Genomic DNA, 72,089 nt, shown 5'->3' with positions numbered 1-72,089 from the left:
AAAAGGGAAAGCATCTCAGATTGCAATTGAAGTCAGCAACAAAAGAAGCTCGCGGCAAGAACGCGAGTCAACAGTCTGAGGCGATCAACAAAAGTTAGTCACAGTAAAGAAAAAAGAGAGAAAGGCAAGAAGTTAATTCAAATGCAGAAGTTGATGAAAGATGTGGGCTGCTCAAGACATGGCTGAGGTCACAAGTACTGCATGCCCAGTTTGATCCGAAAAGCTGAAGAAGAACAAGCTAGCACCTGCAGCTAACGAGCGTCAAGGTTCAAATCTAAAGTCTGCATGAAGAACCATTCAAGACTCAAGATCAAGCTTCAGAAGACTTATAGATAGGAATCTTGCAACTCGTAGTTGAAAGGCTTAGTTAGTCTTTTTCATTTGATTTTGATGTAATAACAGGAACCGCGGACCGGAATCTCGACGGCACCTCAATCGACTCTCGAACTCATCACTCCATCACTTCATCCACTTCTAAACTACACGCGACCTGATTCCCTTATAACTCGGGATATGTAGGTTGTCCAAAATCAGGATTCGTTTGCACCTTTTCTTTTTATTTTATTCCACTTTTGAATAACGATATGGTCAAAAATTAGGCACACGGTTCACTTTATCTTTGCCCGAAAACTCTTCGTGTTTCCGAGTAAAGAGGGGCAGCTGTGAACACTTAATTTTGACCGTATTTGAATTTTTTCTCACCTATCTCTCCAATACCTCACTTCTCACCCATCTTTCCCACTTTCCCTTGTCCCCTACGTTGGTCCCCCCAACTCTCTTTTATTTCCTCACATCCATCCCCTTTGTTCCCCACTTCTTGTCCCCCATTTTGTTCTCCACTCACAATCTCACATCTCCACTCCATTCCACTCATAATTATACTAAGCCAATTGCCATTTTCCTCCACTCAAAACCCACGTTCTCCACTCCAAATGGGAGGAACAAAAAATTACCAATTTTCTTCTCTATAAAGAGACAACAAAGACTTAGTGAAAGGGAGGGAAAAAAGAAAAACAATAATTCAAGTAAGAAGAAACTAGAGGAGAAGTTCAAAATACAGAGACGAAAAAAGGGATGGCTTCTTCTTAACGAAGACAGATGGTATACACTCGATATACGGTCAGTATACATTCTATATACACTATAGATACTCTCGATATACACTGGATATACAGAGACAACCAACTTCCTCCTAAAAATTCTACATCTAGAGCTTAACATCCACCATGAAAGAGACATGAGAGCTCATCTTTTCCACCTGAAAAATACCCCATAAAACACCCCAAAGTCCTAGCCAAAACCCAACTAAAATACAATGAAATTCCAGCGTGTAATCACAGTCGAAAAACCCATGTGAAACGTCACTGCTTCAGCCGCATACCAGCCAGATCTCTCACCAGCTTCGTCTGCACTATCGTCATCTCCCATCTCTCATCCATTGCTTCTTCAACCTGAAGCTAGCTCCTAAACCACCCTTTAATGCCACGAAACAGCCCCAAGGTCTTTGAAAATCCAACCGTCGTTGAGGTGGTCGTCGTCTGAGGTTCCGTCGTTGAGATCGACGATGTTTGGTTATAGTTCTAATGATTTGCTGTATAGGTTGGAGGAGGATTGTTATCATCATATCAAATAAGTACTTGGCTTTGCAATACTACAGGGTCTCTTCCTTGTGTTTATTTTATCTCATATTCATTTTACTTGTTTGGTGAAAGATCTTGATTATATTTTGCTTCTCTGTATTGGTTTTGTTCATGTAATTCGCATGGTATGGGTGTTTCATCTTTTATTTTGTGTGTATGGTAGCTTTTAGGAGTGGACGAAATACTCCTAGCTAGGTTGAACAAACATAAAAGGACTATCTCATGACTGCCATTCATTTTCATACAGTTTTAGCACTAGTCAATAATTTTTACACTATAAGACTTCCTCGTTGAATGGATTTAACTATTTGTGTTAAGTTATGAAATGAGTTCTTCTTTTTGGTTGAGTAATAGTAAGTACTACTGTTAGTGAATTATCTTTTTTCTAGTTTTAATCCTTTGTCCATTATGGTAAATAAATCATCTTTGAAGGAAGTGTATAATTCATTTTACAAGGGGCAATTTTCACAGAGTTGTAGTACAAAGTTGGCTCGAGAATAAAAAGTATATTTTGCAGCCTTGTTTTGTGATTTAATCACTCTTTAATTTACTGTTGTTCTTGATATGTGTATATAAGTAATATAGAGTAAATAATGTTTTTAGTTTGCTTTAGGCACGTTAATTATATAATTATCATGGCTACTAAAATTCGGGAGTACATTTCATGTGGCCCGATTCTAATTTCCAACAATGTTATATAAAATGTGTCGTGAACCACGGGTGTATTTTATGTAGCGTGGTTTACGATGTGTTTTAAATAACTTTGAATTTTTTTCCAAAAATATTAAAAGCGACTAAAATATTAGTAGTATTTTTTGCTTTTTGCATTTTTTTTCCTCCTTTTTGCTTTTTGCTTTTTGCTTTTTTGTTTTTTTGTTTTTTGCTTTTTCTTTTTGCTTTTTGCTTTTAGTACCAATTATGGGTCTGTATGATCCATTTTCACGTTAGGACCATTTTGAAAGATCACTAAATGAAAAAAAGTGTTAGAATAAGATTTTAATTTAATTCAAATAATTCATCTAATATATTTTGTTTTAGTAGCCTCTTTGTTAATTAATTTCATATTGAGACATTGATCCGTACTTGTTCATTATATTGTAGTAATTCATATGTGGGGATGTATATTTGTATGATCTCAAGAAAAAGAAAAGAAAAATAGTCATACTTAATTACTTACCTAATTGATACCACTACTACTGTTGTTTGTAATTCAAAATAAGAAAAAAAGATTAACGCAATAGATGGTTGATTAGTCATGAATATCGTTGGTTGATTTGTCCATGTGGTTATCTAATTTAGGAATAATAATAATTCAAGAACATCGTAGTTTGCTTTAGGCTCGATTTAAACTAGTATTGTGATTATGTATACGTTCATGTAACATAATTGCGATTTTAATTCCAAAAAGTAATCGAGGGATGCGTTCGCGCAACTTCAACCAAACCTTTCTTAATATAAATAAACTAAGCGTTATTAATTGTGGACACGTTTGCGTGACGTGATTTTTTGACGCGCCAAAAGAAAAGAGTATACGTACGCGTAACTCAATTCTTTAATTACAAACAAATCAAGTGATTAAAAGCGGTAAAAAGTAAATGCACATAGGTTTTAAAATAAGTAATTAGGCAATTTTAGCCAAGTATAAATCACTAAGCGACCGTGCTAGAACCACGGAACTCGGGAATGCCTAACACCTTTTCTCGGGTTAACAGAATTCCTTACCCGAATTTCTGTGTTCGTAGACCATTAAATAAGAGTCAACTTCCTCGATTCGGGATTTTAACTGGTGACTTGGGACACCATAAATTATTCCAGGTGGCGACTCTGAAATAATTAAATAATCCAATTTCGAATAATGTCACTTTAATTGGAAAAACTCCCTTATATACCTTCAGGTGTAGGAAAAAGGAGGTGTGACAATGGCTGGTGTCGATAATTGCTATTTAATTTCCTGCTTTATGGTCGAACTTAGTTCCTTCGATGTTGTCAGTGTGATACTAGAATCACTTCTTCGACTGCAAATATTTTCTTTGCGGTTGGTTGTTCCCCGTAGATCGTTTAATCCCTCCCGACATTGGGAATTTTAGCACCTGCTGAAGGGTCGAGGGCACTGCCCTCATGTTGTGAATCCATGGTCTCCCGAACAGGGCATTGTACCTCATGTCCCCTTCGATCACATAAAACTTGGTTTCCTGGATGGTCCCGTCAACGTTCACTGGTAACGTTATTTCTCACTTAGTAGTTTCACAAGCCATATTAAACCCGTTTAGCACCCGAGCTTCAGGAACGATTTGGTTTTGTAGGTCGAGTTATTCTATGACCCTCGATCGAATGATGTTGGGAGAGCTACCTGGATCAACTAACACACGTTTAATTCAAGATTTATTCATGAGTAGAGATATTAATAGTTGTGAGCATGTGATTTTTGCCTCATACGAATTACTCCAAAATAATTCCCAAAATTAGGTCTTGTCTTTAATTATGTGTTATTTTAGGAATTATTGTGTGATTTTTCTGATTGTTTGTATATATTTGTGTGCATGTTTAATTTTATTAATGCATTAAAAATACAAAAAATATAGCTTTTACATTTAAGATTTGATTTTTATATTTTTTGGAATTAATTAATAATTAGGTGTTTTACAAAAATGAAAATTCACAAAAATAACATATTTTTATATTTTGGTCAAATTGTGTGATTTTCTTTTAATTTAGTGTTTAATTATTTGTGATAGGTGTTATTTAAAGTTAATTAATATTTTAAGCTAGTTTAGGTCTTCTATAATTTAATTTAGGATTTTTAAGTTTAATTTTTGAAAGAAAAAGGAAGAAAAGAAAAGAAAAAGAATTAATGATAGAGAAGGAAGTCAAATTTGGGCCAAATTCAATTTAATTCAAGAGGCCCAAATCAAATACACCTGAAACCCCCCCCCCCCCCAGTCCGAACCAACCCCGTCCCAACCCGGTCCATCACCAGACTAAACCAAACAACGTTGTTTGGACATGCTTTAATCTGGGCCGTTGAATTAATTTGATCAAACGGACCAGATTCTCACCCATTTCCCAAATCCCGACCCATTCCTACACCCGGACCGCCCTAGTTGAAACCAAAACAACCCCGTTTCCATTTATGATTTAATCAGAGCCGTTGGATTCCAATCATCCAACGACCCTAATTAAATCAAACGTCTAATATATCAAACCCCCAAAACCCCCAAACCCTTACCCCTCTCAGGGCCCCCCTCCTTTTTCTCTCTTCAGAGACACCCCTGTCTCCTACCACCTCACACCACCGCCTTCCGCCCACCGGAAATCGCCTCACGGCGGTTCCGATGGACCAAACAACCCCAAATTAACACCATAGAACCCCCTCACTCCCCTCATGCCAAATCCTCACTCCCTTTTCCTCGAATCACCCCATAACTCTTCGAATCTTGGATCGAAGATCTGACCCCGAACCCTAGCCTACCCAACCAGCCTCAAATCGATACCCCAGAACCATCTCACTACCCTCTTTCCAAATCCCCACTTCACGCCCTTCGAATGACAACAGAACTGTTCGAATCTTAAAAAAAACCCTAAAATCCCAAACTCCAAATAGGTTAGATATTGGAAGGTTTGAGGTTGAAATCGACCTTAGTTGTGTGTTCTCAGTCGAGAACACTCGATTAAGGTCTATTCCGGCTTCATATTCAAAATTTAAGATCTAATTCAAGATGGGGTTCGATCATTTGGAGGTAGGTGTCCTGATTTTAGTTTTTCTAATTTTTATTTATCTTCCTCTACTCCTTTCTTTTATTTTTAGAATGGTTATTTGATCGGATTCAATTTGTTTTTTTTAGTTTAGTTTCTGTGTCGAACTAAAAATTGTTCGTCAATTTGGTCTAGTTTATTCATGAGCTTCTTTAGCTATTATTCATGTCATCTAAATTCTTGATTTCTTCTGTTAATTATGGTAACCTCTGAGTCCTTCGTATTCTAGGTTTAGTCAGAGTAATTACGATCAGTTCAATAATTTGGTTTAAATTCTTGTTTAATTGTGTTGATAAGAATTGACTATTATAAGTTTTATGCAAGTGGTCACTAATTGAGAAGCTTCTAATAGTGGTAGGGTAGTATTTGCATTATTGAATTAACTAAAAACACTAATTTTAGTGGATAATTTAAAATAGAGAAGATAAGTTGTAGTGGAAAGGCACTAATTGAATGCCCATTTAAGGGAGCTGAAAATCAGAAGAAAAAAAACATTCGAGGAGGGTGAGAGAAGACGAGAGGAGCCGACAAAGGGAAGTTTCTCAAATTTTTGCCTTTATTTGTCTTGCTATTGTGCATAAAATCTTGCCATTGATCTTTATATTTTTCCTCCTAGGGTAAAAGCCCTAGTCTGATGGATTTTCTCCCAATCAAAATCTTAGTCCGATGAATTATTCTCCTAAGATAAGAAAACCTAGTCTGATGAATCTTCTCCTAGGATCAAAATCTTGGTCTAATGAATATTTCTCCTAAGATAGGACCTAGTCTGATGAATTTTCTCCTAGTATCAAAATCTTAGTCTGATGAATCTTCTCCTAGGATCAAAATCTTAGTCTGATGAATCTTTCTCCTAAGATAAGAAACCTAGTCTGATGAACTTTCTTAGGAAAGAAATCTTAGTCTGATGAATCTTTCTCCTAAGATAGAAAACCTAGTCTGATGAATTTTCTCCTAGGATAAACGTCTTAGTCGGATGAGTCTTTCTCCTAAGATACCAAAAAAAAAAAGGAAAAAGACTTAGTCTGATGAATTTTCTCCAAGGATTAACGTCTTTGTCTAATGAATCTTTCTCCTAAGATAGTAAACCTAGTCTGACAAAATTTCTCCTAGGATATTTTGAAAAAAAAAGGAGTCTGAATATGAAAAAAGGGGGGGTCATTTTTTTAGTTTTCTTAAGATTATCAATGTTCAGTTTTCCTAAAATCAGGGGGGCCCGCCTGGAGAATAGGGTCAGTTTTTACTTTAGTCAAGCTTAGTTTATAGTTTTCCTAGTCTATTCTTTAGTTTACTCTCATCATTGCATCAATAGTACAAGTGGTTTATAATTTTGCTAACAACTTACAAATCTTCCTAGTGCAAACTGGGGCAGAAAAAATTTCTTTTGTTTTGTCTGTTTTGTTGTAATCAGGCGCCCACCTGGAGAACAAGGGAATACATTTCAAGTTCAGCAATCAGGCGCCCACCTGGAGAACAAGGGAATACATTCAAGTTCAGTAATCAGGCACCCACCTGGAGAACAAGGGAAGACAGTTCAAGTTTAAAGGGAAGATAGTTCAAGTTTTAAGGGAAAGCAGTTTCGAAGGAAGACAGTTCAAGTTCAAAAATCAGGCGCCCACCTGGAGAACAAAGGAAGCCAACTCAAGTTTCAAGAGAAAGCAGTTTCGAAGAAAGACAATTCAAGTTTCAAGGGGTAACGGTGATGTACAAAGGGAAGGAAGTCAAAGAAGAAATCTGTGAAGTACAGGGTTTGACTCGCTCGGGAAGGTGTTTTACTCCCGAGAAGTTAAGAAGAGATAAAAATAATCCAGCACTAATAAAGAAAGCCGTAACTGAAGAAGAAGCAGAAGAATTCTTGAGGAAGATGAAGCTGCATGACTACTCTATCGTGGAACAATTAAAAAAGACGCCCGCTCAAATTTTCCTATTGTCATTATTGATCCATTCGTACGAGCACCGTCAAGCTTTAATGAAGATCTTGAATGAGGCACACGTTCCCGATAAGATCTCCGTGAACCACTTGGAAAAAATAGCCAACAAAATCTTCGAAGTAAACAGAGTCACATTTTCCGATGATGAATTGCCTGTAGAAGGTACTAAGCACAACATAGCTCTTTACCTCACATTAAAATATGAGAACTCTGTGGTGACCCGGGTATTGGTTGACAACGGGTCAAGCGCAAACATCTATCCTCTCTCCATTCTAAGCAAGTTGAAAATAAAAGATGAGAGAATCTATAAGAACAGTATTTGCGTGCGGGGATTTGATGACGGAGGTAAAGATTCAGTTGGGGACATAGTGCTGGAGCTGACGATAGGGCCAGTTGAGTTCACAATGGAGTTTCAGGTGCTGGATATAGCTGTTTCCTATAAATTGCTGTTGGGTCGACCATGGATCCACGCCGCTAAAGCAATCCCATCAACACTACACCAGGTAGTCAAATTTGAATGGGATAGACAAGAAATAGTTATGCATGGGGAAGACAGTTTACGTGCTCGCAGTAATGCCATTGTACCAGTCATTGAAGTGGAAGATGACTAGGGACCATGGGTCTACCAGGTTTCTGACTCGATGTCGGTAGAGAAAGTTTCGGAGGGGAAATCCATTCTAAATCCAAAGATAATCGCCGCATCAGTCATGGTAGCCTATGAGATGTTGAAGAATGGTTTTGTACTTGGTAAAGGTTTGGGCTCGTCTTTGCAAGGTATCATACAGCCGGTGTCTCTTCCCGAAAACTTGGGAACATTTGGTTTGGGATTCAAGCCCACTGTCGCAGACATAAGAAAAGCCAGAAAGCTAAAACAGAAGGCATGGGTCCTTCCAAAGCCAGTCCCACGTCTTTCCAAATCATTTGTCAAGTCCGGTACCAGAAGTCGCCCAGTAACAACAAATCCTAATTCTATGATTAATCCTGACGAGGAGTTAATTGAAAGATTTGAAAAGTTGTTTGACGGTGTGAACATGGTGGAAAGTGGTGAAGGTCCTAGCAACGTAGAAATTCAATTCGTTGGGCCAGAAACAAAGCTTAATAATTGGAAAGTCACTCCTCTCCCCATTCGAAAAGAGTCTTGGTAGTTTATTTTGATTTTCCTTCAGTTTGTCTGGATTATTCCAGGGTTGTAATCCAGATTTTTATCTTTCAGTCTGTTTGAAGGGTGCAAACCTTGTTATTTTTCATTATTCAATAAAATGCAGTTTCCCTTTCTTTATCATTCCTGATAGTTTTTCTTTTGTTTTTTTTCTTTTCTGTACAGTTCTTTTTTACGCTGGCTCTAGTGATATGGCATGCATAAGGAATCCTCAGCCCAGTCTTAAAAATCAATCTGATTCGGAAATAATAGTTCAAGAAGTAGATTGTGATTACGAATCAGAATACGATGAGGATGAGGCCTTCGAAGAGATTAGTAAGGAGTTAATTCACTTCGAAGAAAAACCCAAACCCAACCTGAATGATACAGAAGCCGTCAATTTAGTAGACACAAATAATATCCTAGAGACTAAAATAAGTGTCCACCTCGAGCCAAAGATCCGGGAAGAGTTAATCAAAGCACTCATCGAATTCAAAGATGTTTTTGCATGGTCATATGACGACATGCCGGGTTTGAGCACTGATTTAGTGGTCCACAAATTGCCCACCGATCCAGTGTTTCCTCCCGTCAAGCAAAAGTTGAGGAAATTCAAAACTGATATGAGTGTGAAGATTAAAGAAGAAATCACCAAGCAATTGGATGCAAAGGTCATTCGGGTCACTCGATATCCTGTTTGGTTGGCTAATGTCGTACCTGTGCCAAAGAAGGACGGCAAGATCAGGGTATGCGTCGATTACCACAATCTCAACAAAGCAAGTGCGAAGGACAACTTCCCACTACCCAATATCCACATTTTGATCGATAATTGTGCCAAGCGTGAGATAGGATCTTTTGTGGATTGCTATGCCGGGTATAATCAGATTCTAATGGATGAAAAAGATGCAGAAAAGACGGCATTCATCACGCTGTGGCGAACTTATTGCTACCGGGTAATGCCATTTAGTTTGAAGAATGCCGGGGCAACTTACATGAGAGCAATGACTACGGTGTTTCATGATTTGATACATAAGGAGATTGAGGTATACGTGGATGATGTGATCATAAAATCAAAGCATCAGGCCGACCACGTTGGGGATTTGAGGAAATTCTTCCTGAAACTTCGCAAGTACAACCTCAAGCTTAACCATGCCAAGTGCGCATTTGGTGTTCCATCCAGAAAGCTGTTAGGATTCATAGTCAGCTGGTGAGGCATCGAGTTGGACCCATCAAAGATCAAATCCATCCAAGAATTGCCACCTCCGAGGAACAAGACTGAAGTGATGAGTCTGTTAGGGAGGTTGAACTACATCAGCAGGTTTATTGCTCAGCTCACGACAACTTGTAAGCCTATTTTCAAATTCTTGTCAAGTGGACTGATGAGTGTCAAGAAGAATTTGATAAGATAAAAGGATACTTGTCAAACCCACCTGTGCTGGTTCCGCCAGAGCCAGGAAGACCTTTGATTCTTTACTTGACAGTCTTGGAAAGTTCATTTGGTTGTGTACTAGGGCAGCATGACATCACCAGCAAAAAGAAGCAGGCCATCTACTATCTTAGCAAGAAGTTCACGGCTTATGAGGTTAAGTACACTCATCTGGAAAGGACATGCTGCGCCCTAACTTGGGTGGCTCAGAAATTGAAACATTATTTGTCATCCTACACTACTTACCTCATTTCGCGCTTGGATCCGTTGAAGTATATCTTTCAAAAGCCTATGCCGACAGGGAGACTTGCGAAGTGGCAGATATTGCTCATAGAGTTCGACATCATCTATGTGACTCGGACTGCGATGAAAGCCCAAGCATTGGCCGATCATTTAGCCAAAAACCCGGTCGATGAAGATTACGAGCCATTAAGAACTTATTTTCCCGATGAAGAAGTGATGCATATCGATGAACTGGAGCAAATTGAAAAACCAGGCTGGAAACTCTTCTTTGATGGGGCTGCCAATATGAAAGGAGTCGGAATAGGAACTGTGCTTATTTCTGAAACAGGGCATCACTATCCTGTTACGGCTCAACTTCGGTTTTATTTTGCCAAAAATATGGATGAGTATGAAGCCTGTATTTTGGGTCTAAGGCTAGCTACAGACATGGATATCCAGGAAGTCTTGGTCTTGGGAGACTCGGATCTTTCTGGTACATCAAACTCAAGGAGAATGGGAAACGCGAGACTTGAAGCTCATACCGTACCAACAATGTTTACATGATCTTTGTCAACGATTTCGATCAGTGGAGTTCAGGCATATTCCAAGGATCCATAATGAGGTTGCCGATGCTTTGGCTACCCTGGCGTCAATGTTAAATTACCCAAATAAGGCTTATGTTGACCCTTTGCATATTCAGGTCCATGATCAACATGCTTACTGTAATACGATTGAAGAAGAACTTGATGGCGAACCATAGTTCTATGATATCAAGGAGTACATCAGAATGGGGATATATCCAGCGCAAGCCACGGAGGACCTAATCTAAGAAAAGAAGTAGCAGCCGCAATCTGCGGATAGAGACCTACTCCCAATGTTTCTTTACCTTTGAATAGAACCCTGAAGAGTTGCCATCGATCTATTCTATTGACTTTAAGAATCAAATTTTGGATGGCAATTCTTTCTCACTCGCCATCTTCTGTTTAGTGCAGATCTTTAGCGCTGCTATTATTTCCTCTATCCTATTTATATGACTTAATTTCAGAGACATCTATCTCATTGGAAATCGGCTTTCTAGTCTTACATCAAAAGAAAAATTGATACAAAAATGGATTGAAACTGAGACGTTGGAGTTCGAGTTGAGAGTTCGTTCGTAGTTCTACTGTGGCTTCTGCTCGGGTTACGTTGCTATTTTCTTATGGATGTTTTGTGTTCGGCATTAACTCATTTGTACATCCAGACATATTTCTTTTGAAAAAGTTTGCTCCTGAGGTCCATTCTTCTACTCTCTATTATTTATACTATTATTTTTTGTGCTGCTAGAACTTGATATTTGTTCAGAGTGCTATTTTGAGTAATTGAGATCACTGTTGATGCTCTTAGTTTCATTTTAGTTCTAGTTGTTTGCTTGGCACCCTTCTGTTGAATATACGTATATATTTAAATCTAGTTTTTGTTATTTATTTATTTATTATTTTTATTTTTATTATTTTCGTTTTTTAAATTTATTTATGTTTTTCAAAAGATATTCTACGTAGTTGTTTTTGGTCATTTCGTAGATTTGAGTAATTGTTTTTAAGAGTTTCTCTTTTAACCCTATGAAAATGTCCCGGTCTCATTTAGAATTGTGCCTTATAAGCAAATTTTTAATCTAAACTTTGTGGATCTGTATTAAGAATATCTTTTGATCAGCATTAATTCATGAATTGAAGAGAAAGATAAAGTTTGGTATTCTAGCGCATGTGGTCTGTGTACGCTTTGGTAACGTGAATATGTGATTTAAATATTTTATTCCTTTCATTTATTGTTTTATCACTTGTTATATCGTTAGGAGCATGCTTAGGCCGACCACATCTGGGTAGGTGATCCTTTAGGCGCATTTTGAATTTATTATTGTGATTGTGTATACGTTCGCGTGACATATTTACATTTTTCAAAATACATCGAGGTATGCGTTCGCGCAACTTCGACCAAAACTTTCTTAAAAATAAACAAAGCGTTATTAATTGTGAACACGTTCGCGTGAAATAATTTTGACGCGCCAAAGGAAAAGAGTATACGTTCGCGTAACTCACTTCTTTAATTACGAATGAATCAAGTGATTAAAAGCGGGTAAATAAGGTAAAAATGCACATAGGTTTCAAAGATGTATTAAAATCAGATAATAAGTCAATTATAATAGTTGAGCGACCGTGCTAGAACCACGAAACTCGGGAATGCCTAATACCTTCTCCCGGGTTAACAGAATTCCTTACTCGGATTTCTGGTTCGCGGACTTCAAAAGGAAAGTCGAAATTTCCTCGATTTGGGATTAAAAATAAACTGGTGACTTGGGACACCAAATAAATCATCCCAAGTGGCGACTCTGATTAAATAAAACAATCCCATTTCGAATAATGTCACTTAAATTGGAAAAACTCCCCTTATACCCCTTACGGGATATAGGTAAAAAGGAGGTGTGACAATAGTGCATCGTTGTAGGGATGCATAATTCCTTCTGCATCCTCGTCGCTGAAAGACAAAGATCCTTTTGGTATGTAATCTCGAGTCTGCTTCTCCCTCGTGGTAATGGATACTTTGGTCCATTTTAACATCGGACCTTGAGGGGCATCGACCCCTCCGATGATCATGTAGATGACGTATCTTGATTCTTCTTGCTCGATTTGTTTATTGGAGTCCCTATTTCTGAAATGATTCTTGGCTCGGTCACTCAAGAATTCTCAAAGATGCCTGTTTTTGAATAGCCGGCCTACCTCCTCCCTCAATTGTCGGCAACTTCTGTTCTGTGGTCGTGAGTGCCATGACATTTGCACATTTGGTTTGGGTCCCTTTGGGCTGGGTCGAATTGTAGAGGTCGAGGCCATTTGGTATCTTTGATGAGTCTGATAGCCGATACGATAGCAGCAACATTTACGTTAAAGTTATATTTTGACACCCTTGGTGCTTCTTTGGGTTTGATAGGCCTATCGAAACCATTCTTGCTCATGAGTCCCCTGGTTGTTCTAGCCTCGGTCGTTTCTCCTTTCATTTCGTATAGAACTCCGTCCGGACATATTGCCTCTTTGATCCTCATTGTGCGACTGGTATCGATCCCTGTTCAACCTTGGTTCACCATCAATATCTCTCTTGACTCTGTCGATGACTCTAATAGGATAAACGGACCCAGAATGAGCCCCTAGTTGGTCATCTTCGACTCTAATCTTCGATTGATATCGGTTATGCACATCAGCCCAAGTGACAGCCAGATATTCTATCAAATTTTGTTTCAATTGCTGTGAAGCCACCGAACTTCGAACATTGAGTCCTTAGGTAAAAGCTTGAATGGCCCAGTCATCAGCGACCTGTGGCAGGTCCATCCGTTTCATTTGAAATCGAGATACGAACTATCTGAGCATCTCATTATCCTTTTGCCTTACTTTGAAGAGGTCTAATTTTTTGGTGTCAACCTTGATAGCCCCAGTGTATGCCTTCACAAAAGAGTTTGCAAGCATAGAAAATGGGTCAATAGAATTGGGCGGTAAGTTGTGATACCATATTATGGCTCCCTTTGTCAAGGTTTCTTCGAATTTCTTCAGAAAGATAGATTTAATCTCATCATCCTCCAAGTCGTTTCCTTTGATATGTGTATGAAGCGACATGCTCATTTGGGTCTGTTGTTCCGTTGTACTTAGGAATCTCGGGCATGCAGAACTTTTTAGGGATCGGCTTTAGAGTCGCACTCGGAGGGAAATATTTCTGTATAAACTTCTTGGAGTCCAAGCCTTTCAATATCAGAGGCGCTCCCAGGATCTGGTCAACCCTAGAATTGTAGGTTTCCACCTTTTTGTCATTTTCTTCGATTTTTTTCCCCTGATTCTATTCGTTTTGTCAGCTCTTTGAGCATCTTTATGATTTCGGGGTTGTTACCTGACTCATTCCCATTCGACCTTTCCATGACCGGTTCCTCCCTGCGAGTGATCTCACGAGACGGATCGGGCTCGATCCTGCTCGGTACGCGGCTCTGGTTTTGTAACTGGGATATTGCCTCATGTTGAGCCCGCAACATTTTAAAGATCATCCGTAGATTGACTCCGTGTCCTTCATTGTTTTAAGTATTTTGTGCCGTTAACCGGGCTCCACCACAGATACTATTCTCGGGGTTAGTAGGGAGGCTTGTGTCGATAGCCACATGCAAACTAGCATCCAACGGGTCCGCAACTGGAATTTCGACAGGATCAAGGGGCGGTACCTCGACCAGACTCAACGTCAGTAGGCTAATTGTGAGTTCGACATTTTGAGCTTAAGCCTGAAATCAAAAATACTTCAGAGAACAAGTGAAAAATAGTGTGTATTATGGAAATTCGTAACAAATAACCACTATTATCCTTAGCCCCACAGTGGGCGCCAAGCTATTTACACTTAAAATCGAATAACAATTGAATTTATACGCGGTTTTAAGGATACATGATATAATTTGACACAAATTGAGAAATACATTAATATTGAAATCAAATGACAGAAAAATGAATGCAAACCACACAAGTTGAATAGTGTTATCCTTAAAGATTGGTCACCCTCGAGCCAGAAATTGTCTCAATCGATGTCAAAAAAGAATAGCAAGACCATAAGAACTAGAAATAATAATATATTGCCTTTGGATGCATGTTACAATGTCCCTTATAAATGATCAGACCCCCTTTTATATAGTAGGATAGTCTTACTCTAGATACAATTCTATAAAAGGTAGAAAACCTCATAATTTGCTAACTAATCGGTCTTTCCTTGATACGTGTCGAGATTTTCGCCGTGATATCTAATCGATTGTTGATATTTTGGCCTTCCACTATTTGTCCCAATAAAGTTTGCTCGATCTTGTTCGTATTCGAGGTCGGTTCCGGAGTCACGGGCTCGATGATCTAACTTCGTACCTTGGTTCGATATAATCTGGAGTCAAGCTTCAACCCATCATGTTTCAGTCCCGATCTGTCATGCAGTGGGCGAGCTCTGTTTTGACCGTATATAAAAGTACAGATAAGGTCTGAGTACACACTATCTTGTTCAAATTTTTACTTGTGGGAAACACCTTTATTTTGCTAGTTACTAAAAAAGCATGGAAGAGTTTAAATCGCGATGTTTTAACTAGGGTTGTACATAATGTGGTAAGTATTGAATTACCGTACCGAAATCGAAAATTTTGGTATATGGTATTCGGTATTTTTGGTATTTGGTTTAAGTCTTAAAATAATTTGGTATTAGGTATTTAAAAAAATAATACTGAACTACAGTTACCGTAGCGAAACATATGTTAAATTACACATTACAGATATTATTGATTAACATACTAAGTTACACAATACTTTTCTTTGGCATTCATGTTAAGGTTGGTAGTAAAGGGCATGTACTTCTTTAGGAAAATAGAGGAACAAAGTAGGATGCAGATTTTAATTCTTACTCTCTAGGTTGCCAAACAGTTTAACGTAATATTTCAACGGTTTTGGGGTGTTTCTTACTCCGTTACTCTTGTACTGTTGTTGCATATGTTAGATTAGTCCTTGTTGTATTCTCTAATTTCAACAATTAACTCTAAGCAAGTAACATGATATTTTCAATGATTAAATATATTCCTTTATATACCTTTTTTCTCTTAGTTGATACTTGACGGTTTTGGACTAAGATTTTGTCAACAGTCAGGTGAGTTTATAACGTTTTTATTAAGTACCTTAATTAAGAATATTACAGTTTATGGCTCTGTACACTAGTTAATATTTAAATCGAATAAATCAAAACCGGAAGGAGAAAAACCAACCATACCGAATGATTAGGTATGATATTGGTATAACATTTTAAGAAACTGAATACCAAAAATACCAAACCGAAATGACTAAATATCGTACCGTACCGACCGACGACCCTTCGTTTTAACTACTACCCTATTTCTCAACAAATCATTATCACCGATTCACTATAGGGATGGAAATGGGGCGGGGCGGGTTTAGATGTATGCGGGTGCGGTGCGGGTTTGAATTTTGGAAACATTGTTATTTAAAATTAAGCAGTTGCGGGGCGGTTGCGAGTTGAAGTCATGAATTGACTACATATTGCTTCGGAACATAGCAAACTTATCCTAAACCCATTTATTTTGTTGTTTTCTCCTACATTATAAAGAACTCAATCGATTTAGTTTATTGAAACTTTTTAATCCAATCTTTTAGTATTATTTTAGTTTCTAAATATCCCATTTCTTTTTCTTGTTATACCTGTAAGCACGTGATTTTTGCTTTACGAGCAATCGCTCCAAAAGAAAATAAAAATAGTAACAAATGCTTTCGCTGTACAATGTTTGAGTTTTCGTGACATGTGTTGTTAGTCATTTGTGGATCTGTCCATTTTTGCATTTAATCATTGGCAAACAAAATACCAAACATGTATGTCAGGATGATTAAACCATAATTCGATCAGTAAAAGAAAATTCAAAAAATATATATATATGTGTGCATCGTCCGTTCTAAGCTTTTAGCTAACTTACTTAAATATTTTTGTGATAATTGTGTTAAAATGTTGCATTGTTGCTTAGTTTTAATTTCGTTATTTTATTATTTGTTATTTTTATTTTTGTTTTAAAAGAAAAGTGAAATTAGAAAACAAAAAGTGAAAGAAATTGGTTTGGGCCAAAAGAAATTAAACAAAAATAATAGGCCCAACCAGCACTCAGACCCAGTCCAAGTCCGGCTGCCCAGGCCTCTTCTGAAACGACGCCGTTTCAGGCAAATCAATCTGGGCCGTTCAAACTCTCGATCCAACGGCTCAGGACCTCTATCAGTAACCCGCTTCAAAACCCGACCCAGGAACCAATCCGATCCAACCCCTCACTTAAACCAAACGACCCCGTTTAACTACCAAACGACCCCGTCTCATTTCTCAGCATCAGATCCCAGCCGTTGAGATCATCTGATCTAATGGCTCAGATCCAATCAACCTCCCCATATATAAACTCAGCCCTTTACCCCGCACCCCCTATCCGAACCCCCCCTTCAGTCATCTCCTTCCCCGAACCCTGAAACCCCCAAACCCTAACGCCGCCCTAGTTTCCCTTCCACCAAAACCCGGCGGCATGAACGCCGGTGGCCACCTCCCGAACACCCTAAGACCCCCTCACTCTCCTGAACATGGATCTGTTACTCCCTAGCCTCGAATCACTTTCGTTCGTCTCGAATCTTCATTTGAAGATTTGAGTCGAACCCGGATCTATGCCAAACCACCCCATCTTCATACCAGACACCCCCTGACCTTCCTCGTGACCAAACCAAGCTTGGTTTGGTCCGAATCTACCCACAACTCCCAAAAATCCAGATCTGAAAATCCAGACTTTAGAACACATGCACATGGGGAATTCGGCTAGCCTTAACGGGGGTTTAAGGTCTAATAGACCTTAATCAAGGTGTTCTCATGTGAGAACACCCTGATTAAAGTTTGTTCGGCCTCAAAGGGTCAATGTCGAGTCATATTTGGTTCAGTTTTGTTTGGACATTTTTGGTAAGTTTTCTTTTCCTTTTTGTTTTATTCAACTGCTAGTTAAGTATGTTAGCATGTTCTGTTGTGTTTGTTCGGTGTTTTCTGATACTCTTCTTAATTTCTTCCGTCTTTGTAAAGACCTTTTATTTGGTCAATTGTTTTCTGTGTATGATTTGAATGTATTCTGTGATATACATGTTCGATTAGATTAGTCGTCAAACGAGTTAATTCATATAGGTTCCCAGTGATTGAACAAAGTTGTCTGAAGTCACTCGGGACTCTGTACGTGTTGTTTATATGAACGATTGATTGTTATGTGTTACGATTAATATAGTCGAGTCGATATATGTCGTCAATTAGTTGCAGTCATTAATGATAACAACTTGATTCATGTTGTTTATTTTTGCTGTGATCGTATTTGAATCCCATTAGGAACTGAATTGTATTGCCTATTGATTTTGTTCAAATTGAATTAAAGAACATCTAGGGGAAAGGTTATAATGGCAGATTCAGACTTTGATTTTAAAACACGATGCCATTTGGTTTGGACCGTGGGCAGCATGTGTATGGTTAGCTTTAAGGAATTAAAATAACTGGACAGCATGTGCTGTCAGATTATATTCCCACTGCCCATACTTTTGTTAAATAAACAAGTGATTAGTACATTTTAACAACAAAAGAGAGAGGGGCTGTCAGGAATTTGATGGGAGTTTTATTTATTTAAAAGAGGTGAGTGGAAAAACAACAGGGAGGGGGGAATTTGGAGTTGTCAAAAAGACTGTAAAGTGTTAAGGTTAGGCTATAAAAGAGGCAGACCTTCCATTAGAAAGGGGGTTCAATTTTTTGGAGTCTGGAGAGATCCTGGGAGTAAGAAAAACTAAAAAGGAAAAACAGAAATAAATTTCAGAACATTGTGAATGAGTATTGTCTAGAAGAAACTGTGCAAGAGTCCAGTTTGATCAGGCTTTCTGTGGGGTTTTGCTTTTCCTGTTGTCTGCCAAGCTTTCTTGTGGTTATTGGATTTCTGTTGCTGTTACATTCAACACTCTGGGCTGTTGTTTCCTGCTCTGTTCTTTTTTCTGGGATTGTTCATTGGTCGCTCGACTCCTTGCTGAGCTTCACCATTATCGGCTGTTTATTTGTTGCTGTGTTGTTGTTGTGTCTGTTGCCACTGTTGATTGTGGCACACTACTCGACTGATTATTCCCTTTCTTCCTTTCCTTTCTATACCAGGTACACACCCAATACACTGTCAGATGTAACTGGAAATTTGAGCATGAATGTAAATGAAAGACCTGAAGAATTTTGTTTATATACGTAGTTTGTCCCTTGAAATATCATGTAATGTATGAAATTTTATGCTTGTTTTGGATGCTGGAGATAGCCTTCAGGTCTGACAACTGTCAATGAATGGTAGTTTGAATGTTAGATTGTGCATATAGGATGGTGATAAGAGTATGCCTAAGGCAACAGGTTGTATCTCAGATTTAGTGCAATAGTGTAGTATAAGCATGTAATGTATGCCAAGCATGAAATTCTTACACTAAATAAGTTCTTTCCTTTCCAATAAATTGATATATATAACTCTTAAAACCATGTTTTAAGATCAGGAACACAAACTCAGGGCCTCAACCTCACAAAGGTCAAGTTCAGGCCAAAACAGGCCAAGCCGGCCTGCTTCGAACAAGCAGTGGCCCAGGTCTGGCCAATCACGCTTGGGCTGGATTTGGGCCCGATATTATTTGTTCGGACAGCCTCGTTTCTGATTTAGGCATTTCTGAATGTTGTTACAATCAACTTGTAAGCATGTAATTAATTAGGACTATCTACTGTTTTTCAATTGATAAGGACAAACGCGATAAGAAACGTAGTTGCTATAGGATATCCTTTTAAAATAAGAACGAGATGAGCCTCGATGAAAATAAACAAAACGTGAAAATGCGGGGCCCTTGTTTAAATGTATATTATCGAAGCATTTAGGTTCCAGGACGGGTTGTTTAGAAAATCTCACAACCCTCCTAAAATAACAATACGATAGACTCTTTAGGACGCGCCTTAATAAATCTTACCTTCTTAAACTCGGGTGCGCATTTATGTGACCCAAATCCAATTCTCAACGGAGTCGAAATGTGTTCAATCACGGGTACATTGATTGTGACGTGGTTCGAGATGCATGTCCATGACGTTGCAAATTCATAAAAAATAAAGAACGAGATGAGCCTCGCCAAATAAAAATACAAATTGCGGGGCCCTCAGTAAATATTTGCTTTAAAAATTATTTGGATTTCGGGATGGACCGTTTAGTAAAATTCCACGGTCTTACCCAAATAAGTACGCTAGTCGCTTTAGGCGCGTCTTTAATAATTTAATTTCCTTAAACTCGGGTGCGCATTGATGTGACCCAAATCCCAATCTCAACGGAGTCAAAGTGTGTCGACGACCACGGGTACATTGATTGTAACGCGGTTCGAGATACATTTTCACAACGTTGCAATTCCTGATAAAAACAGTAAAATGATAAAAGCGGTTAAAAGTTAAATTTTGCACATAAGTTCACACTTGTATAAAATCAGATAATCAAGCCGAATATGATAGTTAAGCGACCGTGCTAGAACCACGGAACTCGGGAATGCCTAACACCTTCTCCCGGGTTAACAGAATTCCTTATCCGGATTTCTGGTACGCAGACTGTAATATAGAGTCATTATTTTCCTCGATTCGGGATTAAAATTGGTGACTTGGGACACCCTAAATCTCCCAAGTGGCGACTCTGAAATTAATAAACCATCCCCGTTTCGATTGTCCTTTAATTGGAAAAACTCCCCTGCGCCCCTCGCGGGTGCGGAAAAAGGAGGTGTGACAGCTCTGGCGACTCTGCTGGGGATTTTTAACCCAGAACCACTAGTTCAGGGTTAAGAATTCGAGCTAGAAATAATTGTTATTATTTGGCTTTATTTATTATCTGGTTTTTTACGTGTTTGAGCCTAATGTGCTAAATGCTGCTTTTACTGCTTTGATATTATTTGGACTGTATATATAAACTGTGCCGAAACCCTTCTCTGCTCTCTTGAGGAGCGCACGCTGGTCGTGGCTTCTTTCTGTTAGTGTCATATGCCAAAATAGAACGAGGATTCGGAGGAGTTGCAAAATCGGATGGCCTTTTGGTTACCGGTACACAGCTCTCATCCTTGGCTCGAGTTGTCCGCTCGGGTAAGCCAGGTCTAGAACAAACACCCAGGTTCTAAACGTAGTATAACAAAGCCACATGCCAGGATCCCTAGTAGGAACGTTTATTTGCATCATGTGCATTTGACTTAGGGGACTCAACACAGGGGTTGGGTCCGTCTAGGACTAGCAACCTGATATGAAAAGACCATCCTGCTGCATCCTGCTTGCTTTATGCATTTACTTGTTTCAAGGCTTGCATGCTGACCGGTTTCGGAATAACGGATAAGGAGATAATTATTTTTGAGAGGACTCTGCCAGAATTTTGAAAAAAAACAAATAAAAAAATAAAAAAAAATAAAAAAACAAATAGTGTGTCTTATTAATTTGTTTTAGCAAGGGTCTTTGATTCATCTCTAAGAGAAAAATAGTGTGTCAATTTGTGTATTTGAGTCCAATGAGTCTGGATCTTTGCTTAATCACCCCAATAAACATGCGGAATGAGCATGAATCCAAGTTTGCCGGTAACAGTTAGAAGCAAAATCCCCCTGGAAGTGCGATTATGGTGGGAGGATTTGGAAAAGTCAGAGCAAGACAAGGTCAAACTGCACCTGGGAGGTTTGGTTGATTTGTTAAAAGTCAGGCCTCGGTGCGACATCATAAAGGCTTTGGTTACATTTTGGGATCCGGCCCACAACGTGTTCCGTTTCTCAGATTTTGAACTCACCCCAACCTTAGAAGAAATGGCGGGTTACATGGACGTCACTGAAGGTTTGAGACACAAATACCTGATCGCTCCAAGGGCTGTGAATCCACACAAATTCATGGATCTATTGAAGATAAGCAAAGGAGTCCTATACGCTGAACTGGATAGAGGTTTTTCTACCCTACAATTCATATACCAGAGGTACGGGAGCAAGGGAGGATTTAATGATCCAGAAAGTGGTATTTGTAGCAGGGGAAATCTGGTAAAATGGAATGAGCATAGGCGGTTCGCTTTTATGGTGGCATTTTTGGGCCTTGTGGTGTTTCCCCGAAAAGATAGAAATATCGATCTAAAGGTGGCTGGAGTCGTCAAAACCTTGATTACCAACGATAAAAGCATCCTTGCTCCCATGATAATGTCAGAAATATACCGAGCCCTCACGGTTTGTAAGGCTGGAGCATACTTCTTCGAAGGGTGCAACTTGTTGTTACAGATGTGGATGATCGAACACTTGTGTCACCACCCTCAGTATATGCGCTACATGTCTACAAATGGGGGCTGCATCGAGGGCTATAGCCTAAGGGTTTCAGGTTTTCGATCACCGGGAGGGTTTGAAGAATGGATATCCTATCTCCGGATCATCACCGCAGACCAAGTAAACTGGACTTTGGGTTGGCTCTCTGTGGAAGAAATCATATACATGCCCGCCACTGGTCCTCACTTCCTCTTGATGGGACTCAGGGGTATTCAACCTTATGCCCCTTATAGGGTAATGAGACAGTTGGGAAGATGTCAAGTACTACACCCGGACGAAGATCTCAGCACTTATGCAGTCGAGGTCAGCAGTGACGGCCAATTTCCTGAAAAGACAGTTCGTTGCATATGGAGTGAATGCCAGTACTTGACGGCAAATACCCGGGTAAATGATGTGTCTAGGGGTGAAGTCTCGCCGGCCTATCTCACTTGGCAGAACAAGAAGAGCATCGTGAAGTGGCCAACCAAACGGCCTCACCTCCGAAGTTTTGTTGAGTCATCGCAAGAACAATGGGACTGGCTTGCGAAAGAGGAAGGTTACCTGGTTGAAATTAGGAAATTGAAGCGACAAATTGAAAGGATGGTATTCGAAAACAACGTGCAAGTCACCCAAGAGCAGGCTGAAAAAGACAAGTTAGCCCAAGAGAACCAAACCCTGAGGGCCCGCCTTCGCCAAGCCAGTAAGAATAACATCGACCAACAGAAGCGCTGCTCCGACGAAAGATTGATAGCCAGTTTGAGAAATCAGGTCATCCAGAGCCAAGATGAATTAGACCAATCAGAGGCTTGCATAGCAAGGATGAGGGTCAAATGGGCAGAAGGTACAATGGCCCGGAGGAAATGCCTACAGCAGGTCATGAGGAATTGTGAACTGAGCGTCAAAGCAGCAAAGGAAACAAATTCCGCCCTGCAAGAGCGGATCTTCAAGCAAACACAAGATGCCCAAGCCGACCGAAGACGCTATTACAATGTAATGACAAGGATGGAAAGGCAAATGGATATGTTCCAGGATCAGCTCGCCACCAATGCACAAACGCTAGGATTGAAAAGCCGACAGATAAGGCAATTGTTCGCAGAAAGGGACAACATTCGAGCAAGAATTGACGAAATCGGGCATTACATCTACCTAAAATGTTTGGCATGCGAGCAAACACCTAGGGAAACCCTCATTGCTTCCATCATGGGCTGCGTCCACCGGATTATGAACGAGTTGAAGAGCTTGCAAAGAGGCCTTACACCTAGGGCCGCGAAAGGGCCGAAAGATGCCTCGTGGGTCCCTAAGTTGGAAAATTAGTTGACCGAGTCCTGGTCGTTTTGTTTGTTGTTTCCCCATATGTTGTTTTCTTTTCCTCAAACCAAGTTTAAAACCGAGGAGTCTGTACTGTTGCTATTTTGTTTGGAGTAATGTGTAATAGCAAATTTTGATAATGAAATTAAGTGACTCCGGAAGAATTTCTATGTGTCTTTACTTTGAGGCAGAACTACGCCTGGTCTGATTCACGCGGGGACGTGATACGTAGGCAATCCCCATAAGATTCGACCGCTTTTAATAAATAAAGAAAAGAAAATGTAAATAAAATAAAACGCGGGGTTTCGCAAAATACTTTAAAAAGAGACGAATGAACAAACCGGGATGACGCATGTGGTTTGAAGCAAAGCATGTAGAAACGTTAACTGCCTAGGTGCATTGCATCCTCTATGTGTTATGATCAAATCTGTTAAGCTCTAACACTAACAAAGTTTGTTGTTGTCTGATACCAGACAGTTAGTTGTTAAAGAATTCTGGCAACACATTCATACCAAACCAGATCCAAAGGACCGGTAGCAACAAGCATGACTACTTCAGAGAATAGTAATGAGGAAGAAAGGCCGATGAGCCAGTTGCTAAAAGAGGCAATGGAAAAGATTGAAAGGATGGGACTAGAGATGCATGCAATGCAGCTAGCCCTGGCCAAAACACAAAAGAGCCCTGAGACACTGGGACACATGTCGGAGTACCCTCACTCTGGCCCTTCCACAAGCCGCCCAAACCCCCTCTATCATCAAGAAAGAAGCCCTCATGATTCCCAAGCTCCACCACCCCATCAACCTCTCCCAACACCCAACATTCCCATTTTTGTGGGACCTACATCAGCCCCTTTGCAGCGAACGACTAGTGAGCCATTGTTTCAGGCTCACGACACCCAATACTATCCCCCCGAGCCTACATTCCACGCACCGGAACCACAGGCTTACAATCCCCATTTGGAAGTACCGGCAGAGGTTGAGAAGCCGGTTAAGGCCCGTGAACAGGATGAAGTGTTGAGAAAGTTCAAAAGCCTGGAGCAATCCTTCAGGAACTTGCACGGGCTGGGCAATCAAGTCAGCGTGGCATACAAAGATCTGTGCCCTTTCCCAGATGTCCAACTCCCGGCTGGGTTCAAGATGCCCAAGTTTGATTTATATGAAGGGCACGGTGATCCCATGGCACATTTGCGGGGATTCTGTAGCAAAATGAGAGGGGCAGGAGGCAAGGATGAGCTTTTGATAGCTTATTTCGGCCAAAGTCTGAGCGGATCTGCACTGGAATGGTATACCAGGCAGGATTTCAGCAGGTGGTACACGTGGGATGATCTAGCACAGGCTTTTGCAGGTCATTTCCAATACAATCTGGAGATAGTCCCTGACCGTCTCACATTATTGCGAACTGGGAAGAAACCCGGGGAAAGTTTTCGCGAGTTCGGGTTCCGCTGGAGAGAACAAGCAGCTAGGGTCGATCCTCCCATGAGAGAGGGAGAGATGGTAGACTATTTTTTGCAGACATTGGATCCAACCTACTTTGGTCACTTGGTGACAACGGTTGGAAAATCTTTCAACGAGGTGGTCAAAATAGGGGTCATGATAGAAGAAGGTTTGAGGTCGGACAAGATCTTAAACTATTCGGCACTTAAGGCCACAACCCAGGCTATTCAAAGCGGCACGGGAGGTGCGCTAAGAAGAAAGAAAGAAGAGGTTGCCACGATCGAGGCAGGCAGTTGGTCCAGGGCTGGCAGGCCGCACTACAACCAACCCAGGCCTCACAGGTCAAACTACCCATACAACCCACCACAAAATTTCTATCCACCTCGAGAACCACATTGTTCCGTACACCAAGCCCAGGTATACACTCAGCCTCCGGTTCGCCCAGAACATATATGCACCGCCACAAAACACCTACCCTCCACCAAGGGCATATAGAAACCCTTCAGGGGCAGGTTTCCGGGGAAATCCAGATGCTAGGAATGACAGGTTGCGGAAGCAAAGAACCTTCACCGAACTGGGAGAAACCTACACCGCTGTGTTCCACAAGCTGCGGCAATTGGGTTTGGTTAGTCCTGTCCATACTCGGGAACCAAATCCCCCGCCTCAGAATTTGGATCGTTCAATCAGTTGTGAATACTGTTCAGGGATGCTCGGGCACGATACCGAGAAGTGCTGGAAGTTAAGGCATGCCATACAGGATCTTATTGACACCAATAAGATCGAGGTCCAGACACCGGAGGCTCCTAACATCAACCAAAACCCACTGCCAGCGCACCACGAAACTCACATGATTGAGTTGGTGTGTGAGGGGGGAGAATTAAGAAAACCCTCATAAATAGTGATGATGATCCAAGCCGCCCCGAAAGAAGTCTTAACCAGTGGAGGAACAAGTGTACAGTCGCAGGGAGAAGGCGTCAAGCCGGTAGTAATATTGGGGAAGAGCTTGTCCGTCATAGCAAGCAAACCCGAGCCAAGCAAGTTGGTAATACCAGGGATCCTGCCCACACCGGCAGTCATGTTGAAAGGGGTATGTAGAGAACGGGTGACCATAAAGCCGGTGGTCCAACTGCCGATGATTGACAGCAGGGCTGTGCCCTGGAAATATGAAAAGGCAGTGGTGACGTACCAAGGAAAACAGGTGGAAGAAGTCAGTTGTGAAGCGCAAGGGCTGACTCGATCAGGTCGATGTTTTGCTCCGGTGGAGTTAAGAAAAACCAACCCAGTGGCAACCAAGAAGCCAGTGTCAGAAGAAGAGGCTGAAGAATTCCTGAGGAAGATGAAAGTACAAGACTATTCTGTGGTTGAGCAGCTGAGAAAAACACCTGCCCAGATCTCACTATTGTCATTACTCCTCCATTCCGAGGAACATCGTCGGGCCCTATTAAAGATATTGAACGAGGCCCATGTACCCAGTGAGATTTCTGTAAACCACCTGGAAACCATTGCCAGCAAGATTTTCGAGGTGAACAGAGTGACATTCTCAGATGATGACCTGCCGGTGGAAGGAACGGAGCACAATAAAGCTCTATACCTAGCTGTCAAATGTGAAGACTCGGTGGTAACCTGAGTATTGGTGGATAACGGCTCAAGCGCCAATATTTGTCCATTATCCACCCTGGACCAGTTAAAGATTGACCGTGGAAGAATCCGGGAGAATAGCATCTGTGTCCGGGGGTTTGACGGAAACGGAACAGCCACTGTGGGGGATGTTGTACTTGAACTGACCATTGGTCCAGTCCTGTTTACCATGGAATTCCAGGTATTGGACGCCACGGTATCTTACAACTTGCTGTTAGGACGACCCTGGATTCATGCAGCTAAAGCGGTGCCTTCCACCCTACATCAGACAGTGAAGTTCGAGTGGGAAAGACAAGAGGTCGTGTTGCACGGCGAGGATACAACATGCACCATGGGCGGAACCATTGTGCCTTTCATAGAGACCACGGATGACAAGGGTCCCTGGGTCTACCAGATTCTCGATACAGGGTCGGCCAACAAAATTTCTGAAGGAGAAATCATCCCGCACCCTAGGGTAGCTGCCGCAACAGTCATGATGGTATCAGAAATGCTGGGTAATGGGTTTGTGCCGGGAAAAGGCCTGGGAGTTGAACTTCAAGGGATAGTCCAACCTGTCTCACTTCCTAAGAATCTGGAAACTTTCGGGTTGGGGTTCAAACCAACCGCAGCAGACAGGAAGCAAGCGCGAAAAATGAAGAAGAGGGTCTGGTTTCTGCCTAAACCAGTGCCACGCCTCTCAAGATCTTTTGTTAAAGCAAGTGCCAAGGGGTCAGCGATCCCAAAGATTCGAGGACCTTTGATCGGTATAAATGAAGACCTGAATCAGAGTTTTGAGAGGCTGTTCGCGGATGTCAGTATGGTGGAAGCTGGAGAAGGTTCCAGCAGAGCAGAGATACAATTTGTGGGGCTTGAGGCCAAGACCAACAATTGGACGGTTACTCCTCTTCCTGTCCGAGGGGAGTCTTGGTAGTAGGCTTTGATTAATATTTTGTTTGTTTGTTTGTTTGATCGGATTATTCAAGGGTGTAATCCAAATTTTACTTTCGTTTTGTAAAAGTGTGAACCCTTTTTATCTCGCAAATTTAATAAAGTTCTTTTCTTTTGTCTCATTTTAATTTTTGTCTTGTTCTTTTTCTTTCTGAACAGTTCTCTTTTTACTGGTTCTAATGACATGGCATGCACAGCGGATCTTCGACCTAGTCTAATAAATCAATCTAAAACCAACTCAATGATGCAAAAGGTCGTTTGTGACGATGAATCTGAATGTGACGAAGGCGAAGCCTTCGAAGAAATAAACAGAGAACTGTGCCAATTTGAAGAGAAACCCAAGCCTAACTTAAATGACACCGAGGCTGTGAATCTAGGAGACGCTGATAACGTCCAAGAGACCAAAATTAGCATCCACATTGAGCCGAATGTCAGAACAGAATTGATCAAAACTCTCAGGGAATTCAAAGATGTTTTTGCCTGGTCCTATGATGATATGCCTGGATTAAGCACCAATTTAGTGGTTCACAAATTGCCCACTGACCCGGCATACCCTCCGGTCAAGCAAAAACTAAGGAAATTTAAAACGGAAATGAGTGTAAAGATCAAGGAAGAAGTGATTAAGCAGTTACAAGCGAAGGTCATTCGGGTCACTCGGTATCCCGAGTGGTTGGCCTATGTGGTACCAGTCCCAAAGAAGGACGGAAAAATCAGGGTGTGCGTCGACTACTGCAACCTCAATAAAGCAAGTCCCAAGGACAATTTTCCGCTACCTAACATTCATATCCTGATCGACAATTGCGCTGGGCGCGAGATCGGATCCTTTGTGGATTGTTATGCGGGTTATCATCAGATCCTAATGGACGAAGAGGATGCTGAGAAGACAACGTTTATTATGCCATGGGGAACCTACTGCTATCGGGTAATGCCGTTCGGGTTAAAGAACACCGGGGCAACGTACATGCAAGCAATGACTGCTGTGTTTCATGACATGATACACAAAGAAATAGAGGTGTACGTCGATGACGTGATCATCAAATCTTGGCGTCAGGAGGACCATGTAGCAGACCTAAGGAGATTTTTCCAAAGACTCCGGAGGTATGATATCAAGCTTAACCCGGCCAAATGCGCATTCGGGGTCCCATCAGGAAAGTTGCTGGGATTCATCGTCAGTCGACGGGGGATTGAGTTAGACCCATCCAAAATTGAATCCATCCGAGATTTGCCACCACCAAGGAACAAAACAGAGGTAATGAGTTTGCTGGGTAGACTCAATTACATCAGCCGGTTCATCGCTCAACTCATAGCAACTTGTGAGCCTATATTTCGGCTACTGAGAAAGGATGCTGCAGTAGGTTGGACGGCAGAGTGTCAGGAGGCTTTCGACCAAATCAAAGGGTATCTGTCTAATCCACCCGTATTGGTCCCGCCTAAGCCCGGGAAGCCCCTAATTCTTTACCTGACGGTCTTGGAAAATTCATTTGGTTGTGTATTGGGGCAACATGATGACACAGGAAGGAAGGAGCAGGCCATCTACTATCTTAGCAAGAAATTCACAGTGCATGAGGTCAAATACACTCAACTCGAGAAAACGTGTTGCGCCCTAACTTGGGTAGCTCAGAAGTTGAAGCACTACCTGTCTTCATATACTACTTATCTCATATCCCGCTTGGACCCATTGAAGTATATCTTTCAGAAACCTATGCCCACGGGAAGGTTGGCAAAGTGGCAAATTCTGCTCACGGAGTTTGATATCATCTACGTAATGAGGACGGCCATGAAAGCCCAGGCACTGGCAGACCATTTGGCAGAGAATCCTGTTGATGAAAAATACGAGCCCTTAAGAACGTATTTTCCTGACGAAGAGGTGATGCATACGAATGATTTGGAATTACCTGAGGAACCAGGTTGGAAGCTTTTCTTCGATGGAGCTGCAAACGCAAAAGGGGTTGGAATAGGAGCAGTACTCATTTCTGAAACAGGACGGCATTATCCTGTTACGGCTCAACTACGCTTCTATTGCACCAATAATATGGCCGAGTATGAGGCTTGCATTCTGGGTCTGCGCTTGGCTGCTGACATGGATGTCCAAGACGTCTTGGTCTTGGGAGACTCGGACCTCTTGGTACATCAAATTCAGGGTGAATGGGAAACACGAGATCTAAAGCTCATACCATACCGACAATGCTTGCATGATCTGAGCAAGCAATTTCGATCGGTAAAGTTCAAACACATCCCGAGAGTTCACAATGAGGTTGCGGATGCCTTGGCCACCTTGGCATCAATGCTGCACCACCCTGACAAATCCTCTACACATCCAGGTCCGTGATCAGCACGCCTACTGCAATGCCATAGAAGAAGAAGCAGATGGCGAACCCTGGTTTCATGATATCAAGGAGTACCTCAGGATGGGGATATATCCGGAACATGCCTTTGGAGACCAAAAAAGAGCCCTTCGGCGTTTGTCGAATGGTTTCTTCCTCAGTGGAGGAGTATTGTACAAAAGAACCCCGGATTTGGGATTGTTGAGATGCATAGATGCCGGGCAGGCAACGACGGTTATGGGGGAAGTACATGCCGGAGTTTGTGGGCCACACATGAGCGGACATGTATTGGCAAGAAAAATCCTTCGAACAGGGTGTTATTGGCTCACCATGGAACACGACTGCATCACTTTCGTGAGGAAATGCCATCAGTGCCAGATACATGGAGATTTGATCCATTCTCCGCCAACAGAATTACATACAATGTTAGCACCCTGCCCGTTTGTGGCATGGGGGATGGATGTCATTGGGCCCATCGAGCCAGCAGCATCCAACGGTCATAGGTTCATTCTAGTGACCATTGACTACTTCACCAAATGGGTTGAGGCCAAAACCTTCAAATCAGTAACCAAGAAGGCAGTGGTGGACTTTGTTCACTCCCATATCATCTGCAGATTTGGGATCCCAAAAGTGATCATCACGGATAACGGTGCGAATCTTAATAGCAGCCTGATGAGAGAGGTATGCCAACAATTCAAGATTATACACCGCAACTCCACCCCATATCGTCCCAAGGCGAATGGAGCAGTCGAAGCAGCCAATAATAATATCAAGAAGATACTGCGAAAAATGGTGGAGGGGTCCAGACAATGGCACGAGAAATTACCCTTTGCTTTGTTGGGTTACCGCACTACCGTCCGGACTTCCATAGGCACAACTCCTTATTTGTTGGTGTATGGAACTGAGGTTGTGATACCAGCGGAGGTCGAAATTCCGTCCTTCTGAATTGTCGCTGAAGCCGGAATTGATGATGATGAATGGATCAAAGCTCGCTTGGAACAGTTGAGCCTGATAGATGAGAAAAGATTGGCAGCAGTGTGCCATGGTCAGCTGTACCAGAAGAGAATGGCAAGAGCGTATAATAAAAAGGTGCGCCCCAGGAAGTTTGAAGTAGGGCAGCAGGTATTGAAGAAGATCCTCCCACATCAGGTCGAGGCAAAAGGCAAATTCGCCCCAAATTGGCAAGGGCCTTATATCTTGACCAGAGTCTTGGCCAATGGTGCTTTGTGTTTGACAGATGTCGAAGGTAGATGTGTCGACATGGCTATCAATTCAGATGCAGTCAAGAGATATTATGCGTAATTTCTTTAAATTATGGCAATTTTGGTTTATTTGTTTGTATTTGGCATTTGTTGAATAATGAGATGACGGAGGCAATTCTTTCTTCTATCCAAACACTTTTAACCCTCGCTTCCTCCTTTGAGCCTTAAGCAAATTCTTTCAATACCCCTCTTTTGGAATCACTAATGGGAAAGATACGAAAAAAGAAAAAGAAAAGAAAGGAAAAGAAAAGAAAAAGAAAAAGAAAAGGAAAAGAAAATGAAAAGAAATAAAAGAAAAATCAAGGAATATAAAACCGTGGGAACTACGTTTGACCTGATTCCTCAAAGAGGATACGTAGGCGCCTCACGGCTCGGTCATAGTAGGCATCATAGTAAATGTAGGATGCATAATAGTGTGCATAATAGGCACAGCGTGCGTAACGCACATAACGCAACATAAGTGTAAAAAATAAATTCCCCAAGCAAGAAAACTGGGGCAGAAGTTATGTTTTAAAATTCCAACAAAGGTTTGATTCCAAAAGTTGTAGCACATCACCCATCAAATTATTTTCATTTTTCATAGCCTTTCTTTAACTCCACACCAAAACCAACATCAACGTCCCAAAGACCTCCCGATCAATGTTCAAGAGATGTCAAGTCAGGCAAATAAGACCGAGAATAATACATCAATCCCCAGCAAAGAAGAGGATCGTAAGACTGGAAATGAATTGATAGTCGAAGGAATCTCCAGAAGAGAGGGTCGTATCTACAACGCCCCGATTCCTCGAAAGAAATGAAATGAGAGAGTCTCATCGGTGAAAACCTTCGCAGGCACCGAGAGGCGATGTAAGATGAGGGATATGAAATGAGAGAGTCTTATTGGTGAAAACCCTCACAGGCACCATAAGGCGCCGGGAGATGAGAGAAAAGAGAGAGTCTCATTAGTGAAAACCCCTCGAAGGGCACTATGAGGCGACGAGACAGATCAGCGAAACTACCACATTCGAAACGAAAGGAACACTCCTTTATCATCCCCAACAAGTCAAACCATCGGGCAAATCAATTGATACAAATAGACTGGGTCAGAAATCTATGGTGCACGCCATGATCACAGGGGCCAGTTGTGTCCTCCAGATAAGTTCTTTTGATTGTCTCCTCCCACAAAAAATATTGGTTCAGAAAGATTTTCTCCTTTCCATATCTTTTATTTCTTTTCCTAAAATGTGTCTTGAAAGGATTTTTCAAAGCTTACTACCAGGAACCAAAGGGGAATTCATCCAATGCAGGATAATACAAACAGTCTTAAAGTCCAGTCCCGGGCAATGCAGTGATTGTGCCCGGAAATTTTGGAAGAAGTAGGCTCCAAAAGGGAGTGGTTTCGGGAGTTAGAAGCAGACTCCCACATCATGTGTTTAAAAAGAAAGCAGAAAAGGGGATAAATTGAAAACCAATCCCCAGCAGGCTAGAGACCCCCAACAGGCAACTTTGCCCGCCAACCAATTATGGGGACAAAGAGCAAGAAAAGAGGAAGAGAGAAAAATTGCTCGCCAGAAAGGCACCCTCTACCACCACGATTAAAACTGACCAAATCCTTTTGTCTGTTGCAGGGGAACAGAGGATTGATGAGGGCAGCAAGATGCAACGCCATGGAAGTCACCAAAAACCGGGGCAGAAAATTTTCTGCCGATTGTCGAAAATTTTCTCGGAAGAACGGGGAAACAATTTCAATACATTTAAGTTCTAGGTCGCCCACCAGTATAATGCGGGAATACTTTTAAGTTCTAGGTCGCCCACCAGTATAATGCGGGAAATACATTTAAGTTCTAGGTCGCCCACCAGTATAATGCGGGAATACTTTTAAGTTCTAGGTCGCCCACCAGTATAATGCGGGAATACTTTTAAGTTCTAGGTCGCCCACCAGTATAATGCGGGAATACATTTAAGTTCTAGGTCGCCCACCAGTATAATGCGGGAATACTTTTAAGTTCTAGGTCGCCCACCAGTATAATGCGGGAATACTTTTAAGTTCTAGGTCGCCCACCAGTATAATGCGGGAATACATTTAAGTTCTAGGTCGCCCACCAGTATAATGCGGGAATACTTTTAAGTTCTAGGTCGTCCACCAGTATAATGCGGGAATACTTTTAAGTTCTAGGTCGCCCACCAGTATAATGCGGGAATACATTTAAGTTCTAGGTCGCCCACCAGTATAATGTGGGAATACTTTTAAGTTCTAGGTCGCCCACCAGTATAATGCGGGAATACTTTTAAGTTCTAGGTCGCCCACCAGTATAATGCGGGAATACATTTAAGTTCTAGGTCGCCCACCAGTATAATGCGGGAATACTTTTAAGTTCTAGGTCGCCCACCAGTATAATGCGGGAATACATTTAAGTTCTAGGTCGCCCACCAGTATAATGCGGGAATACATTTAAGTTCTAGGTCGCCCACCAGTATAATGCGGGAATACTTTTAAGTTCTAGGTCGCCCACCAGTATAATGCGGGAATACTTTTAAGTTCTAGGTCGCCCACCAGTATAATGCGGGAATACTTTTAAGTTCTAGGTCACCCACCAGTATAATGCGGGAATACTTTTAAGTTCTAGGTCGCCCACCAGTATAATGCGGGAATACTTTTAAGTTCTAGGTCACCCACCAGTATAATGCGGGAATACTTTTAAGTTCTAGGTCGCCCACCAGTATAATGCGGGAATACTTTTAAGTTCTAGGTCACCCACCAGTATAATGCGGGAATACTTTTAAGTTCTAGGTCGCCCACCAGTATAATGCGGGAATACATTTAAGTTCTAGGTCGCCCACCAGTATAATGCGGGAATACATTTAAGTTCTAGGTCGCCCACCAGTATAATGCGGGAATACATTTAAGTTCTAGGTCGCCCACCAGTATAATGCGGGAATACTTTTAGCTCTAGAGTTTGGAATCAGTAGCCCCACCTGAAGACGGAAGGTTACAACAGAGAGCCCCAAGCAGGAAAAACAATAAAATCCCCAGCGCCAAGAAGCAGAAGTCTGCCAAAGCAAGCGCACATTCAAAAGCAAGAAAGAACGCGTCTCAGAAGAAGCAGTTCGGAAACATTGTAGCATGCCCAGTATGACGATACTGATGAAGAGACATACCACTGAAGAAACTAGTAGAAGATTTAAAGAAGAAAGCCATGTTCCCAGCAAATCAAACAAAGTGATGAAAACCGGCATTCAGAAAGGCGGTGCACCAGCATCATCTCCAAAGGTCACAAAATAAAGGCATCAGAAGAAAGCGTTAGCCGACAAGAAAGCGAGACAACAAGAACAAGTTGGAGATGGATGAGATCTCATACTCTAGCTTAACTTCTTGTTTTCCTTTTAGAGCAATGTAACAGGGAGATCGGTTGAGCAGTAGCATCCTACAGCAGCATGCGACAGCGCACAACAGCAGCAAGCAATACAGTCACACGGTAGTCCCATCTACCAAAATTTCCCGAACTACATTGACCTGATTCCTGTTTCAGCCCAGGATATGTAGGAAACCTCTGAAGCAAAGGTTCGGTCAAATCTTTTTCAAAAATGCTTCACACGGAGTATTCGGACGGGCAAAAAAAAATCACTCGCTTATCTTTGCGCGAAAACCCTTCGTGTCTTCGTGCAAAGAGGGGCAGCTGTAAGCACGTGATTTTTGCTTTACGAGCAATCGCTCCAAAAGAAAATAAAAATAGTAACAAATGGTTTCGCTGTACAATGTTTGAGTTTTCGTGACATGTGTTGTTAGTCATTTGTGGATCTGTCCATTTTTGCATTTAATCATTGGCAAACAAAATACCAAACATGTATGTCAGGATGATTAAACCATAATTCGGTCAGTAAAAGAAAATTCAAAAAATATATATATATGTGTGCATCGTCCGTTCTAGGCTTTTAGCTAACTTACTTAAATATTTTTGTGATAATTGTGTTAAAATGTTGCATTGTTGCTTAGTTTTAATTTCGTTATTTTATTATTTGTTATTTTTATTTTTGTTTTAAAAGAAAAGTGAAATTAGAAAACAAAAAGTGAAAGAAATTGGTTTGGGCCAAAAGAAATTAAACAAAAATAATAGGCCCAACCAGCACTCAGACCCAGTCCAAGTCCGGCTGCCCAGGCCTCTTCTGAAACGACGCCGTTTCAGGCAAATCAATCTGGGCCGTTCAAACTCTCGATCCAACGGCTCAGGACCTCTATCAGTAACCCGCTTCAAAACCCGACCCAGGAACCAATCCGATCCAACCCCTCACTTAAACCAAACGACCCCGTTTAACTACCAAACGACCCCGTCTCATTTCTCAGCATCAGATCCCAGCCGTTGAGATCATCTGATCTAATGGCTCAGATCCAATCAACCTCCCCATATATAAACTCAGTCCTTTACCCCGCACCCCCTATCCGAACCCCCCCTTCAGTCATCTCCTTCCCCGAACCCTGAAACCCCCAAACCCTAACGCCGCCCTAGTTTCCCTTCCACCAAAACCCGGCGGCATGAACGCCGGTGGCCACCTCCCGAACACCCTAAGACCCCCTCACTCTCCTGAACATGGATCTGTTACTCCCTAGCCTCGAATCACTTTCGTTCGTCTCGAATCTTCATTTGAAGATTTGAGTCGAACCCGGATCTATGCCAAACCACCCCATCTTCATACCAGACACCCCCTGACCTTCCTCGTGACCAAACCAAGCTTGGTTTGGTCCGAATCTACCCACAACTCCCAAAAATCCAGATCTGAAAATCCAGACTTTAGAACACATGCACATGGGGAATCCGGCTAGCCTTAACGGGGGTTTAAGGTCTAATAGACCTTAATCAAGGTGTTCTCATGTGAGAACACCCTGATTAAAGTTTGTTCGGCCTCAAAGGGTCAATGTCGAGTCATATTTGGTTCAGTTTTGTTTGGACATTTTTGGTAAGTTTTCTTTTCCTTTTTGTTTTATTCAACTGCTAGTTAAGTATGTTAGCATGTTCTGTTGTGTTTGTTCGGTGTTTTCTGATACTCTTCTTAATTTCTTCCGTCTTTGTAAAGACCTTTTATTTGGTCAATTGTTTTCTGTGTATGATTTGAATGTATTCTGTGATATACATGTTCGATTAGATTAGTCGTCAAACGAGTTAATTCATATAGGTTCCCAGTGATTGAACAAAGTTGTCTGAAGTCACTCGGGACTCTGTACGTGTTGTTTATATGAACGATTGATTGTTATGTGTTACGATTAATATAGTCGAGTCGATATATGTCGTCAATTAGTTGCAGTCATTAATGATAACAACTTGATTCATGTTGTTTATTTTTGCTGTGATCGTATTTGAATCCCATTAGGAACTGAATTGTATTGCCTATTGATTTTGTTCAAATTGAATTAAAGAACATCTAGGGGAAAGGTTATAATGGCAGATTCAGACTTTGATTTTAAAACACGATGCCATTTGGTTTGGACCGTGGGCAGCATGTGTATGGTTAGCTTTAAGGAATTAAAATAACTGGACAGCATGTGCTGTCAGATTATATTCCCACTGCCCATACTTTTGTTAAATAAACAAGTGATTAGTACATTTTAACAACAAAAGAGAGAGGGGCTGTCAGGAATTTGATGGGAGTTTTATTTATTTAAAAGAGGTGAGTGGAAAAACAACAGGGAGGGGGGAATTTGGAGTTGTCAAAAAGACTGTAAAGTGTTAAGGTTAGGCTATAAAAGAGGCAGACCTTCCATTAGAAAGGGGGTTCAATTTTTTGGAGTCTGGAGAGATCCTGGGAGTAAGAAAAACTAAAAAGGAAAAACAGAAATAAATTTCAGAACATTGTGAATGAGTATTGTCTAGAAGAAACTGTGCAAGAGTCCAGTTTGATCAGGCTTTCTGTGGGGTTTTGCTTTTCCTGTTGTCTGCCAAGCTTTCTTGTGGTTATTGGATTTCTGTTGCTGTTACATTCAACACTCTGGGCTGTTGTTTCCTGCTCTGTTCTTTTTTCTGGGATTGTTCATTGGTCGCTCGACTCCTTGCTGAGCTTCACCATTATCGGCTGTTTATTTGTTGCTGTGTTGTTGTTGTGTCTGTTGCCGCTGTTGATTGTGGCACACTACTCGACTGATTATTCCCTTTCTTCCTTTCCTTTCTATACCAGGTACACACCCAATACACTGTCAGATGTAACTGGAAATTTGAGCATGAATGTAAATGAAAGACCTGAAGAATTTTGTTTATATACGTAGTTTGTCCCTTGAAATATCATGTAATGTATGAAATTTTATGCTTGTTTTGGATGCTGGAGATAGCCTTCAGGTCTGACAACTGTCAATGAATGGTAGTTTGAATGTTAGATTGTGCATATAGGATGGTGATAAGAGTATGCCTAAGGCAACAGGTTGTATCTCAGATTTAGTGCAATAGTGTAGTATAAGCATGTAATGTATGCCAAGCATGAAATTCTTACACTAAATAAGTTCTTTCCTTTCCAATAAATTGATATATATAACTCTTAAAACCATGTTTTAAGATCAGGAACACAAACTCAGGGCCTCAACCTCACAAAGGTCGAGTTCAGGCCAAAACAGGCCAAGCCGGCCTGCTTCGAACAAGCAGTGGCCCAGGTCTGGCCAATCACGCTTGGGCTGGATTTGGGCCCGATATTATTTGTTCGGACAGCCTCGTTTCTGATTTAGGCATTTCTGAATGTTGTTACAATCAACTTGTAAGCATGTAATTAATTAGGACTATCTACTGTTTTTCAATTGATAAGGACAAACGCGATAAGAAACGTAGTTGCTATAGGATATCCTTTTAAAATAAGAACGAGATGAGCCTCGATGAAAATAAACAAAACGTGCAAATGCGGGGCCCTTGTTTAAATGTATATTATCGAAGCATTTAGGTTCCAGGACGGGTTGTTTAGCAAATCTCACAACCCTCCTAAAATAACAATACGATAGACTCTTTAGGACGCGCCTTAATAAATCTTACCTTCTTAAACTCGGGTGCGCATTTATGTGACCCAAATCCAATTCTCAACGGAGTCGAAATGTGTTTCTAATCACGGGTACATTGATTGTGACGTGGTTCGAGATGCATGTCCATGACGTTGCAAATTCATAAAAAATAAAGAACGAGATGAGCCTCGCCAAATAAAAATACAAATTGCGGGGCCCTCAGTAAATATTTGCTTTAAAAATTATTTGGATTTCGGGATGGACCGTTTAGTAAAATTCCACGGTCTTACCCAAATAAGTACGCTAGTCGCTTTAGGCGCGTCTTTAATAATTTAATTTCCTTAAACTCGGGTGCGCATTGATGTGACCCAAATCCCAATCTCAACGGAGTCAAAGTGTGTCGACGACCACGGGTACATTGATTGTAACGCGGTTCGAGATACATTTTCACAACGTTGCAATTCCTGATAAAAACAGTAAAATGATAAAAGCGGTTAAAAGTTAAATTTTGCACATAAGTTCACACTTGTATAAAATCAGATAATCAAGCCGAATATGATAGTTAAGCGACCGTGCTAGAACCACGGAACTCGGGAATGCCTAACACCTTCTCCCGGGTTAACAGAATTCCTTATCCGGATTTCTGGTACGCAGACTGTAATATAGAGTCATTATTTTCCTCGATTCGGGATTAAAATTGGTGACTTGGGACACCCTAAATCTCCCAAGTAGCGACTCTGAAATTAATAAACCATCCCCGTTTCGATTGTCCTTTAATTGGAAAAAACTCCCCTGCGCCCTCTCCGGGCGCGGAAAAAGGAGGTGTGACAGCTCTGGCGACTCTGCTGGGGATTCTTTTAATTGACCCAGAACCACTGGTTCAGGGTTAAGAATTCTAGTTTTCAAATAAAATAAAAGAAACTTAAACAAGGAGTTTGCTGGAGTTTCTGGTTTCACAAAAAAAAATTCCATGTACATATGAAAGTGCATGCTTTCTTCTGGTATTAATACTAGAAATTTTTGTTAAAGGAATTAAAATTTGCTCTATCCTTTTTAATTCAACTATTCAAAATGTTTAAATTCTTCGTTGGTTTATTAGTATTTAGATCATCTTATCATCTCTCTTATAGTTTAATGCATATAAGAGTTCAAAAAATTGCGGGTGCGGGGTAGGGCGGGTGAACGCGGATGGAATGCGGGGCAGGTGAATGCGGGTTTAAATTCTATGCGAAGCGGGGCGAGTTTAAATTTCGCGGGTCAGACAGAACCCGCTCCGCACCCGCACCGCCTGCCATTCCTAATTCACTCCCTTGAGGATTAGCCTAATAAATTTCCTAAATTCATCCCTTCAAATCATTAATCTTTCATAATCACTCTTTACGAAAACAGCCATTAAGAGTTTGTCATTGTACCCAATAATTTACTGCCACGTCATCCTTAATGACGTGTCCCCCTCCCCAATCTTAAAATCCAACCCACTTCCACTTTTTCCCAAAAACAAAGTCTTCGCTTATTTATTCCCACCAATTTTCATCATCATCGGTGGAACTTTTCGACCGGCGGTAGGTTTAATTTTCCGACGTACGGTGGTCGGCGGCGGCTCAGATCGATAGAAATGGCGGAGGATAAGTATAATCTGAAAAATCCAGCGGTGAAGAGAATACTACAGGAGGTTAAAGAGATGCAATCTAATCCTTCCGATGATTTCATGAGCCTTCCTCTCGAGGTTTCAATTTTAATCCTTGATTTTCCAAATATTTACGAAAATCTACCTTATCCTTTCATGATTCATCTGTTTTTTCTCTTTGGACCTGTGGTGGATCTAGAATTTACATGTGGTACGCTGTTTGCTTTCTGAGATTCAAATCAATTGATGTTTGATTAAAATGTTTAACTTCTTAGGTGAATTGAAATTATAGTGCGAAACTTCCTAATGTCTATTGGTAATTTTAAAGATTGAGAATTTATATAGTCTGATTTAGCTTTAGATATATAGTCGAACTTACTGGCCGTGAGCAAAAACTGTAGATATATTCGAGTGGAGGTGTAAGTAATTTGCTGGATCCATCTGAAAGTTGGTCAAATTTACTGGCCACAAGCAATAACGATCAAATAAATAGGAAAATTTGTCTGTTTGTGCACATGTAGATGTATGTAGGGTGTGTCCGGGGGGGGGAGTGTATGTGTTTGTATACGGTTTTTTTTACTGTGAAAGTGAGGTTTGATGGTTTTCCGAATTGGCAAGGAAGGGGTTTCATTGATTCAACTTTATTGCATTCTGATTTTATGGATAATGTTCCTTTTCATAGCTGTTTCTGCTTGAATTTCTTGGTTGTTCATGTTGATCTGATTATCTTGATTTCTTTCTAATCCATTAGGCCTAAGGCTGAGTTAATGATGCTTCGTGTTCCATATTTTCTTCTGGATTCATTTTATACAACGTACCAATTTGGTTTTACAGTGCTGTTTTTTTTTATGAAGATAATTTCATTAAATGGCATCAAGAAGATGCATAGCAAAAATATACAACAAAAGTGTGGCTGCTCATATACAAAAACTTACATAACTAAGGAGCAGACACAATCCCAAAAAGATTCAAAGCTAGTTACAGGGGCCTGGTTGAACCAAGTAAATAAATTGATTAGACAAGTTGCTTTAAGAGAGTGATTAGGAGTTGAAATCTCATCAAAACATCTGCGATTTCTCTCATTCCAGATGCACCAAAAAATAGTAGCAGGCACCATTTGCCAAGTTTTTTTGATGGATTTCCCAACTCTCCATGAGCTCCAGCTCTCGTAAGCATCCTTGATACTGCAAGGCATGACCCAAGCAAGTCCAAAAACTGATAAAAACATGTTCCATATGTCAGTTGCTACCGTGCAATGAAGAAACAAATGTCTCACACTCTCAGACTCCTGGCACATAAAACATCTGTTTACTGTCGGAATGCTTCTTCTACTGAGGTTGTCTTGAGTAAGGCATGCTTCATGCAGGCTTGTCCAGATAAAACCAATTACTTTTATAGGGAGTTTGGTTCTCCATATGAGCTTCCACGACCATTTGTCAATCAGCTCTTTATTGGAGCATAGATTGTCATATCCTCTTTTGACAGTATAGGTTTTATCTTTGGAATCTCCCCATTCCAGCTTGTCCTTCACCTGAGGATTGACCTTAAAATCTGATAGTTTTGAAAGCAATCTCAGCAAGTCATTTAGTTCCCAGTCTTGGATATCTCTTCTGAACTGCAAGGCCCATGAGTTATATTGCCAATAGTGCTTTATAGTGGAATCCTTGTTGCTAGCCAAAAGAAATAGACTTGGGTGTTCGTCTTTCAGGATCTCTGACCCTAACCATCTATCTTTCCGGGAAGAAATATGAGTTCCATTCCCAAGCTTGAGTGATGACTTGAGTTGAAAGTCACCCCATAACTTTGAAATGTGTTTCCATGGCCCAGAACCATGAGGCAGTCTACTCTGTCTAGTACACCAGTTGTTTGTCACCCCATATTTTGCTTGTATTACAACTTTCCACAGCCCAGGGTTCTCCATGTTGTACCGCCAGTGCCATTTCATTAACAGACTCTTGTTGTGTAAAGTGAGATATTTTATTCCTAGCCCTCCATGCACTTTGGGGAGAATAACTCTTGGCCATTTAACCAAATGGAATTTGTGAGTTTGACTATTTCCTTCCCATAGAAAATCTCTCCTTAGTTGATCAAGTCTCCTTTGGACCTTAGCTGGGATTGGAAACAGGGACAAGAAGTAGGTAGGAATGCTATCCAACACACTATTGATGAGTGTAATTCTACCACCCAGAGAAAGATACTGCATTTTCCAGGAAGCTAACTTTTTTTCAAATTTTTCAATTACTCCATTCCAGATACCTAGAGCTTTGTATCTAGCTCCCAGAGGAGATATGTTGTAGGGAAAGAGCCCACCTTACAACACATTACTTCCGCAGGCTCTTCCAGGTTTTACAGTGCTGTTTTGCATATGTTATTTGTTATTTTCCTTTAGTTCAGCTGTGTGCAAATTGTCTATCCTCTATCTGGTCAAGTTTATCCTGTTGGATAAATTTTATCACGCTTTTGCATTTACTTCAAGGATTGCGTGAATTACCGACTCAATTCCAGACTAGTTAAGTTTGAATATATGAGGTCTCTATGCCAAGCAGTATTTACAGGATTGGACATAGCTAGATTAATTTAATACTTGTTGTACCTACTACAATTTCTTTTTATTTTTTATGATGGTGGTGTCCTTACCAGTTTGCACAACTATTCCACCGGGTACCTGCTACTTCCCACCAACATAGATACCTAGGTACTAGGTAACTCTGCCAATCAAGGCTTAGGCATTTGGGAAGAAATTATCTGGTGTCCTCCGCTAGGATTTAAACCTGAGGCCTCATAAGTCATAATTCTCCTGCCACTTTATTGGCCACAGGCCTTAACCTTGGGTGCTTGTCACCTATTAACCATCCTTTGTATTCATTTTACTATATTCGGACCCATTTCATTCTTATACTATAATTTGTCAGTTAGGGCAAATTAGATATTCTTTAAAGCTATAGGTTGTCTAAATCTCACCTTTATTCCTACGTGGATGTACAAGTCTTAAAATTTGAAACTGCTTTGACAAATCCTTCTTTGTCGACCGCAGAAATAAACTAAATTACAAATAGGACAAGGCAGCAACACCTGATTTGTACTATTTAAAAGATAATAGTGGTCCTATGCCCATGATATAAAACTCTTAAGCTTCAGTAAAATTTGGCATAGTGGTTTTTGTGTTCTAAGTTCAAATATGTTAAGGATTATGGTTGATCCTGCTTAAGAATCAACCTCACTAACGATGAATGAGCTCCGTGCTCTTCTAGCTCAGTTTGATGCCATTCTGCTGTGATGATATAAATAGGTCAAGATTTGATTTTGGGCATTTTCCTTCCGTTATGAGGTGACTGTGTATTTTGGATTCTTGAATCTATCACTAGTAAATGGATTTCATCATAATAGCTTCTGTAGATATTACTTTCAGAAATATCGTATCTTGCATCACATTTTTATGACAAATGACTAGTTATCTTCTATGAACAAGTTATTTTTTAATTCTGGAAGTTGTACGATGACACAACAACTTAAGCTGACTTTTATATTACATTTTCAGGAGAACATCTTTGAATGGCAATTCGCAATCAGGGGTCCACGAGATTCTGAGTTTGAAGGGGGGATTTATCATGGACGGATCCAGTTGCCTGCCGAATATCCTTTCAAGCCTCCTTCTTTCATGCTTTTGACTGTAAGTTTCTTGCTGTTTTAAAAGCTAGTCTTACTACTTAAGTCATTTTATGGTATAAGTTTTAGTAGAGATCAGAATGGGGCTAGTGATGTTGGTCAAACCTCACCTGCCACAAGCGGGCTTCACAGATTGGGCTGGGCAGGGTGCTAATTAATTTTGATGTGAAAAAAAGGATAAATAGCAGGTATCTTGGGAAAAAGAGGCTGAGGAGATTTGTAATTCAAGTGGAAAGTAAGCAAGTCTTAGGAAAGTCTTACCATAGGATAAGATCTGACTGAAGAGTACTGAAGGAAAGTCGATTTACTTGTACTCTCTTTTGTTTTGCATCTTCTTGATGCCTTTAATGAAAGTCTCTTACTTCATAAAATAAACAAATGAGTACTGAAGGAAGTCTTTGCTTTGCTCCACGTGCAAATCTGGAACATGTTTTTGAAGTGTGACCCAAGTTTCCCTCCCACTACCTAGTTTTTCTCGGGAGGGTAGCGAAAAAGATTGGAAAAAGCCAACCAAAGGGAAAAGCATGAACAAACTGAAAAAGAAGATATGGCATTGTTAGGAGCAGTGGGTGGTCATGTGAGTTGTGCAGGGAAAAGGAAGCCTGTCTTGTGGGTTGGGATAGTCTACCAACAGTAGAAGCAAAACCCTATCCCATTCAATTGCCATCTGGGTTTAGAGTTGATGCATTTCATGTTTAATAATCTGCTAACTCATGGTTGATTCTCTTTTCAGCCCAATGGACGTTTTGAAACCCAAACCAAGATATGTTTGAGCATTTCTAATCATCACCCTGAGCACTGGCAACCGTCATGGAGTGGTAACTTCATCATTCTCTCGACCATTTTTGCAATATGTTATATTTTAATGAATAATTCACTTTCATATTGTTGCACCAGTGTTTACTTTTGTTTGGGTTGGGGGGGGGGGGGGGTGCAAATTTAGGCAATGTCATGTTAGGACATAAAAAGATATCTTCATCTGAATGAGTTGGCATTTTCCTTTCTTGAAATTATATGGTCCTGTGCTTTTAACCTATGGCTGTATTTAGTTGAGTGTACTTAAAATTGGCTTTAGGCTGTGTTGATGGATTTAAAAGTCAGGAGATATGATTGAATATGTGGTATAACTTATATGATTACTGTTGGTGTCCTGTACTTGAGCAAAACTAAAATGCGAACACCCACAGTATGCAAAAATCTCAATAAAATAGTAGTGTGAGCAACCCATATGGATTGGCGACTAAATACAATACATTATTGGCCTGCAATTATTATTCTTTAGTTGTATTGACAAGAAAAAAGCAGTTTGCAGTGCGCAAGCTATTGTGTGGTTTAGTCTTTTGTCTTAATGGATGCTGCTTTCCATCTTTTGGTAAGACGGAGCTACGGTAGCTAATTAGTGTTTAAATATCTTATGATTTGCAGTTCGGACTGCGCTGGTAGCTCTGATTGCATTTATGCCCACCAACCCAAATGGTGCCCTTGGATCACTAGACTATACAAAGGAAGAAAGGCGTGCTTTAGCTATTAAATCTCGTGAAACGGCTCCAAGATATGGAACTCCCGAGCGCCAGAAGCTGATTGACGAGGTATAACATTATCTGAATATCATTTTGATATCCAATCCATCGTCTGCAGGCTCAAGCGTTAATAGTTGATTTGTTTTACAGATTCATGAATACATGCTAAGCAAAGCACCCCCAGTTCCTCAAGCTACTTCCTTGCCAGCTCATGAAGAACAGAACATTAATGGAGAGGATGAGGTCCAAGAGAGTCCTGAAAACCCCAGCGCCGAGACTGCTGAGGAAAGGCTTCATAATCCATCTGATGCTAACACAAATATTGAAGAGAGACGCGAATTGGCTTTAGATGCAGAACCTGTACCGGCACCTATAGAGCTCCCTACTGCACGGCCAAGTGAGCCTCGGGTACTGCATACACCTCAACAGAGCGTCTCGAGGCAGGCTGATGACCGTATATTTACATGGGCAGCAGTTGGACTCACAATTGCTATACTTGTACTTCTGTTAAAGAAATTCATGAAAGCTAATGGCCACGGTGCTGTTTTCATGGATGAATCCTAAATCTACCAGCAGTAAATATGGAGTTCAACAGGGAATATGTTTGGCAATTTACTCCACTTGGGCCAGCTTATCCAGGAATATGTAGTATATTTATCCCTTTGCTGTTGTGACATCAACTATATAGATCGTGTAAACATGAATTACCATATGTTATTTTGACAGAGTTCTTGTATAGATAAAAGAGGGTCCTTTTTCTCAGATGTGAAGGATCATGTGAAGAAGTTAAGATGAAGTAAAGAAATTTAGTTTCACATTAGCTTGCTTCTTTCTGTTCGAAACGTGTATAAAGAATATTTATGGCTGTTTTCAAGTAATAATAATAACAGGAATGTACTTGTCTTAAGTTTAAAGGAGATAAAAAGATTGATGGGTATTAAGCTAATTCATTTTTATAATAGAAACAAGGTAATATACAATCTATACTCATTTCTAATCTGCCAACTACTTCAAAAGTTTGATGATTATTCCGAGTCACTAAATGGAATCTTACAATTCTGTATCTTAGGAGCTGTAGGTGTCTGGCTACAATCTGCATCAACTTTTTCATGAATCACTTGGGGGGGGGGATAGAATCCTTCCATCCTTAACAAGAAGTCTCGGGTTTGAGGTTGTGGTGGGATGGATAGGATCTCTTCATCCTTAACTAGAAGTCTCGGGTTTGAGGTTGTGGTGGGATGGAATGGATAAGATCCCTGTACCCTTAACCAGAAGTCTCGGGTTCGAGCCTTGTGGAATGAAGAGAATCTAGGTAAAAAACACTCCTTTAATGGGATAATTTGGAATCTGCATATAATGGTGTATACCAAAACGAAAATGATGAAAGGAGATTGAAAACTCAAATTTCTCAGAAGTGGTGCAGTAAAAATGCTGGTAAAGAAAATAAAATTGCAGTAAAAATAGAAACTACTGAGAAAACAGTCAAGCCTGCAATTCCTTAGGAAGTCTTTTCATATACATTGCTGAGTTTCTGGCAACATACTTTCCACATTGTTTTCTTCTTGTATCCATTAACTTTCTCACAAAGTCCACTATAATAGAAATCCTTGACATCAAACTCTACATGAAGCTTATGGAACAGTTGAAAAATCTCTTCATCATTATATAAACTGCTGTCCAAAATCTCCCTCTGTATTAAATGGCTTGCATCTTTTGCAGACCTTACAAGAGATTTCATGAGGTAAACGTAAGACATAACGTGTTTCGAACCAATGTTACTGTGAGCCAGTAAAGTAGTTGTGGATACTGTTGTACGAACATCAGACGCTAGATATCTCACTCGCATACTTGTTGAACCAAAATGCTCCAGTGCCATCAGATTTCGGAATAAAATCTCAGAGTAGTTGTGTATTTTCAAAGTTGGGATTTCCAATACTTTGTCTTTGGTGAATCTCACATTCATAACACTTTCACTTATTGCCTTCTTGAACTTGATCCCTACAGCATGAAGATGTAGTACATTGTGCAAATGCTTTTGTACCCCATTTGGTTGAATTTGAGGAATTGTTGGAAGATAACATTGGTGAACCAAGTCCAATAAATGGTGAACTTTAGGGCCAAATTTCTCTATAGTAATGAGTCCTTCACCTGGAATTAATTTTCTAAAGAAGAGTAAAGCAAGTTGAATAAGGGAATAATTACATTCTTTAGGAATTGGAACTAAGTGAAATATTTGGTGTAGAACAAAAAAGGGGATTTGATTTTCGAGTAGAATTAAGTCACATCTTAAACGAAAAAACATCTCGTAATTGCTAAAGAATATATCATCTCTACGTCGATAACCCTTTAAAGCAAGCTTGATAAAAAGCTCAATGAGAAAGCCACAATCAAGCAACATCATTTGGACAAATTCATTACTTCCAATTTGATCAATTGTGTTTTCTCCATAGCATTTTCTTGCTTTCTCCTCTAAATCTCTAAGTGCTTTCACACAATTCTCTAAAATGGGTTGTGTGTTTATTGGTTTTCGACTAACTAGCGTGTTGAGATAACACCACTTTTGTTCCTCCATGTTTTTAAGTGTGTCAACTCCATGATGAAAAGGACCTATCGAGACTAATTTAGGAGAGTAACTATTTTCACTTCCCTTTTTTATTTCTAGAGGAACTCTGTTGATACAATGAAAACTTGAGATATTTTTCATCTTTTCGCCAATTGATTGTACAAGATCTTCTTCTTCTTGCACGATATCGAGTAACACATGATCTTTGGTTTTGATATTTGTATAGGATATATCTTCTTCTTTCATCTTTTCTTGAGACATTAGTAGAATTGATTCCCTACAAAATTTTTATTTCATTAATCTTTATAACTGAATTAACCAAACTCCTGCAGAAAAAAAAAGAACTTTCAAAAACCTTGAATGTGTACCACCCACCCCTAACAACCATTTTAAGCATCGACGAATTCAAGATTTAGAGTCAGAGTACGTTTTGTTTTTTATATATGTCTCGAACACATATATCTAGTCTGAGCTAGATAAGTGAATTATGTCGATTACGATACATCTAATCTAAATCCTCCACTATCCCTAAGGTGAAAAAGAAAGAAAAAGAGAAGCAAATAGATGAAATTAAAGGTTGAAAAAGATTGAAATAAGTTTACCAGATGAATGCAGCAATGATATTAAAGAGATAATCCAAATATGTTGATGATGACAAACCATAAAATAAAGGAATATGATGATTGGTAGGTGTTATATTAATTGTGTCTAAAAATAAAATTTTATATCTTCTTATGAATTTCACAGATAGGAGAATTCATTTGTTTACTTCATTTAGAGAAAAGCATTTGTTTTGTCAGAAAGCAAAGAATTAATACAAAGAAAAGCTTATTAATTACTTCTCTAAGAATCTTGAATTGGAAACAGTATTGGAGTAACAAAAGAATATAAATATTCTTAGACTTTGTTTTAAGTTGCATATATGTAAAGTTACTCTCTTTTATTGTTTCCAAATACAGGTAATATCCAGCGGCCAAAGCTTAGACAAATGAAAAATACTCATAAAAAGAGAATAACAAAGTATATTATGAGGTCAAACGTATTTAATTTTAGATGTAAATTTGTACCTCAATTTTTTAACTTTTAAAATATAATTTATGTTTATTAAAGCTATATATACAACAACAACAACAACAACATAGTGAAATTTCACTAATGGAGTCTGAGAAGGGTAGTGTGTACGCAGACCTTACCCCTACTCCGAAGGGTTAGAAATACTGTTTTCGAAAGACCCTCGGCTCAATAGAACAAAAGGACAAAAGTAGAGAATATTAGTATCACCACAGAAATAATAAGAAAAAATATGAACATAAATCCCGAAGAAAAATGCAAAGTAAAGCGATAGCTATTGAATATGTCATGCACTGAAATAGTATGACACAACAATGACACTAGGTATCTTAGATAAAAACCCTATCAGACTAGTCACAAAGGTATAAGTAAGACAAGTCCCAACTACCTCCTAACCTACAACCTTAATACTCGACTTCCACAACTTCCTATAAATCACAATCTTATAATTGAAGTCTATTATATACAGTCTTACCTTATATTTTATTTCCACGGCTCGAACCTCTAGCCTTGTGGTCACGTAGCAACAACTTTACAAGAGAGCCCTTCATATACCCAGTGAAGTACTCATACATTAATTACCTATATTAAGATCTAAAATGTGTACAAGTTGACTAGCCTTTGTTGAAAAAATTTACTTATCACAAATCATTACATATTTAGAAGCGGTAAAACTAGCAGTGACTAAATAATTAGTGAACTAAAAAGTAATGTAAACACTGAAAAGCGACGTCAGCGAGGAACTGAATCTTATTTTTTTCTTTGTGGCTATGGAGATTCATTTCAAATATTCCTTCTAAAGAGTAGCGTAAAACCCTAACGTTCTTCTCGATTTGGCCATTTCCCTCTCCGAAGCTTCTAGAGTTTTCCCGAAACTTCCATGGCGTTCTGGTGGGCGCTGATTGTAATTGTATTCGCATTCGCGATCTGTAAGTTACTGTTGATGCTCATTCCTTCCAATGTCCCTTCCATTGACGTCGACACTTCCGACGGTAAGGCTTCGAACAAAATGTCGTCGTATTTTGCATTTTGCACTACTTTCAAATTGCTTATTATTGATAGCTGTATTGTTGATTTATTTTTTTTACATGTATTAATTCGTTGATTTTAATGATATTTTTGGTGTTATAGTGTTGGACGATGGGAATCACACGAAAGAGAACAGCTTCATTTATGTAAGTAATGAATGAAATGCTTTTTGCTTAGAGTCGAATTTTGGTACATTTACTTTATGTTGATATTATTGATGGTGTTGAACTATTCCATCGGGTACATCCCACCAGGACAAGTACCAGATAACTCTACCCATCAAAGCTCAGGCAGATGGGAAGGCAAAAAGCACTAGGTGATTTCTTCTCATCCGCCTACGCCTTGGTAGGAAGAGTTCTACCCGGTACCTGTTGAAATAGTTGAGGTGCGCAAGCTGGCCGCGCACTACTATCAAATACTAATTATAATAATAATAGTAGTAGTAATAGTAGTAGTAGTAGTAGTAGTAGATAGTGTCGAATTGTGTTTTGCTTAATTTTTTTTTTGTCGTTTTTATGTTTGAAATGTTTTTCATGGCGTGATTTGGTTGAAATGTGGTTAGTTGAGGAGGCACTGTAGTGATAGATATTTTACTGTATTGCAGAAAACAATTTGAATTTGGAAGTGTGTTTGGTAGAATGTAAAGCTGTTTCCTGTGGAAAGTGTTTCACATTGACATTAGAAATCATTTACTAGAACATTTTACAATGTTCAATTGGTATATTATAATCATAATATCATACAAGGTGGTAGATAGAGTATGGGGATTGAATTCCCCAAGGTGGAAGTCTAACGGTCGGGGCAACCTTGGGAAGCAAGATTAAAGTCCCAACATAAGCTATACTAGATGAATTATTCTTATCTGCTTAAGCTTGGTAGCCTGAGTTACATGGTACATGTACTGGTGAGAAATAGAAAGTATCTAATGAATTAACCTAGGTGTGCACAAGTTGGCCAAAACATCACCTTTTAAAAAAAACGAAAAGAATGTGATGATCGTATTTTTGTGGTGTTTTTGTAAAGGTTGTCAAAAAAGCCTGAATGTTGGTTGAAGCAAAAGATATGTAGCAGAATGGGGATATTTTGTGAAAGAAAATGATCTCCGTCAGTAAGTTTCTGAAGTCAATTTTCTTCTTTCGATGGAAATAAGTTTATTCCGCAACCATTTTCAAAAATTCAAGATAACTGAACACTGAAAATTATTGGGAAAATATTTGTCTTAGTGAACACACTGGGAATATGAGTTTTATGTAATTTACAGCTTCACATCTTACTGAGAGTAGCTCTTAGGTCTTAGCGCTTCCAACTCATTTACACTATCAAGAAGGCATTTCTCTTTAGGAGAACTAGTCAGATGACACAGTTTGAGTTTTAATGTGGTGTGCATGTCTGTGTTGTTAGAACTTTGCCCTCTTACCTTTTGTGGAACTTTATATGGTTCATTCCACAAAGAAAAGAATGTGACACTTGTATCTTTTCATGACGAATTTTGCTCATTTAGATTCCCTCGAGAAGGCATACAGACAAAGTTCAGTGCTATGAACCTGCAACAATGAAGTACCTGGGTTTTTTACCAGCGCTGAAACCTGATGAGGTCAGATTTATGTACTAATTGTGTTCCTCTATTCTAAATGTCAATATCTTGTGTCATGCACTAAACTAACTTCCCCTTTTTCCTCCATCCTTTTTACATGGTTCAGTATCTAGAATCTCTGTAATTTCTCAAAAAGTATGTAGTAATTTTGCATGAAATTTTGCATAAAAATACTGAGTCATATTATTGGGATTTGATTAAGCAATCAGCTCACTGGTTCTCTTTTCCCGCCACTTATTATTGTAAGAACCTATATTACTCGGACTCTCCGAAAATATCGCCGGGTGCATGTCGTATTCTCCAAAAGCAGTGTATTTTTGGAGAATCCGACACGGGTGCGGCAGTATTTTGGAGAGTCCCCGCAACATAGGTAAGAACCTTTATGTGATCATAAACTTATACATGAACTTCAAGATTATAGGTTTGTTCTTACAAATAAACCAAACAGGTGTGCTAAGATTAGTGTCAGAATTAATAATCCTTATTTGGCACACTTTTTCACCAGCGTAGGCCTTATCATAGTTAAAGTGGTGGAGGTTCCCCGTGGTTTGTGGTTTGCCTTAGCTTTTTCCACCTCATATCTGGAATCGTATTAATTTCCTTGTTTTTCACCCCTAAAACCAGCATCGGCAGTCTTTTGTAGATAAATACCTCTTTACATGCAAGCCAAATGCAATTAACAAATTAAATTATGCTCAGGTTAAGGAGCGGGTTGCACATGCAAGGAAAGCTCAGAAGATATGGGCAAAGAGTAGCTTCAAGCAAAGACGTCTGTTTCTGCGTATACTTCTAAAGTATATTATTGAACATCAAGACCTTATATGCAAGTAAGGGCCACTTACCATGTAAAACTGCTGTTTGACACTGCCAACAATAATGACACTTTTAAATATGTTCAAGGTGCATGATGAAAGATACTGAAATGCTTAAGGTAGTTGTTGCCTATGTTTCTTCAACATCATCTGTATAGGAGCAGTAAACTCTTAAACTGACAATATTCGAGCAAAAACTTAGGGAATTAGACTGGATTCTTTCTTTTTGGGACATCATTTTACGGATCAAAGAATTTAGAAGAGTTAGTGATGCTGGAAGACTCTATATGCTGAAGTCCATGTTGACGCATATGTCAGTTTTTATGGATGTGAGGTACAATTCGTGACCAAATATTGGTGGACCTCCAAATGAAATATTATCAGTTATTGATTTATACACTAACATGGTGTACACAGTAAAGTGTTTCAGGAGAGACCCATAGTTGAGACAATTCTTGTGGTGGTCCAGATAGAAAGTGCTTGGAGACAGGAGCAGTGTTCCATTGAACATAATTTCGTTTCGCAATCATACACTACGAAATTGAAGAGGAGATAAGTGCAGAAAATCTATTAAACTATTGCCCAATTTATCCAAAAAAAAAAAAAACTATTTCTTAGAGATCATAACTTTATGCCAGTGACATTATTCCAAGTGTTTGGTTGCATTCAAAGTTTTCTGTCCAATAATACTAAATATAACTATTGAAATATCAAAGATAGACAAATAAAAGATCTGCAGAAGAATCTCGCCCCCAGGGCTTTGGTCTAATGGTAAGAGCTCAGAAAGTGATGCATAGGTTAGCGCATGTCACATGCTCGAACAATGCTGCAGACAAAAGCATGGTATTTAAGTGGAGAAAGATAGAGGGGAGGGCCCATTATCGATAGAGTTTCAAACCATGCGCCACCGGCCCTCGGGATTTATTGGTCATAAAAAAATAATAACAGATGAATCTCATGATTATGAAAACCTATCATTATCCAATTTCTCTTTCTCTCGCATATGACAACCTATAGTTTTAGCTTTTAGTCTAAGAGTTAGTTGCATTTAAATTGCCTCTTCTTTACACTAAACTACTATTTATCTTCCTATTTTTATTTGACCTTGTCGGATTATTTCTTTGAACAACTTTTGCTAGTATCTCTTCACGTGATACTGGAAAAACAATGGTAGATGCCTCCTTGGGAGAAATAATGACTACATGTGAAAAGATACATTGGCTTCTTTCAGAGGGTGAAAAGTGGCTAAAGCCTGAATACCGGTATGTCATGCAAATGGTTTCTCTTACTTGCATTTCTTTAAAATAGTGGATCCATTACTTCCATGGCTTCAGCCCTTGATACCTAGAAGGGCAAAGAAATTTATGATTAAATGTTGTGGTTTGCAGTTCATGTGGGAGATCAATGCTTCACAAGACTGCAAAAGTGGAATTTTATCCTCTTGGTGTTGTTGGTGCTATTGTTTCGTGGAATTACCCATTTCACAATATCTTTAATCCAATGTTGGCTGCAGTCTTCTCAGGGAACAGCATTGTGATAAAGGTCTTCATTTTTCCTTTCCAACTATCTACGGTTCCTGTTTGCTCATGGATAGAACTTTAGCAACATGGTATGCACTTGGAAAATATTTGAGATGAGCATACTTAAACGTAGTTGTCACATCTTGAACTTTAAATATGTACACATACAATTAAAACTGAAAAATATACAACCTCTCAGAAGCAAAATGCTAAAAAGCAGTGGTTTTGATTTTGACGAGATCCCCTCGTTGTTACCTTAGGTCTCAGAACATGCCAGTTGGTCTGGGTGTTTCTATCTGCGAATCATTCAAACTGCTCTTGCTGCAGTCGGAGCTCCTGAGAACTTGGTAGAAGTTATAACTGGGTATGCATTTATAGAGCATTTATCATCTTTGCTCTGGGTTGATTTGGCATACATTTTATCAAATTTTCCTTGCCAGCTTTGCTGAAACTGGAGAGGCACTAGTATCCTCTGTCGACAAAATGATATTTGTTGGATCACCTGGTGTGGGCAAAAAGGTAAGTCACCCTGAATAGGGCTTATCTTTTCATATCTTATGTGGAGCAACTTAAATTCCCTTTTCATCTTCTCGATAGCTTTAATTTGATTAACCTTTCTTTTTATTTTTCTTTTTTCTGCTTTATAAATCCTGATGTTCTGACTTTGTGTTCTGCAGATTATGCGGACTGCTGCAGATACACTGATACCAGTTACCCTTGAGCTTGGTGGAAAAGATGCATTTATTGTCTGTGAAGATGCCGATGTGCCACATGTATAAATTTTTCTAGTCTGCTTTCTTTTTGGGGATAAAGTACATTTGATTACTTTCCACTATGATAAGATCATTCAAATCTCTACGAGAAATTAAAGAAAGAAGATAATGGAGGTGCTAATTTCTTGATACAACAACAACAACAACAACAACAACAACAACAACCCAGTATAATCCCACTTAGTGGGGTCTGGGGAGGGTAGTGTGTACGCAGACCTTACCCCTACCCTAGGGTAGAGAGACTGTTTCCAAATAGACCCCCGGCATCCTTCCCTCCAAGAACTTCCCACCTTGCTCTTGGGGAGACTCGAACTCACAACCTCTCGGTTGGAAGTGGGGGTTGCTTACCATCAGAGCAACCCCTCTTGTCTTATATACCTTTATTTCATGAGCCTTTAATGAAATAAAACTTAATGCAGGTTGCACAAGTTGCTGCCAGAGCAGCTCTCCAATCAAGTGGGCAGAATTGTGCTGGTGCAGAACGTTTTTATGTTCACAAGGACATTTACTCTTCTTTTGTTGCTGAAGTAGTTAAAATTGTGAAATCGGTTACTGCTGTACGTATCTTTTCTCCTTTTTGCCTCATTTTCAACTCGATGCATTATAAGATCTTTATTCTTCATGGGACAGCATTTTGCTTATAATGGTTGTTTGACTTCTTAGTTAGATAGCTTATTGATCTTATCTGAATGTTCAGCTCCCTATATATCATGTTCATCCTTGTTCAGTTTCCAGTATGCTGCTAATTGTGAGCGTTATAAGTATGAGTTTGCCCAGAATTGAGAGATAAATACATAATAATTTCCTGAAGCCTAAGCATAAAACTACTTATTCTCTTGTTAATTACATTAATATTAGTGATTTTGCTGATGTGGTCCAATTTTCTAAAATAATTATATAATCAAAACTGAAAATATTATTGTAGGGCCCTCCTCTATCTGGGAAGTATGACATGGGAGCCATATGCATGCAAGAGCATTCTGAAAAGCTTCAGTACCTGGTAAATGATGCCCTAGACAAAAGGCGCTGAAATTGTTGCTCGAGGAAGTGTAGGCAATATTGGCGAAGGTGCTGTTGATCAGTACTTCCCTCCTACTGTGATTGTAAACGTAAATCACACCATGAAGTTGATGCAGGAGGAGGTATCATCAGTTTGATATATTTTCTTTTGTTTTAGTTTACTACAGGGATAAAGGTGGTCTGATTAACTCCATATGGAAATTGCTAATTGCTCGCAGGCTTTTGGACCAATATTGCCAATAATGAAATTCAGCTCTGATGAAGAAGTTGTTCAGCTTGCAAATGATTCAAAATATGGACTTGGTTGTGCTGTATTTTCAGGCAGTCAGCGTCGTGCTAAGCAGATAGCTTCACAATTACATTGTGGAGTGGCTGCTATCAATGACTTCGCATCAAGTTACATGTGTCAGGTACTTGGAGTGTAGGCATCAAACTCTTGAGGCATTTTATCAAGAGTTTGGCATACTTATATGTGACTATTTGCTTCATGATGATTGAGGTATGATTACAAACTAGCGACAATTTTGTGAACCTTAGACAATACCCTGTGACATCTGCATGAGAACTCCATTAGTGATTGCCGTAATTATCTTTTCTCCATTATTACTATTTATGTATCAAGGTTCATTCTGCTTAAGTCTAACTGTCCTACTTGAAAGTTTATGCAGATCCCACATGGTCTTATTATTTCTTAACCTTCACATCAAAAGAGATCAAAAAGATCCTTTCCATCATGACTTACCCTAATTCTTCAACTGCCAAAGTAACCCTTAATTGCATAACCTAATCCAAAGCTACCTTTCCCCTCGTGACTTGATCCCATTCTCAATTAGTGAGGCTCATGACCTTTCTGCTCCCATCATCGGTCCTGAAGCTTCACCATGTCCAACCCTGACATCTCCCTCTTCTAAAGGCCAACTACCTCAAAAGTGCCAAACTTTATCCTTTAAAACTGACTTTGGTTTAAATATTTTGGACCTCCCTGCTTACTTGGTTAACGCCATCCCCCTTCCCGGCATCCCTTTTTTCATGTTTCTTTTCAAATTGCGCCCCTTCTCAACCTTTCTTCTGAATAATGATATGCAGTCCCTGCCATTTGGTGGTGTAAAAGACAGTGGATTTGGAAGATTTGCTGGTATTGAAGGATTGCGAGCTTGCTGTCTTGTAAAATCAGTGGTGGAGGATCGGTGGTGGCCTCTTATTAAAACCAAGATACCAAAGCCTATTCAGGTGAGTTCCACATCTTCTGAAGTCATTCTATCATTCATACACTTCATGTCATTTACCCATATTTTTGCAGTATCCTGTTGCTGAGAATGGATTCGAGTTTCAAGAGTCTCTTGTGGAGGCTCTTTATGGTTTGAACATCTGGGATCGTCTACGGGCATTGGTGAATGTTTTGAAACTCCTTTCAGAGCAAACCACCCCCATGAGCAATAGAAGGCGAAGTGACTAAAACTACTGCTCATCTTTTTTGGCGAGAAGCTTAAAAACAAGCACTCAAACAATTTCCTTTGATCTCTCATCCTGCAATTGCTCTCAGGACTGAACTCTTCCTCACGTTTACCTTTGGGTTACTAACTGGATAATCAATTTTGGTTTTTGTCGGGATTATTCAGATTAGTTCGAATTACTTTTCTGTCCAGCTTTGACACTCGTGAAATTGTTAATGCAAGGACAGTAGATGTATAGACAATAGTTTTGAGTGTGCTTTAAGCTAAAATAGTTCATCGGCACTATCCCATGGTGCATGACTATGGCCAGGCTATATGTATCCTCCGATGACCTTTCTTATTCTCAAAATTGCACCATTTTAGTAAAAGTTCTGCCTGGTGACATTCCAATCCGAGCCAAAAGAAGCTTGTATACCAAATTGAAATGAGACCATAGTTGTATTACATTTAGCAACATTTCGGAGTTTCATGCTCTGGCCTTAGCTATGATAGTTCACTGTACTCATCAAGGAGTGTTACTTGCAGCAATACTTTAGTAGCGCGCAGGGCAAAGACTTTTGAATCGCATCTAGAAGAGTTACTTTTAAATGGATAATTACATTGACAAACTCAAGATCTCTAGAACCCTCATCGACAAAATAAGTGCATGAGATAATCTGTAAAACTTGGCTGAAATACAATTATTACTGCTACAATTACCACGAAAAAATGTAGATGCTCAAAAATGACAACTCCGTGTTTAGTATCACAATGATTAGAAAAGAAACCCATGGGAAACTACAATAGCTACGATAAAATAGTCCCTTAAACATGTTTTTCTACACTCAAAACTTTTGAAAAGCTGAATAAGAAGTAGCAGATAGCACATACGTTATTTCTTTCCCTCTTAATTTCGCCCAGGCCAAGAGGTGAAATGTATTCTGTAAATGGCCTCCAAGGTTCCAACTACCCATAAGTCTCTACGACTTACAACTATAAACTAGACACCAAAATGTTACTTCTGTACTTACTATATTATCCTTAAGTCAATTGTTCTACGTACTAACTTAATAAACAAGGAAAGCAAAATGAAAAATAAGCCTTCCTGTTGTACAGCAGAAGGCAAATATTTCATGCGAGCTGACAATTTGAACCTGTAGCTCCGAACCATTGCATCGAACAAGAACAGCTTTTTCCATGCCACTGCTTCCAAAACCTATTTAAGGAACTACAAGAAAGATGACAAACCTAAGAATTGAGACATTATACAATGGAGCCACCAATGGCTTCCTCCTGTAAAATTGGGAATTCTAAGAACTCAAATCATACCATCACTGGTAGCCTGCTATGAGCAACTTAAATCCTTTTGACATCAAAATAATCGATTATACTTTTAAGAGGAAAAATGGAGTTTAGCAGAGACAACAATATCCTTTATTAGACGTGTTTTCTTTTTCCCTCTTTTCATGGGAAAAGTATTCTTCTTAACCCCAGATATACCATCAGCAGCCATTTCTGTAGGTGGAATGCCACTATACAGATCCAGTTATGAAGGTGAACTAAGAGGCAGATCCTCTAATATGACCACACAGCCAATGGCATTTGATGAAACATTCGCTTTAGTTGGCCTCACTTGCAACCCATCTCCTCTTTCGTGCTGGTCTTGGTTGCATAGCTTCAGTCGTGCCAGTAAACAAATCAACGGAAGGCTTGGAGATATTCTTTGAATCACTTTTTAGAGCAATAGGCTGCTTGAAACGCTCTCCACGCTTTTCCATCTTTGCCATGATCTCCAAAATTTTAGGGTTGTCCTTTCCCTCCACATCTTTATCATTAGCAAAATTCTTCATTTCACTGACTTGCGATTTTCCAAAACAAGTGCTTCTCCTTTTAATGGTTCTCTCATTCATTACTTCAGAAATTATCTCTCCCTCTTCAATATCCAAAGACTCTTGCTGCTGGGCATCTGAGAATATGTCAAGCCTCTCTTTCTCATTTTCTTTAGGATCAGTTGTCAGGTTTCGACTTCTGAGTGTCCTCCTGTAATGGGGTTCGTTAGTTCCATCAATAGGCTTCAGCTCCACACATAACTATCTGAATCCAAGTAGCCATACCTGCCAAAGTATGTTACACCCCCTGCTTTGGAGCATCTTCCGGAGGACTGCAGATCCAGAGTCACAAATAAAAAATCAAAATCCTGATAGTTTACACAATTAATGAAGAGAGGCCGCCTTATCGTGCATGAGCTCACATGACACAAAAACTTACCATGCACGAAATTAGAGAACTTCCAGACTGTTAAAAGGCATCACTATCATACTAAGTACTAACAAAGCTGAAACTTTGAAAGGGGATGTAAATTAAATCATTAAATAGAAGAGAGTTATTTAGTCAGTGACTATATTGGTTTGTAAAATCATAATTAGAAGTGAAGAATAAAAGGAATTAGCATACGTGTAAATTTACAGGACCTGCCAAAGTAGAACACCAAGTTTTAGTTTACCAATAACTTCAATTTAAGACGTCGGAATGTGTTGGGAACAAGGATAATCACAAAGCTTTATAATGTTTTCAAAGTATATCAACACAAAATATAAATATAACAGTGCATTTTTAACATGAGGCATCAATGTATGTAAAGTTGATGGTTATATGGTGAAAAAAGAAATGGATCCTGAAGCAGCAGTAAATGCATTATAATCATGAAACAAAGCATGCAGCTAAAGTTTTCTCCACATCTTTTTTCGGTTTTCTATTATTATATTAGTTTTCTCACTTTGAAACCACAGAGGGAGGGGTGGGAACTAAGCCTATCACAGTATCTTACCTACAGAGCTGGAAAAGGCAAAGAGCAAATCCCAAATCCTTTTTATATTTTGGTATATGGTGTTTAGCTTCTTTTTTTTTGATGAAGGCAGTGATTTTGTTGAAAAGATGGGGAAAACCATACATACAAGATTTATACCACATAGAGAACCTTAAAAACCATGATGATAGAGAACCATATCTTTTTATAAGAGAACCTTATAAAAAGACATGGTTCTCTACAAAAAGCACCCGATCATCAGCATTAACTGGTAATACAGTCAACCCTCTCTATAACAGCGTCTTTTGTTCCAAATATTTTTGGATGTTATAGCGAAGTGCTGCTATAGAGAACATATATTATAACATAACATAAAAATTGGTTCCGGAAAAACTTGGCTTTTATAGTGAAGTATTGTATATAGGTATGTTGTTATAGAGAGGTCTGACTGTATCCGAAAGTGGTCCAAAAACATACAAGGTATGATGTTTAATCGTTATGTCCTCAAACTGAAAACTATCTACTTAAGATCTCAAGAACTATGTATAGAAAAATTGAAGACTACTACACCTAACACCCCCTACCAGTCCCTATCCCCTTAAAATATAAAGAAGATTTCATTTGTAGTCCAAGTTCAAGCAGGCGCAATATCCAATATGGCCTCTCAAATCGAATTTAGAGAATCTAACTATCTGGCTAAAACTATCATTTCCTATCTAAAAGACAAGTTGGCCACAACAAAGACATAAAAGGAGCATACACTGGGAACAGCAACGTCAGTGGTGTGGCAATCTACTTTATCTTATTTCACTACCCATCTCACATTCTTGAACAGGATTCAATGTCATCATTTTCAAATTTGTTGATATTGAGCAATAAATGAAAGCAAAGATAATACTTTACTAAAAACAGAAGGTATCCCACGTACACAAGCTCATGTCAAGAAAGAACATATGATTTGCTAGAATGAGGAGCTACAACAATAAAGTTCCTGCGTAAGCACAATTTTATGATAGTTGATACCCAAAAAGAAAAGCACATTCAGGACACGTAGCTTGACGCTAATAGTAAAGTTCAACAAAGTTTTATGCCAATGCCAGCTACAAAAGGCGACTTTCGTCCTAAACCGTTTCTCTATTAGAGATAAAGAAAACAATCAATGAAGTCATGCAGAAACATTGTGCTAGTGATGTATCAATCTGCCAGAAACAGGATAGAAAGATCCAACCCCTTTCAACCACAGAAATAGAAACTCTTTTCTTTAATTGAGATCTGGTTAGTCAGAAGAAATAGAAAGTCTCACCATGTATACAATTTAGTGATATCCACCCACTAGCTATACAATTTGGTGAGTTTTCTTTCTAGTTTAGCAGAGATCCTCTATACAGATATTAACATTGCACTATATAAAAATATTTTACTTGCTTATCACTGTTGGAGAAGAGAAAGACTACCTATATAATTCTATAAAGACAACGAACTACTGGAGTCCTCTCACATTTCTTGCAAAAGCTTTACCACATTAGATATTTAATGTACACCAAGTGGCAAAAGACTACTACCAACTGGAGCTACATAATGATAAATGCTTCTTAAACAAACACTCTTTTCTAATCAAAGTATAGACGACTGTCACTAACAATCTATTTTTTGTTGGATCAAGAAAATAAACCGACTAAATGGTCACTGACAAATTTATATGGTACCATAAGTAAATACAGAATATTGATGATCAATTGATCATAGGTAATGTAAGAATTCCTAGCAAAGCAACCTTAATATGATTTTGGAATGGCACGCCCAATCTTTTAAGCGCCAATTCAAGAAATTTAAATTTAAAAGAAAATCAAGGCAATATGAAAACTTCAGAGAAAAAGGAACATACTGAATAAAACGCACAGGGAAATTAGGAAACCTTGGAAGAATCGGATGGCATCGCACAATGGAACAAGACCCAACATATATGGAGTACTCATATTTACATATGGAAGTATACAATCTTGATATTCGTATACACAAAATTACCTCTCTGTTCTCAACAACCAAGCCCGTGGCAAAAGAATCTCTCCCCTTTGGGAATCTCCACCGATTATCTCTATGAAAAAATTTAGACCCTTGACCAAATTGACTGGCTTTATTGCCTTCCCTGATCAATTTGTATTTTTCATGATCCACATGTCTGTCATCTAAAAGCTTTTCTACTAGATCGGGTCCATGTTTATTGTCAAATGACTCAAACCTTTTGTCACTTGAACTTCTTCTGAATGAATATGATGTCTTCTCGGAATCTAATATATTTTGCTGATACCTAATATTTTCATCTTCAACCCTGTGCAACCCTTCAGATTGCCAGTACCTTCTTCCTCTTTTAAAATTACCCTGATTACCAGGATACTTGATTATCTGATCAGCACTAATAGAATTGGTCAAATTAGCAGACTGACCACCATCTTGACATTTCCTAGTCCCACTGAATATTCCATGTCTTCCACGTGGAAGTTCAGGGCTCTGCCACCTTCTGCTAGCTGTACAAGGTTCCCTATACAAACGAAAGGATGGAGGTCGATACGCGTCAAATCTCCCTTCCTCATCCTTTAGATCCATGCAAAATACATTATTTAAACTATCGTGGGAACTGTTATCTCTCCTTTTGCCCCTATTAGGGCTTTTAGTTTCTCTTCTGAAATAAGTCAAATTTACATGATAGCCATCTTCTATAATATTAGTATCCCTGTTGTTGTATGATCTATATCTGTTATCTGTCTCTTCCATGATATCGTAGATGTAATTACATTCAGTTACAAGATCATCAGTCCTCATTCTGCTGTTACTCTGCAACTGATCAATTTTCCACATTTGTTGACTGGGTATCTCATCATCTAGATACGGAATGTGCTTATCAATCCATTGTTCTGATTCATGAAAAGAATTATTGTCCATGTCCTGAACAGTGAGTCTGCTCCCATAATGGGATTGATCTCTTTCCGACAATTCATCATATGTTGATAGTTCAAGAGGATTTAGCTTTCTTTTCGTGCTTCGACTGCTACACCAGTTGTTGTCATATCTGTATTCTAACTGACATTCCCTCTCAGGATCTTTTTTATAGGAATCCCGGCATGGATAATCAGAAAATCTTCCTGCATTACAGTAAAAGGGTTCTGCCCTCTTAAAATGTGAAGTATCTTCTCTTTCATGAGAGTCAAAAGCATACCGTTTATCCCTATGTCTGTGTTGGATCACAGTTGAATTACGCCTTTCATACAGTATCCTAGCATCAGATTTGCGGGAATCTTCAACTTTCAGGTGAGTTTCACTCATTCTACCAGGTCTTCTTCTGTCATGCAGCAGATCTCTTCGCACAGGCTTTCTACCTCGTGTAAAATATTTAGAACCACCAGACTTTGTTTGGATATAACGGGTTCCGGAAACTGGCTGGTAATCAATTGTACCCTTCTCCAGTAACTCAGAGTCTGCATTTGGTAATGACCTTATATGATGATCATGGGATTTCTCAATGTCAAGAAAAGCCCCATCTTCAGATGCATCACTATGACTTAGAGAACAACAAGATGAACCTGGGCTATGCTGTCGGCCTTCACCATGCAGTGGTTCTTGCAACATTACAGATTTTCTTGGATCAGATATGTCTCTCACACTGCTTTTATTCGCATCATGAGAAGATTCAATTGCTCCCGAGGTTTGATAGACATCACATTCAGTTCCCTCTCGGTGGGGATGCTCATCTGCATCGGAGAACTCACAGTTTCCGTTGTTATCTGAATCCATAGACACGTGTTCACGAACAGGTGTGTTCCTGGAATCCAGAGCTAATCTTATGAGAATGAAGTAACTTAACCATTAAATATATTTTTATTCAATACAGATCAGCATAAAACCAGCTGAGAAGCGAGAAGCAAGACCTAAAAGTAAAGGTGAAGATAGCAATTTCTCGTAACACATTTGACTAATAGAAACCCAAAAATGAAACAGATTGCCATGGTCCATGAAAAAAGAAATCTGTGAAAATTTTGACGGAATTTGGCAAATATTTCTGGGACAAAAACTTAAAAAACTTAGAAGCTGACAAAACTTTAAGCCAACTACGAGCATCAAAACCATGCAAGCAAACCTATCACATGTCAAACTCTTATGTCACACCAAAAACAGCGTTCGAAGTTCAACGATTTAAAAAGTAAAATCTGCAAGGGAATTCTACCAACATGTCTTTTCCAAAATAGTTGTGGTCCAAAGAGAAGAATAACCAGAAAGAATAAATCTAATAGAGATACAGACTATCATGACAGTTCAACCAGTAGATCCCAGACCTTCTAGATGTAGAGTTGCCTGATACTCCTCTTCCTTCCAAGCTGGCTAACTCATCTTCACTGGCACTACTAAAACAGAGAAAATCCCTTCCATTTCTCCCAACATCTCCATTCTCAGGTGATTCCCGCTGCTCTTTTGGAGAGTTTATGGGATCTTCCAATGAATCCTGCAAAGCAATCTGGTGCCAGCACAAGACTGTGAGAAGACAGTGCTTAGATGGTCAAGAAGTGGGCAGAATCAAAAAGTTTGTTACCTGTATGACAACATCAGAATCCCGATCCTGCGAACGTTCCACATCTGTCGATGGTTGACGCTCAATGATGCTCTCTTCCACCTCAATTTCTCTACCTTTTGGCTGATCATGGCAAGTTTAGACCATAAGCATCATTAACAGTTCAATTTCAGAAAAATTAAAAACAGCTAGGTTACAAAGACATCTACAATTTTTTTTCCTTTTAAATTCCATACTCAGCATGGTTTGAACAGAAGATGCTAGTTTTCCGACTCAATTCAGATTAAAATGCCCGTCCGTCATAGAGGTAATTTGTTCTTTACAAGTTTTGCCAACTATAACAGGTTCTCATAGTCCAGCACCCTCAAATGGGTGGCAACCAATCCATTGGCATCTCGAGTAAACCATCTTAACAAAAAAGAAATCAAGCAAAGAAGAGCTGCTGAGCATGAGAGAAAGAGTAAAAGAAAGAACCTTTAAAATACAGATGCAGGTAGAGTTAACAGTGCACTCATTATGGTAAGAATTACCTGCATTTTTAGGCAGTCCTTTCCAGAAAAGGGTCAGACCTATGCCTTTACTCAATTACTTATTTTGGCTTTTAATAATGGAAAAGATAAGGTTAAAGATCAAGAGGAATTTCACAACCCATTTGATACATATATAGGTGGGGTGTATGATCCTGATTAATAGGAACTTTGGAAAGACATAACAGTATGAACTGCTGTTGACTAAACAACTTTCGTTGGCTGGAGAAACTGTTCTACTCTGACTAAAGTGACCAGCATTTGCGGACATTACTTCTTGAAAAATATGGTCACCCTCAGCTTTCACAACCCATTTGATACACAAAAGCTGCACATATTGTTTAAGAAGTAGTAAATCATGAGAATCATCCATAGATACCTACCTTACTATTTTTCGAAGTCTTGTAGTCTGAATCCTTGACTACCCTTTTGGCCTTTTCTCGGTGCTTATCCTATTTCAGAAGTCAAGACCAAGGATGAACATGTAAGACATGCAGTAAAACTGGTAGAAGCAACTTTACCACCACTATACATACTCAAAAATTGGGAAAATATACAAAAAGAAAGATGAACAAAAAAATGACAGAAGGAAAAACTATATAATACATATCAGAAAAGACAAACTTGTATACATTCATTACCAGGCAATTGCAATACTGTTTCCAACTATCTTCATCGAAACCAAAATTAAAATAATCTGTCAAGTCAGCACCTGGATACCGCCAAGGTTTCTTCTCAAACATATCAATATTCATGTCCAAGATATTCCTGAAAAATTATAGATCAATTACATATCTATAAAAAAATGAAAAGATTCTATACTGCTAGGATTGTAGATCAGTTATTCTTCCATTTTGTTCTCTTGTAAATATGGTTCAGTACAACCTATGTACTGTTACATACTAATACATACAAATGTTACCATCTCAAAAAACTATGATATTCTGCCTCAAAAGAACATAGAATGGTTTTCTTTGTTAAACCTATTTCACAACAGTTCTTTGAGGAGATGACCAACACTATCTCCAACAAGCAAATATGCACCAGGAAAAGTGGAACCAGTTGTTCCAAATGTAGATTCTTTTCTTTTATCAGTATGTTTGAAATGTAGATATTTTCCAATAAAAATGGAAACACAAGAAAGCACTTAACCAAAGATTAGACTACAGGCTAAGTTTGACCAAATTTACTAACCTCGACCGAGGAAGTGAGAAGCTCTGTCCATTTTGAGCAGCAGAGCCTGAGCCCATCCTTTGCATGTAGCCATTATTATCCCAGGTGCACTTGACCAATGCTGTAGAGTAAGAATGTAAGCAAGAAGATCCATCGGCTTTGAGATGACTTGAATATGCTGCTTGTGGAGGTCTGGTGTTCTACAGAAAAGGGAAAAATCATAATATGGAGCATGAAGCTCTATGAAGTAACATAACTGCATTAATTCATCTTCAATTTGATTACGTTGTATTCTGGCCAACTTGTGCACACAACTAATCCACAAAAGCTAAACGGCACTAATTCATGTAAACACTGAAGAAACATATCACCATGAAAATCGTAACAGTTGAAGAATTCAAAACAGATAATCAAGAAGAAATATCTAAAGATAATTTCAGTAAATTCCCAAGTTGCAGCAATTGATGGTAGGTGTATCGCAAGAAGATCAACCCAAAAAACAAGGGAAGCAGATATTCTCTGCCTTTGCTTTGAAAAAGAGCAAAACCAGGATACATGATATTAAGCATGATTCTGCCCATTTTTCAAATAAACAATATATATATATATATATATATATATATATATATATATATATATATATATATCATCAATCAACTCGGTTTAGCCCGGTTTAACACTTGAATTAAACCCAAAGCAATATCGAAACAACTCAAATTTATATTTCTCCCACTCCGAAAAATTTGGGACATCTCGCTTCCTTAGATACTTTAAGCAACATTCGCAAATGTATTTTCACCATTTAATATGAGGATAATTGTAACATATAGTAGATTCAGAAAATTTAAATTTTAAATTTTTTAAGAAAATGAATTACTCTCGTCTGATTTTAACTTAACTGGACTCTGATCAGCAAATAATGCCAAACAAATAGGAATAGTGTGTACATTTACCTAATCTTCAGATTCTCAAGCAATCAAACTTCTAATAAAAAAAATTAGTTCAACTTAATTACTGCCAAGTAAGACTTCTGGAAAATAGAAAATGGCATAATATCAGAATATACAAAATTCGCTTTGTACTAACGTTGCCTGCTTTTGCATAAAAGCAAACCAAAATAAGCATCCAAATATCTAAGCAACTACTCAATCAGGTTCAATTAATCAATACCAAAACAATAATGAAATAAATTCAAATTTACACGACATTTTTTCTCTAATTTCACAGTCTAAATGATCCGAGGTCGATCCATAATTTGAAGTTTATAGGTTCCGACAACAACCTCAAGTTAGTATACAAGAATAATTGGGTTCTAGATATTTATACATGTTCCAAAATCTAAGAACTTTCTTTTCTTTTCCCTTTTTTCTTACTACAGTGGTGTCCAGGTCAGTTTGCTCGTTCACCAAGTACCCTGCTGCCTAAGGGTAACTCTGCCTAGGAAGAAACCAACTAGGGTTGAAAAATCTAACCAACTTGTCTCGGTCAGGTTCAACAATTAATCAATACCAAAACAATTTAGAAATATAAACTCAAATTTTAAACTACTTTTTCCCTCTAATTTTACAGTCTAATGCTACCTTGTAACTGTTTTTTTCTGCATTGCCGTTTTCGCTGCTGTTTGAATTTTGTCCTGAGCCATTTCCTTCAGCATTTTCCTCAATTTCATCTTCATTGAGAAAATGATTTTCATAATCTTCTTCATCATCATTCAACACTATGTTTAAATCATCCTCACTCTCGCTCTCGCATTCCTCTTCCTCTTCACTTACTGCATTTTCACCGTTGAAATTACCGACGGCATTACAGTCAACATCGTTGACTTCCGTTTGAAGCTGCGTTGAAATATGTACGGTGTTTATTGCTGAGCTTGCTTGGACTTCGACGTCGGCGTAGAGATCGCCGAAATCGTCGTCCTCGTCGACGACGTTCTCCATTTCGAGCGTACGGTGTACACGGAAAGAGTGTGAACTCAGGGTTTTAGATAAACCCTACTTAAAAGTGTAATTAAAAGGAACTAGTATTAGGGGGTGTCAATGCATATTGGAAAAGACTAAATCAACCGAACCGTACCGTAACGAACCGATTTTTAGGTTTTCTTTTAAGAGACAGTAGGTTTTTATATAAATTTATAATCACACCGATAATTAGGGTAGGTTTTTTATTTTATAAAAATAAACCGAAAAAATACCGAACCGTACCGAATAAATTTTACATGTAGAAAATATATTTATTTGGTAAGTTTAAAAACAATAATGCACTTAATTTTCTTTCGGCCTTGGAATTATGAAAACTATTACGAGCCAACAAGTAATTAAACTCAAAATACTAATCTCTAAAACCTATTATGCTACTTCTACTTAAACTAAGTTATTTCAAGTATCTTTATTAGCAAGACACAAAGTATTTTATCAATTATGAGTAGCAAACTACAATGTATTGAATATGTTTTCTTTCATATAATTTAGATTTATTTTTTTGAATATTTTATCTCCTATAGACTTTATTCTTGAATCTCATCTTGGTATATCTTTCAACTCGTGTGATTTATATTTTCTTTGTCTTTGTTTGATTTCTTTTACGTTGTTGTAGAATAGTTGATGTATCTATATTCTAGTCATTTTTTTTTAATTCATCACCCTTTAAACAGTAAAAATGTCTAGAGAGTTTTGTTAAATCCTATAAAAACATATGTTATTGCATTCTACTTCTACTAGTGAATTTTACATGTATTTAAAAAAATACCGAAAATTAACCGAACCGTACCGATACCAAAGAGCAACCGACATGATTGGGACGGTTTCGAAAAGTCTAATTTTTGTTATACATAATAGAATAACCGGAAAAAATGGTATGGTACAAATTTTATGAAATAACCGTCCAAACCGAACCATTGACACCCCTAAGTATTAGTACCCGCGCGATGCGCGGACAAAAATCATATCTAATTGTGATGTAGGTTGTTTGAATCATGTGCAAATAACCTTAAAATATAAACTTCTGAGATAAAAATTATATAACATTAGATATTAATTATGAAGAAGGATATGAAATTATTGTTCAAATCTCGTAGTGGACAGCCTATTTTTTATATATATATTTGTATTAGCATAATCCTTAATTGTAGTACTTGCATTTCACTTTGTTGTCAATATTAAAGAATATTAAACATGTCATGTGTCACGACCCAAACTGAAGGGCCATGACTAGCACCCGACCACACTTGTCGAGCACCAACGTACATTTCATCTAACCTTCATTATTATCTTTTAAGGCTGACGAGATCAATATAAATGGTAGACCTAGATCATGGACAACCAGCAATAAAATATGACGGCATGAACATACATAGCAGGGGATGACCAGACAATCAAGAAACTACATATAAGGTATGAGCTATCACGCTACTATGAAAGACTATACAACAAAAACTAGCCGACAAGGCATACCAAACTATACATGAGCCGACACCTGTCTATGAGCCTCTAAAAGAACATAAATGTTGCAACATAGCCGGAACAGGGCCCCGACATACCCATAATATCTATAACAAAAATTGCATACCAAGACCAAGGCAAGTCCGGAGAAGGGATCTCGCCAATCACCGCTGAACTGGACAGTCTACTGTGGTGGGGGAGCTGCACCTACCTGTCTATCAGGACCTGCAGCACGACATGCAGCGTCCACAAATAAAAGGACGTCAGTACGAATAAAGTACTGAGTATGTAAGGCAAGGAACCATAAATACGATCAGTAATGTAAGCAAGGATAGAGAATATACAACCTGTAACATCTTAGTACCTCTGAGGGCTACTTACATGAAATGCATGATACATATGTATAAATACATAAACCTTTAAAGCATTCGCCTCTATGGGCATCATCATCATCATCATATCGTACCCGGCCATAATAGGCTCGGTAGAATCGTACCCGGCCACGTGGAGCTCGGTAAAACCCAACTGATCAGTGGTTGCACAATAGGTGCCGTACCCGGCCAACTATAGCGTGGCTCGGTAGAGTAAAATAGATACATATATATAATGCATGCTCGACTCATGGAATCACATTCTAAACCTTTCGGAGTGACGTAAGGTCGGTATCCTCTATACACGTTATTAGGACTAACTCTTCACTATGAACCTTATAAGAATCAGGAAGTACCAACAACATTGATAACATAAGACTAAGAGAAGCAACATTAACATCAATCGTTCCATAAGAGGGAAAACAATGTAAGTACTGCTAGCTTCTAAGAGTAGAGTATATTGGAAGATCGTTCATTACATTATGTACAATCGGAGTCGTGCAAAAGAAGGAAAGGGATAGCCTCACATACCTTGTATATACTGCCCCAATCTCAAGCTATGCAATTGTCAAAACTCCTTAGTCTACAATAAGAGAAACGATACTATCGTTATCATTTAAGCGTCATAACTATTATGTATCGACCACAACCTATTTTACGATGAAACGGACAGCACCTCCCCTATATATATGACCTCACACCATTCAAAACAATCACCAAACATCCCAAACAACATCAATAATAAACATATTGAGCCTCCCAAAATAGTCCACACACAGCCTAATCACTCCATACATACGACGACCATCATAGTCGTGTCAAACAACCTGGAAATGTTACGAATAACTATCAGCCCATAACCCTACATATATATGGTGTTTCTCCACACCCTTACTCCTACAAAACTCCACAAGATAGTAGTAAAATACGCAGCCCAACAACAACGCAAAACAGTCCACAAAACAATAACATTACTACCAAGCCTTTCGATATATATTTCACAAGTTCTAGCTTCAATGGCTTAGCCGCAACTTGGATAATCTTAAATACATATAGAGTAAGAGGTTCCTTACCTTTATACAGAAAGAACAACTCCAATTTGACCTTAAATTTCCATGAAATATCCCTCCAATGCTGCCACAACAACAAAAAGCGAAACTAGCGATCAATTAGTGTTTTTCGGCACTAGAATCACTTTAGAAGGCTTGAAATCACCTAAGATTGATATTAAGAACATGAGGGAGTATTTACAGAACATAAACCCTTTAAAACAACCTCCCACACGAGCTGGAACGACACAAAAATGAGCAACAACAAGAAGAACAAGAGACTTACTAGCGCCACGGAATTCCCGACACTTGATTTGTGTTGTTTGCCCTTTTTTGGGTCTTGAATCTTGAGAGAACCTTGAGAGGATGTTAATAGGGTTCTAAGGTCTGAAAATATTGAAAAGAAATGACTTAAAACGGGTTGGAGTCATCCTATATAGGTACAAATATCTTAAACCGACTTAGTGGGCCCCATAGAGAGGTGCTTGGCGCAGTCTCGCGAAAACGCGAATATCTCTCTACTCCGAGATCGTATCGATGAACGGTTTAATGAATTGAAAACTAGACTCCTAGATCTTTAATTTTGTTGGTAGATCACCCCGTAATTCCTTGTAAATTATGAGAAAAGATTAGAAACATTTGACCCAATGTTTAAGTAAAATTATGAACCTAAGTTGCGACAACTTTTGTCGACTTTTGTTTCATAACTCGTTTGACTTCAAGACTTATGATACGGATATTATATGATTAAAATACCTTAATAAATGACCTCTTGAGTGTATTAAGCACCGCTAGATTACCTGAAAATACGAGTTACAACATCCTTGATTCGTTTAACTTCTAATACTGGTTAATCACCCTTATACACTCTTGTATCACTTAAGACCAATAGGATTGACTTCTTATCATCTAAAAGATAATTCCTTCTTGGATTTATGTTAACTAATATATGGCATGAACTAACACATGTGGATATGGGTTGTAACACCCTCCCCCTAGGAACATTCGTCCTCGAATGTAAGGGTTTATGGGGAGTTTAAATCATCGTGGATTCCAATGGAAATTTCCGATCAATTTTCCCCTATAAAATGGTCACTAGCAAAACTTGCAAGTAATTAAGCCCAACATATGGCTTCACAAGGCTACACAAAGTATTATGCGTATTTACATTATCTACATATCACCATTTTGTATTAAGGAGGAGTATTCTCAAATTATTGCTTACCTCATAGAGCCGTTTCACCTTCCAATGTATCATGTCTTCCACCAGCATCCTTGTTATCTTCATTCTGGAATAAGTAAGGGTATTTAGACTTCATCTCCTCTTCTGCTTCGCATGTCATTTCTTTCATATTTTTGTTCCTCTACAATACTTTGACGGAAGCTACATCTTTTGTTCTCAGCTTGCGGACTTGCCGATCTAATATCGCCACTGGCACTTCTTCATATGATAGGTCCTCTGTAACTTGTACATCTTTGATAGGGACGACTTGAGAAGGGTCTCCAATACATTTTCTCAACATAGATACATGGAATACCGGGTGGACAAATTCCAATTCGGATGGCAATTCTAACTCATAAGCAAACTGTCCAATCCGTCGAAGAATTTTATACGGCCCGATATACCTTGGACTCAGCTTACCTTTCTTCCCAAAACGCATAATACCCTTCATTGGTGAGATCCTCAGGAAAACCCAATCACCAACCTCAAACTCTAGA

At 39.2% G+C, this 72,089-nt stretch overlaps 4 protein-coding genes across 5 annotated transcripts; 2 read left to right on the top strand and 2 right to left on the bottom strand.

Annotated features, from left to right (window-relative positions):
• The first annotated feature begins 39,184 nt into the window (after nt 1-39,184).
• Nucleotides 39,185-45,451, top strand: LOC107775987 (ubiquitin-conjugating enzyme E2 32). Its single transcript, XM_075241067.1, has 5 exons — nt 39,185-39,544; nt 42,984-43,115; nt 43,845-43,929; nt 44,537-44,700; nt 44,782-45,451. The coding sequence occupies exons 1-5, from the start codon at nt 39,434-39,436 to the stop codon at nt 45,193-45,195; spliced, it is 906 nt and encodes a 301-aa protein (XP_075097168.1). The 5' UTR covers nt 39,185-39,433; the 3' UTR covers nt 45,196-45,451.
• Nucleotides 45,452-45,685: 234 nt separating this feature from the next.
• On the bottom strand, nt 45,686-47,891 carry LOC107775991 (UPF0481 protein At3g47200-like). Of its 2 annotated transcripts, XR_012703869.1 has the most exons (4): nt 47,797-47,891; nt 46,451-47,471; nt 46,103-46,341; nt 45,686-45,978 (listed from the first exon to the last, which is right to left on the bottom strand). XR_012703869.1 is itself a non-coding variant. In XM_075241066.1 (1 exon), the coding sequence occupies exon 1, from the start codon at nt 47,453-47,455 to the stop codon at nt 46,130-46,132; it is 1,326 nt and encodes a 441-aa protein (XP_075097167.1). In that variant the 5' UTR covers nt 47,456-47,561; the 3' UTR covers nt 45,989-46,129. The 2 variants fall into 2 exon arrangements, 1 of the variants encoding a protein (XP_075097167.1); XM_075241066.1 differs by lacking the exons at nt 45,686-45,978; nt 47,797-47,891 and having other exon boundaries at nt 45,989-47,561.
• A 995-nt stretch (nt 47,892-48,886) lies between these two features.
• Nucleotides 48,887-56,857, top strand: LOC107775989 (aldehyde dehydrogenase 22A1-like). Its single transcript, XM_016595796.2, is given in 15 exon segments — nt 48,887-49,257; nt 49,397-49,440; nt 50,796-50,888; nt 51,588-51,715; nt 52,840-52,962; nt 53,089-53,242; nt 53,481-53,584; nt 53,661-53,739; nt 53,898-53,993; nt 54,413-54,550; nt 54,919-55,011; nt 55,013-55,135; nt 55,232-55,423; nt 56,100-56,243; nt 56,314-56,857. Coding segments are annotated over 15 exon segments (1,779 nt in total). The 5' UTR covers nt 48,887-49,145; the 3' UTR covers nt 56,470-56,857.
• Nucleotides 56,858-57,264: 407 nt separating this feature from the next.
• On the bottom strand, nt 57,265-67,518 carry LOC107775990 (uncharacterized). Its single transcript, XM_016595797.2, has 9 exons — nt 67,094-67,518; nt 65,535-65,713; nt 64,982-65,108; nt 64,724-64,792; nt 63,835-63,936; nt 63,581-63,759; nt 61,278-63,069; nt 58,561-58,607; nt 57,265-58,486 (listed from the first exon to the last, which is right to left on the bottom strand). The coding sequence occupies exons 1-9, from the start codon at nt 67,448-67,450 to the stop codon at nt 58,066-58,068; spliced, it is 3,273 nt and encodes a 1,090-aa protein (XP_016451283.1). The 5' UTR covers nt 67,451-67,518; the 3' UTR covers nt 57,265-58,065.
• Nucleotides 67,519-72,089: the final 4,571 nt, after the last annotated feature.

This window comes from Nicotiana tabacum, chromosome 20 (assembly GCF_000715075.1).
Source record: "Nicotiana tabacum cultivar K326 chromosome 20, ASM71507v2, whole genome shotgun sequence".
Taxonomy (NCBI): domain Eukaryota; kingdom Viridiplantae; phylum Streptophyta; class Magnoliopsida; order Solanales; family Solanaceae; genus Nicotiana; species Nicotiana tabacum.
This window is presented reverse-complemented; position numbering and strand designations above follow the sequence as displayed.

Bases quoted from the DNA above. Each gene is read 5' to 3' on its own strand.
- LOC107775987 (XM_075241067.1), top strand. From the start codon at position 39,434: ATGGCGGAGGATAAGTATAATCTGAAAAATCCAGCGGTGAAGAGAATA. The intron at 39,545-42,983 runs GTTTCAATTTTA...TTACATTTTCAG, and splicing joins TCATGAGCCTTCCTCTCGAG to GAGAACATCTTTGAATGGCA. The intron at 44,701-44,781 runs GTATAACATTAT...TTTGTTTTACAG, and splicing joins GCCAGAAGCTGATTGACGAG to ATTCATGAATACATGCTAAG.
- LOC107775990 (XM_016595797.2), bottom strand. From the start codon at position 67,450: ATGGAGAACGTCGTCGACGAGGACGACGATTTCGGCGATCTCTACGCC. The intron at 64,793-64,981 runs GTAATGAATGTA...CTTCTGAAATAG, and splicing joins AACAGTATTGCAATTGCCTG to GATAAGCACCGAGAAAAGGC. The intron at 58,608-61,277 runs GTAATTTTGTGT...CTGGATCTGCAG, and splicing joins TGGTTGTTGAGAACAGAGAG to TCCTCCGGAAGATGCTCCAA.
- LOC107775991 (XM_075241066.1), bottom strand. From the start codon at position 47,455: ATGTCTCAAGAAAAGATGAAAGAAGAAGATATATCCTATACAAATATC.